Here is a 70,194-nt window from a genome sequence, read left to right as displayed (position 1 = left end):
TGTGGGGGTGTTATCACGTTTCTGGTTCATAACCCCGGCATAATGCCTGCACACATCATCACCATTACAGCACACACAAATGAACATGCACTTTCATGGTAACGAATATTTCATATAGGTAGATATGAGCTGCTGATATGCGCGTATTTGCTTTGGAGACATGTTAATATAATATTCATGAATTTTCTGAAAAATTTTTGGATTTCCGTTCCAGTCAGGCAGGAATTTGTTTTATTAGGTGCGATTTTATGATTAGTCTTTAGAATCGTGAAGTTTACCTAATATTACACTCTAAAGTCGTCAATATTTTCAATTAAACATGAAATTTTAATCTCCGACATTTCTATTCCAATCAAATTTTCAAACCGAACGATTCCCCCGAATCCAACCGCGAAGCGTGTGTTGTCGCTCAATATTCCCCATTCTCTCCGACTGAATTACAAACCGGGCAAGATACACCGCACGCCTAAATCGTTTCGAGCGGAAAACGAATGACGCACAAGACTCATCACGATAATAATTCGCTTCCGCACGCGAACAACTTTGGACGCGTATTACCCAGTTAGTAAATGCTTTATAATACAAGTGCCACCAGAGCCAATATCGAACGCGGCCGACATTCATTTTCTGTCAACTGTGTGATGTGCCTGTGCGCTGCTAAACGAATATAATAAGTTCGTAACCTTTTCCGCTGTTATTACCCTTATAATATTTAATCAGATGCTTCTTTTATCCGTGTGGATTCGTTCGTGAATGCAGTGAGCAAGGGAACTTGATATGCTCGACAATACACACTCGCCTCGATTATATTGCTTTTCCAAGTCGACCTTTACCAATTTCCATTGTAATAATTTCATTTAGTGCACACTTTATTGTAGGTGGAGCAAAATGAAAAAAAAAGGACTCGTCGAGAATATCACTATGACATTAAATTCTGAATGTTATAATTTATACTTTTAAAATGTGATATTTATTTTTATTCATGGGCGGACTATTTTTATTTATGACTGGTTTGTAGAACAATTTTTTTTCTTTTTGCAGACAAAGTCGCGGATAAAAAATTCTATAAAATTAAAGTTTTTATTTCCATAATATTGTTAGGGCGTTTATAAAATAAGCCTTCCCAGTTTCAAATAGAGGTGTTATAAAGTTGTTGGTTGCTCAAGTGAAAATAAGACATCGCGGACGCAGCGAAGCATCCAAGCCAAAGTCGAGCTCGGATGCGCCGCCCGGCTCCTCCACGCGGAGCTGTAAAACTTAATAAAGATAATACGCTCTCAGCAGTTAACTGCGTACATCACTAAATGTGAAGAACAAGAACGTCGGTGCGCTAAGTGGATGTGGAGGCACGCGAGACACATTATAAGAAGGAGAGAAGGCAAACCGGGAACAAATTGTAGCGTAAAGTTATTCCAAGAGTAAAGCGCCTCCGATGGGGCCAATAGAGCAGGCTGTCGACTATCCGAGCATTATACGCTCAACTACAGTGGAGACTTACGCAGAATAAGTTTGGCAATTAATGCAGAAATAATGTTATAGGGTTAAAGTCAATTAAATTTTTTTGCAACAACTTTTACATTTTCCAGTGCCTCTGGGGCGGACAAACAAAGTTTTTATACGTATTCATAACAATATCAATGAATACTAATCTGTCCTCCAAGGAATTTTCACTTTTTTAAATTTATTTAATTTGTCACAACGCCTGACAAATAAAAATGTGTGACCCTGCATAATTTACAACCAGAAACACCAGGGTCGAATGTGTACGCACTGATACGGTGACAACGTGACACACGTTCACTCATAGCTTTCGACACACTCAGAGTTATATTCGGCGGGACACGCAAACAAAATTCAAAACAAACATAAATTGATAAATAGTCGCTCCGTGTGTTGTGTGTCGCGTATTTCAACAAACAATAAATTAAACGGCTGGTGAATTGCAAACCTGAAAAGTAAAATCCTCACATCGTAGCTATTCCAAAAAAAAACTATTCCTTTTTACACATGCTCGAGGTGTGGACATGTGCACGTCGCAGCTTTCTCCCAGAGCTCATAAATATCAACTGAAGGACTATAAGGAGTGCGAGCCATAAGTTGCACACGGGCCGGTGTGGGGTTCCTCGCCACGCACACGTCTCACATCAAATCGCAATAGCAAGAAGGTGAAAGTAAAGAAGAGAGGTAAAAGTCAAACGACTCTTGTTGGACGCACACGCTACTTGTGCGAATAAATAGAAAGAAAGGGATCTTTTTGATAGCCGTCTTATGCATTATATGCCAATATACACTCTCGTCTGTGCCGCATGCTCTCTATATAATATTTAATACTTTTCAGATTTGTTTTTTATAATGTCCAACGCTGTGCGCATACAAAAGCATTCGAATGCTTTGAAACGAGCTGGAAACTACAAGGGATGACTACGAAATGAGTCTGAATGCATAAATAATATTTGAAAGTTCAGATTTCTGATGATAAAAATAAATATTCTAAGTTTAAAATATTTCCACTTCATCTAACCTACAATAGGAAAATTTTATTATAATTTTATGATATTAAATTAAAAATTAGGGAAGAAAAAGAAGAAAAAATTGAAAATTTTGTTAAAATTTAATTATTTTCTGTTTTATTTGATTTTAGACACAATATTTAGGTTTACCAACATTTTATTAATATTAATTCATAAGGTGAAGGTAATATTCCATGATTTAATCCGCACAAAATTTAAATCTCAGGCACGTAGTACGAAATCGGACAGCAGATGTGATCTGATATTAGGATAGCAAAACGCACTCGGTACACACGATGCATACATGTCGAGCAGCACATACTTGTAAACATATTCGCCGTCCCCGACGAGTTGTACGCACAAACCCCTCCGCGCATTTTGTATTCCGCGAGACGGCCCTCAAACGCGCATATGAGTATTTTCATAGATGTTTTACGATTTTCTACAACTCTCACCCTCGACGTGCTCCCGCGCGGCCCAAAGGATGGCACACACTGCGTAGAGGGCGTAAAATTGCAGCGCCGTAAAATTGTAAAACCACGATTTAAAAGTTTTACATTTATTGGATTTTCAACATGTCCCCATATGCTACTGGAATATTTTTTAAATTTTTATTTGAATTATACGTTCAACGTGTATATTTGTGGCTGTGGTTGTTAAACAGATACCTACTACTCGTACCTGTCTACGGATAGACAGAACTGTAATAACAAATAACAATAGCTATCCGTGCGGAGGCACCGCGAGATATCTAACTGGAAGCAGTGCGGGTTTATGACAATATTGTCTTTGCGCATTATTATTTCTTAGCGTAAGACGAGGTATAAGATGCTAAGTCTCGGCGCGAATGCTTAAGGTGAGCCCCGGACGGAGAAGAATGGACTTGGCACGTAACCACTGTTTGGTTTGAGGATATTTGGCGAACCGGTTGCTTATAAGGGACACGGCGTGTTTACGCGCCCACTTTGTTTACTCTACCAACCTTGATGGTACGATGTGATCACCTACTGCTGAGATGATATACGCCATAATCTTGTATTCTAATTAAGAAACAACTAATTCGGGTTATACTTCGGGGCATGCATTGAGTGTGAGTTTGGGATCAAGCAGATAGAAATGTAAATATTGTTTAACGTTTAAAAGAAAATAATTTGAGAAAATTTTCATCAGTAAACTACTAAATGTAACTGATCTTTAAGAATAGAAAAAGTCGTCATTAGCAAGAAGAAAACAAGAAACTTTAGCAATTCAAGTGTCTCCGAAGTCGAACATTATTTTTATAGAAATCCGATAACAATCGATGTTTTCGCTCGTCTCTAAATACCAGTCGTTCCGCTAGCTAGATTCGAATGTGATGAGCACATTTTCGCCTGAACATAAAAATTAACTTTCGGCCGGCTCGTAGATTACGTTACGCGCCAACGCAGCGAAGACTAACGGTCATTACCGCGAAACGACTGCGAACAGTAGTTTTTCGCCGATCTAAGCATCATTATCGATATTACTTTTAGATTTAGTTCCGTCCTCGTTGGCTTTATTTAATGCCCTCGTTCAAATTAGTCTCTCTCATGTCCATTATACCATAGCATCGAGATGCAAACTTAATAATATACGTCGTAGTTCAGTGAACTGTTCTTTCCACATTTAAAAAACGCAATTACTTTTGCCGGGAGACCGATATTCATAAATGATATTATAGTTTCGCCTTCTAATTTAACTTGCAATCTTAATAAGATTCTGTACGAACGTGAAAGTGCATGCGAGCGTGTGGCGCGCCTTGCTGGTAGTCGCGGTGGTCGTTTTTAATTATGCAAAATTGTTAATTTATGCAAACGAATTTTCACACACAAGTTGAACGCAACTCGAGTGGAGAGTCTCAAACCGGTGACGTGTGCGCTCAGGGGCGCTCAGGCATATATACCCTGTGAATCGAACACACAGGGGTGAAAGTAGCGACCCAGCGCACTGAAGTTAAACTAACAGAACGCGGCAGGCAAAACAGTTTTCGCAAATTCAAAACTTGGAAAATGCGGCGACAGATTTTCGAAAACAATTTATTACGTGGAACATCGCCTAACATAATAATATTTAAATCAGCTTAGAAGTTGTGCGAGTGTTTGAAAATTTCACAGACAATATTTAATATTAGCAAACATATTGTGAATTTCACAAGTATAAGCTATCTGCATTCGAGCGAGAATTGACGAAATATCTTTTGAGATATGTGCTGGACAATAAAATATCAAGTATGCGCAAGGATAATACTCCTCACTTGGTTGCCTTAGAGATGTATCCCGGATCAAAGAAGTTCAGAGCTTTGCGCTGGACAATACATATTACATTTTCAATGCGAATATTTGTACAAATTTAAAAATATCTTTCTATTTCTATATAAAAATGTATATTTTTATTTGTGCACATCAATATCAGTCAAATAGTTAATTTTGAAATAAATCCGAATTTGATGTTTACAAATCTAAAATACGCCACATCACTTGCAATGACATCGTTTCTGATGACACCCTAAAGCATTATTTGCGCGACACGCGTACGCCAACGACGTAGAGTGACGGGAAAACATTAAAGACGTTTATAAAGCCTCTTCGCCCGCCTCGTACTTATGCGCAAACATTACGCACGTTGAGCATCACTAATAGTGTTTTGTGGAGTATGACGCGAAGATTTTACGCCGAACGCCTTCACCGACATGCCGAATAAGTGCCTCCGCATGTGTATGTCGGTGTACGTGAGATGTTCGCGCACAAAACGCTTCTTTATCCGCGCCACTTCTCCGTCATTAATCTTTCTTAAACTTTGAACGAACAGTTTTATGCAAAATCCCGCCGCCTATTATCTCCCGAGTGACAGACTTATCGTTAAGTTCTGGAGAAGGTCTTGCGCTCTCGATTACTGGGCGTCGCGGAACGCCGCCGCGTATCATTTGTTAACTCCCGCAGTGAGTTTGGAGAAGAAACTTGTGTGTGTGTGTGTGTTGAAAAACGAAGCGGTGGGAAGCTGCACAGGTGCACATCAGTGCGGATAATTTCGGCAAGGATTTATTCGACACCTTCGAATGCCTTCGTGCAGCCATGGCAAGTGGCTGCACATATTGATGGTCCGTGTCATTCCATCTTGTTCGTTTCCCATAGAAAAACATAATTGTTTGTTGAGTGTAATAATGGATAGTCAATCACTGCTTTAGGTATATTCTGAAAATATTATTATACCTCCTATAAATAATAACCGAGTACAAAGTAATTTCTTGTTACATAGAAAAACATAAATGGAATTGTGTATGTTATTAACTTATTTATTGGTCTATTGTGTAAATCTTCGGAATATTGAATTGTCGAGAATAATAGACGATTGTTGACGGTGCAAAAGGCAGATGTAAATTGTAATGATGTACACGTGATTTTTAAGGACTACACTGAATGAATATTTGGTATTTGTCGCGGTGTAAACAATAGTGTTGTTATAATATGCCATTGTACATCCCCATTATTTTTTAATGAAAAATTAAAATATAAACACAACTTTGGGCATAAATTTCAAAAATTTGTTCCGCGTAATTCTGAATATATAGTAACAATATAATTGAAAAACCCATGTGACATTAAAGCACAATAAAAATTTGAAGGTCGTGAATTGTAATGCACACAATAATGAAGCAATATACACAATTGAACACGCTGGCAATTATTTCCAGTTAGCATTCTTAACATAGAAATAAAATTGCATTAAAGTGAATTCTGAAAACGCGTACGTACCACGTAGTTCTGCATATTTATCATTTAACATAACAATTACCAGCAATAGTTTCTCGACACGCAGTGCATTATGCTTGTGACACCCAGCCGGGCAACCATTTTTATTATTAGTGCGCGTTCGCGTGCCATTCGCACGTTTGCGCAACCCTTTTTTACATCCATCTTTGGGACCTAGCATGTGCATTGCATTTACGTGCGTATTTACATTCACATTCTGCAGAAGTGTACAAACTATTCTAATTAATCGAATACGTGTAAACGTACCTGTATTGCGTGTGTAGGTTTATGTCTAGTTTTGCATAAATAGACTTGTTAAGCCGTTCGTATACTCATATAACACACACTGACAAATTTTATTGAGTAAACGATACCTTTTACTGATTAACATCACATGGCAATTCTTATTATAATCAAATCTTGGTAGAAAAATTAAAATTTGACTTTTTGATATTAATATTTATAAAATAACTAATATTAAATATTTTAACAAAAATAAAGCATATTCAGCGTGTTACTGATAATTTCGTGTTTTCAAGACATAAGAAGAGTACTGATCGTGCTAAAAAATAAAATTATAACCATGCATTCAAGTAGGTATCTCAATTCGTGCGATTCATGCAAGGCTTGATGTTCAAGCGAATTGTGGCTTGTTTCACATTTCACATTTTACATGAAAACATTACTATGCGTTGGAACATCATCCAGTCGAGGCAAAGCAAAACAGAATAGGCCTTGCATGCGCAGCCCGCAAATAGCCCTTATTTATAAAAGACGCGTGAATATTAGCAATGGGAGAATAGACAGCTGGAAACATTAGCAGCTATCTGAGGCGGCATAGCGGGGCTCGTTTACACCGCGCTGGTTTTCTCCTGCTGCCGGTATCCTGCCGCGGCACCAAATAGCGACCTATTACGGAGATACTGTGAAAATAGCCATCACTCGCACATACATACAGGCGGCGCACGCGAACGCACACCAAGACGTTACGTGTAATAACACGCAATTATGGCGGTTCTGAATGTTTGGTTGGAAAATGTGCTCTCATCAAAACCATCTAAATGTCTTCATTCGCACAAAATATACACGTTCTGATAAGCATTGCCCGCAGCATTTAACATTTTTTTGCTTTTCAATGGACTTTTGACATGATAATTCAAAATACGATAGTTTAGCAAATTTAATCATCAAGTTTTAATGTAATTTCTACGTTTTAATTGCGGAAAGAACGGATTAAATTAAAGATCACATTTTCAGTTTGTTTTGTTCTAGTAACCCAGCTTTACTAAATCTAAACTTATGTAATTTTTAACATTTTGTCACATGCGTAAATTTAACAATGGACTAATATCTGCGATATCGAACAAATGTAACGAAGCGTGATAGTCACAGTCTATAACAGTATAAACACGTTCAATGATTCAAAAGATTTATATTACATTGTGTTCAATAGTTAACACCTTTCTGGGTTAAATTGAGAGCAACATTCTGATTGTTTTTTTTTTTATATTGTCCTCAATTACCGTATTTTAAATCTATTTTTAAAGTAAAAGCCTTACTTTGAATTCACAAAACAAATTAATGAAATTGTGCAAAGCGAATAAACGAATGCGCCGCGATTTATCTCATAATTTCGCCGAAAACAAATGAAAAGACATTTTCATTGCTGGAATTTAAAATTTAATTATAATTGCCTGACTTTTATTATCGCCCCTAATATAAATGTACATTTGGGACTCACAGAAAGATAAAATCCACGCTCACCTATCCGGCGTTACACAAGTTTGGCAAAAGTTTTCTTCTCTCCCCTCGGTTGAATCGGTTTTATATTTTAAAAGCGCGAGCGCTGAGGTTGATATGCCCCGGCGTGTTGGTTTGCCAACCGCCCGCCCGTTTTTGCTCGCTTTTTGTGCGGGACTTGTATTTATTAGCCTTTTATCCCTTTTGAAGAATAAGGGGTTAAGTTATGTTCACGTTTGCAGGAGGCGCGCAGCATTCCACTTTTAAAATAATCGCATTTTGCTCTTTTTTCTCCTTCACCGAGCGTCGGAATTAGGCCGTTCACAGTTATGCTGTGCGTATTTGCGCATACTTTGTATATTATAATCTATATAAACTTTTATTGTGCCTTTGCTACCTTCGAAACGAATACAACTTTTTTTGTAAGAAGCTAATATCCGGCGTGTTAAAGCGCGAAATTCATACACGAAACAGGATAGATAAATACAATGGGTCTTATAAAGGCCACGTTTTTTTCATATCCTCTTTCAATTGTGGACTATTCTTTTCTCTGAGTGGTTCTCAGTAAAGTACGAAGACGATGACAAATATATAAAGACCGCACGGCTTTTGTTACAAATTAGTCTGCAGCAAAATGTCTCCACAATCGGTGACACTCTTGATCTATCTGCTTAGCATTGCTGAAGTTTACTGTGGGCCTATCATCATTCGTTCGGGCTTGCATCTGGGCAAACAAGATGCAAACATTCGCGGTTCCGAAACAGGCGCGTTTGGCGTTCACGGTAAAATGCAACTTGCTAACTACGAAGGCGAGGAGGGTTTCAACCGCGGCGACGAAAAACAATTCGCGTCCGCTCAGGACTCGGGGCTCTTCAGAGTTGAGGACAAGGACTTGTTAAAACATCAAGACGAAGCCGATTATCGAGACAAAGCATTTAAGCAAGAAGACGGCGTGAGCATCATGGACGAGGGCAGCAAAAAAGGCCACAAAAAGGGCCATCATAAAACCGGATTTCACAATACCTACCACAAGGACGAAAGCGGATCCAATAGCAGCTATTTTGACGAATCGCTAGATGCTGGCGATCATTTCAATCGTAACAGCAACAAGGGTGTTTTTGCCGACAACGCACAGCGCAATCAGCACGGATATCATCTGAGTGACAAGGAGAACATGAATGGCAATCACCGGCAGGGACAGTATGATAACGGTGGGCAATACATGAAGAATCAAGGCGCGGGTGGAGACTACAGTCGAAAGCAGTATTCTGATAATGGTAAGGTTCTCGACAACCGTGCCTCCGGAAATGCCTACGAAGAAGGTGGCAGATTGGTGCGCGATGAAGTCGTGCAAAAGGCACCATACTGGAATCAGCCGTACGTGCCACCGCCACCACCGCCAGCAGTTCCAATCGCTCCAGCGCATTATCCGTATCGGCAAACACCTTATGACAGTAGAATAACGATTTATGAAGATCCAGCATACATTCGCCATAACAACTATCGCGACTACGACAGGCCACGTTATTACGATGATCGCAGGAATGATTTCGATTACTATTATTAAATGAGATCGGCCGGAAACGTTCTGCATAATTTATTTGTAAAATAATTCGATATTTGCTTCAATTGTATTGATAAATAACAAGCATAATAAATATTTTCTTATACAATTTAACAATTCATTATAAGTCGCCATTTTTTTTTGTTTTATTTATTACTATTGGAGTGGCTAATTAAGATTTAGTAGGTATTACTTCAGAAATGATTATGGAACTTATTTCATGCCACATTATGAGAGCGTAAATAATGTAATTTATTAAAAGATTTTTTTTGTTCATGAATATTTCTTCTAAATTGTTTAATAACACGATATTTGTAAGAATGAAAGTAAATAATCCTTCGTAAGGGAACACACTGTACCCTCTGTGATCGAAAGAATAAAGTAGCAACCCTAAATCGACAGTTTTCCTGCTTCATCCTGCTATTCCAGGTTATCTAACCCCCGGAATCCATAAACAAAATGTCAAATTATAGTCTAGTAACAATATGGCTCACAGTTTTAAAGACGTCCACAAAAAGACGTTCAAAATGTATATCAGAAGAGATAGGATGTACAGAGGTCATTTAGATGAACGTGTGGAACATGGGCAGCATTTGTATCAATCTGATTAGGAAAAGAAAACAAACGTTTAATTATGTTATAAAAAAACAAACAACTTTATTGAAAAACATAGAAATTTGCATTTGATGCGCAATTCACTGCTACCGTTGATTCATTTTCATCTTCTGCCATTGGTTAAATTTTTGGTAGGCAGCATTTAGAAGTTGATTTAAATGTTTTGTGAGATGGTGAGACAATGGTACAAGCTCTCTGATTAGTTTGTCCTGCAATAATACAATATAACATAAAATTAGCATCACCATGCTTACACTCCATCCAAAACTCACTTCGAAAGGTTTCAATCGGGCTGCTTGATATCGATGTAAAGCTTCGTGCATTTTGATAAGTTTCTGCTCTGTGCTCGGATTGTTAGCAGGAAAACATTTCCAAAAATGGCTTAACAATTCGCATAAGCCTAAATACAGATTTCGAACTTCTTTTTCGATTTCAGAAGGCACCAATTCTAAATAATTATTAAACATAAATTAATCAGTCATCAAAGTCATGTAATCAAAACATACGTGCAAGGGATTGCTCTTTAAAACCTCTCATTAAGGCTCCACCTGGTGATAATTCTCCGAGCGCACCAACAGCGGCACACGCACCCATCAACGAGGCGGTAGGCATCCGACTGCGCCACTGTTTCAGTTCTTGGTGCATATTTCGCGATACAGATGCAATTTCGTTAGATGATAGTTGTTCAGTGGCTGTACCAGGCATTGGACCATGTAAATATCGTTCGACCTAATACACAAAATAATAATTCATATAACTCACAATCCCCTATGCGCAACAAATAACACACCTTTGATAAGTTTAAAGTAGCCGAATTCGTATTATTATTGTCAGCACTCGAATCCAAATCTTCATAAACAAGTTTCTCCCTGATCCTCTGCTTTTTGTTTACATGTTCTACACTATCAGCTTTGGATGTATCTGCACCACTAAAGGAATTCTGCCCATTCTGTCCATTTTGTTGTACCTTGTCTATACCGTTTACTTCAACGTTACTTTTGTTACTGGCCTTCAAGACCATGATGGAATGGTAATTGAAACGTTTAATCATGGCTTGGCTAACAGTGCCACCCATACTTGCAGTGGTTGTACTCTTCTCTGCTTGATTGCCATAGCCTTCATCAATGAATTTATCATCAAAGGAAGTAATATTCACCAATGGATCATCGACACCTAACATTAAATCTTTCTTCATTTCCTGGTCATCAATCCTTCCACATTCGGTAAACACATCTTTGCTCTCAACGTATTTTCGATCACGATGGAAGTAATGTGATTGAAAAAACTTGGTCCAAAACTGTGATTCTGACATTTTGGCAGGCACATGTTCCATGTACTTCTTTTTTACGGCTGGATAAGTCTTAAATATGCAGTCAATAATATCAGCTGTAATGTTATACTTGAGACCATTGCAGCCATCGGTTTGTGGTTTGATATCAGCCAAAACGCACCAGACACACCAATTTCTTGTATGTGTGAATTTTTCTGTTGCATATACTGAGATGCATGTTGTGCCCAAAATTCTTCAGATGTAACTACTTCGGTCATCACTAAATCTTTATAAAGTTGTAATAAGGCAGGGTTTGAAGACAAAAGCTTATTTTTCTCTTCTAATTCACGGTCCACCTAGAAAGTAAGCATGAATTAGTAGCTTTATATGTATGTCTTAGAACACCCACCATGAATACATACTTTTCGTTTAAACTTTGGCAGTAATGTTTGTAACAATTCTTTAACTCGGTCTCTGTCAGCAGCTTGTGCTGTTGGCCCAGATTTATTAGTAAAATGAAATGTGGAAGATAAACCAGAATGTAGTACTACTTGCAATTGAACTTTTGATTTGCCCTCCGGAGAGATTTTTTGAGCTAAAAGCGGTTTTTTAGAAAAGTGTACAGGTTAAGAATACATGCCCATACTTTTGATGTCTGCATACAAATGTGAAACAGCAACTGTATCCTTATTTTCCACCATCCACGCAAGCCGTGAATCCATTAGGAACAATGTACCATCACCTTTCTTGAATTTAACTTGTGGAACTTGAAGTAGTACATCTTCACTTGAGGTAGTCATTGTAAGCTGAACCTAAATTTTAATGAGAAATAAATACAGTCATTTTAACTCACATTTCAAAAATAAACTATCAATATTTAGGTAATCAGTACCTGGGTTTAATTGTATTATTAATACTTAAATCGAATGATAAATAAATACGCGAAGCACATCCACCCAGCGCACACAAGTTTTGCGCCTTCTTTTAAGCTTTTCGAGATTCTTTTACTCTTCTGACATGCTTTTGACAGCGGCGAAGCTGGGACAATACTATGAATGCAACTTATTGATCAACAAAGTAAGTTGTGTTGCATACCTTTATTTTATTTGTTTCTCTTATTGTTAACGTGTTTACTTGATTCCTTTTTTATTTTTGTTGCGATGGTTGCGATGGTTGGGATACATGCATACGATTCGTTTTTTTTAAATTTTTATGTTTGAAGAAGCAGCTATCGCTTTTAATTTTATAATTTTGTTTCGGTATTTAAATACGTTGCTGAAAAACGATTAGACCAAAAACGAAATACATATTTAAAATTCATTAATTCACTCTTTAAATCAGACTGAATAGGTATAATTTCAATTTACTTTTATATTTGCGAAAAATGTTATAAAAATAGTTCCGTTTTTCATACTCACAGCAATAAAAGAGTGACTGTGTAAAGCTGTGAAAGTCGACAAATTCTCCGTTTTTATTTTATAATCATATTTATGTATTGAAACACTTTGTTGTTTTGTGAGGTACTATGAAGAGACCTCAGATGGCGCAACGATGTAGATTTACCTCAGTAGTGCGTGAATTTTGTTTTGTTCAATCGGTGCGATAACGACGAGCACACATTCCACACTTTCGGCTTGTGTTATTCGTTGTTGCAAGTTCGGTACAACGTGTTATATTTTCTAAATCGCCGGTGATAATTAGTGTTAATAAACGTGTTTGATCTTTTATCAGCTATTTATCGCGTGTGTAATCTTCGTAATTCTAAATTTTGCGCGTTTAATTTATTCACGTGTTTGTGAGTCTGTTGTCGTCGGGCGACGGCCTGTGATATTTTGTGAGCGCTTACCAAATAATTAATTGACTTGTGAAAAACATATTTGTCATCAACAGAGGAGCATGGATCATCGTGCTCCCAGGTAAATATTGTCATTCCTATGATTATTATGCAAATAACAAGAACTTTAAATTCAAGGTTAAATTCGACGGAACTCAAATTTATTTCAACATCGCACGGAATGCTGTAACTAATGTTTTGTTTTGCATTTATTTCAGTATTCGCCAACTTGTCGTCGATATACAATCTTCCATAACCGGTAAGTAAAATAATTTCATCATTTATAAAAATGTTTGCCGTGTACGTAGATTTCAGTTTAGTTCTACGTTTTATTGTTGTTCTGCAATGTTGTTTGATTACGAGAAACAGTGCATGTGCGAATTAAATATCACTGTAATATTTGATGTAAAATTTGACAATCGGGTAGCGTGAGAAATCAGAATTACATTAATCGAATTTTAATTATTTATTAATTTTTATACTATACGAGTACATAGATAGATAGCATACATAGCATGAACTAAAAATCATAAAATAGACTTGTTTTGTTTATTTCTATATTTATCAGCAAACGTGGGCATTCGACACGAGAATTGTGTTTGTTTGGAACACGATTTACTCTTTCTTATCGCATTCTCTTGTATCGTCGTTGCAATCCTTGCACGCTGCACGTTGCCGTATCTTGTTTACTTTCTTCTTCTAAATTGTCGGCTCGTTGCTTGCTCGGCTACCGCATGCACTATACGTGGATTGCGGTCAATTTCGTGCAGGTAGCTGCTAGCTTCAAACGTATTTCTCGCGACTCGTATCGAAAATTCTCGAAAAACATGATGCAGCACACACACACACACACACAATGGATGTTTTACCCCACGAAATTAAATTATTTTAAATTTCCATCAGATAGAGAATTTTCCTATCTTCCATAATCTACAGTTTTCTGGATGCTATCTCTTTTAGTTTAGAAGCCTATCGAATAGACAATTTTTCGTAGATTAAGAATCTGCGATTTGTTCCTTTATATCTCTTTTAGGTTACGAGTTATTCGCAATTGAAATAAATCGTCAAAAACTGAAAAATTTCACTTTTTAGCAATTTTAGTCGCGATTTTCCACCTTTTACTGTAGGAAATATAATTATTTTAAATTTTTATCTGATAGAGAATTTTCCAGTCTTTCATAATCAGCATGGTGGTTGCCATCGCTTTTAGTTTAAGCGATATTAATTATCAAAAATCGTCGAAAAAAAGTATCAAGCACCCCCCCTTGGCAATTTTTTCTTAAGAATGAAAATTTCATCTCTCAGATTTCCTTTTTAACTATCGTATCTGATAGAGATTGGTCCGTACATTAAGACGCTGCGATCAGATCTTAATTATCTCTTTTAGTTTACGAGATATTCGCGTTTGAATAAAATGGGCAAAAATTGAAAAATGTCACTTTTTAGCACTTTTAGTCGCGATTTTCCACCTTTTACTGTAGGAAATATAATTATTTTATATTTTTATCTGATACAGAATTTTCCAATCTATCATAATCAGTAATTTGTTGGTTACTGTGGCTTTTAGTTTAAGAGATATGAATTTTCAAAATCGTCGAAAAAAGTATCAAGCACCCCTTGGCAATTTTTTCTTAAGAATGAAAATTTCATCTCTCAGATTTCCTTTTAACTATCATTATCTGATGAGGGTGGTCCGCACATTAAGACGCTGCGATCAGATCTTAATTATCTCTTTTGGTTACGAGATATTCGCGTTTGAATAAAATGGGCAAAAAATTGAAAATGTCACTTTTAGCACTTTTACTCACGTTTTCGACCTTTTACTGTAGGAAATATAATTATTTTATATTTTATCTGACGCAAATTTTCCAATCTATCATAATCAATGTAATTTGTTGGTTACTGTGGCTTTTTAGTTTAAGAGATATGAATTTTCAAAAAATCGTCGAAAAAAGAGTATCAAACACCTTGCCAGCAATTTTTCTTAGAATGAAAATTTCATCTCTCAGATTTTACTTGCAACTATCATCTGATAGAGGGTGGTCCGTACATTAAGACGCTGCGATCAGATGTAATTATCTCTTTTAGTTTACCTTGAATATTCGCGTTTGGAGACCAAAATGGGCTTGAAATTGAAAAGAGTACGCAGCGCACGGAGTCGCGATTTTCCACCTTTACTGTAGGAAATATAATTATTTTTAAATTTTTATCTGATGAGAGAATTTTCCAATCTATCATAATCAGTAATTTGTTGGATTTACTGTGGCTTTTAGTTTAAAGAATGATTTTCAAAAGCGTCGAAAAAAAGTATCAAACTTTATGGCAATTTTCTTAAGTATGAAAATTTCATCTCTCGAATTTTCCTTTAATATCGTATCTGATAGAGATTGGTCCGTACATTAAGACGCTGCGATCAGATCTTAATTATCTCTTTTAGTTTACGAGATATTCGCGTTTTGAATAAAATGGGCAAAAATTGAAAAAATGTCACTTTTAGCACTTTGGTCGCGATTTTCCACCTTTACTGTAGGAAATATAATTTATTTTAAATTTTTATCTGATAGGGAATTTTCCAGTCTTTCATAATCAGCAATTTTGTTGAGAGTTTGCTGTGGCTTTTGGATTTAAAGAGATATGAATTTTCAAAAAGCGTCCGAAAAATCAAAGCTTTTATGGCAATTTTTCTTAAGTATGAAAATTTCATCTCTCGAATTTTCCTTTACAACTATCGTATCTGATAGAGATTGGTCCGTACATTAAGACGCTGCGATCAGATCTTGAGTATCTCTTTTAGTTTACGAGATATTCGCGTTTTTGAATAAAATGGGCAAAAGGGTAAGAAAAATGTCACTTTTATAGCACTTTTTAGTCGCGATTCCACCTGCTTTCACTGTAGGAAATATAATTATTTTAAATTTTTTATCTGATAGAGGAATTTTCCGGTCTTTCATAATCAGCAATTTGTTTGGTTGCTGTGGCTTTTAGTTTAAAGAGAATGAGATTTTCAAAATCTCGTCGAAAAAAAGTATCAAAGCACCCCCTTGGCAATTTTTGTAAGAATGAAAATTTCTTCCTCTCGAATTTCCCACAACTATCATTATCTGATAGAGATTGGTCCGTACCAGTAGACGCTGCGATCAGATCTTAATTATCTCTTTTAGTTTACGAGATATTCGCGTTTGCATAAAATGGTAAAAGAGATGAAAAATGTCACTTTTAGCACTTTTAGTCGCGATTTACCACCTTTCACTGTAGGAAATATAATTATTTTTAAATTTTTATCTGATACAGAGAATTTTCCAGTCTTTTCACTTAATCAGCTTAATTTGTTGGTTGCTGTGGCTTTAGTTTAAGAGATATGAATTTTCAAAAATCGTCGAAAAAGTATCAAGCACCCCCTTGGCGAATTTTTCTTAGAATGAAATTTCTTCTCTCCAGATTTCCCCTTTAACTATCGGTATCTGATAGAGATTGGTCCGTACATTAAGACGCTGCGATCGAGATCTTATTATGCTTTTTAGTTTACGAAATATTAAGCGTTTGGAATAAAATGAGGCAAAAATTGAAAAATGTCACTTTTAGCACTTTTACTCGTGTTTTTCGACCTTTTACTGTAGGAAATATAATTATTTTATATTTTACATCTGATGCAGAAATTTTCCAATCTGTCATAATCAATACATTTGTTGGTTGCTGTTAACTTTCAGTTTAAGAGATATGAATTTTTAAAAATCGTCGAAAAAGGTATCAAGCACCCTTGGCATTTTCACCGTAAGAATGAAAATTTCATCTCTCGAATTTCCTATTTAACTATCGTATCTGATAGAGATTGGTCCGTACGGTAAGACGCTGCGATCAGATCGCCAATTATCACCTCTTTTTAGTTTACGAGATATTCGCAATTGGAAATAAATCGTCAAAACTGAAAATGTCACTTTTTAGCACTTTTAGTCGTGATTTTCCACCTTTTACTGTAGGAAATATAATTATTTTAAATTTTTATCTGATAGAGAATTTGCAGATAACTTTCACCAATCAGCAATTCAAATTTTGGTTTGCTGGGGCTTTTAGTTTAAGAAGATATGAATTTTCAAAAATCGTCGAAAAAGTATCAAAGCACCCTTGGCAATTTTTCTTAAGAATGAGGAGAATTTCATCTCTCAGATTTCCCTTTTAACTATCGTATCTGATAGAGATTGGTCCGTACATTAAGACCGCTGCGATCAGATCTTAATTATCTCTTTTGGTTTACAGAGATATTCGCGTTTGAATACAAAATGGGCAAAAATTGAAAATATCACTTTTTAGCACTTTTGGTGGAATTTACCACCTTTCACTGTAGGAAATATAGTATTTAAATTTTTGCATCTGATGAAATTTTCCAGTCTTTCATAATCGGCAATTTGTTTGGTTGCTGTGGCTTTTAAGTTTAAAGAGATATGAATTTTCAAAATCGTCGAAAAAAGTATCAAGCGCCCCCTTGGCAATTTTTCTTAAGAATGAAAATTTCATCTCTCAGATTTTCCCGCACAACTATCGTATCTGATGAGAGATTGGTCCGTACATTAAGACGCTGCCGATCAGATCTTAATTATCTCTTTTAGTTTTGAGATATTCGCGTTTGAATAAAATGGGCAAGAGTGAAAATGTCGCACAGCACTTTTGGTCGTGATTTTCTTTTCACTGTAGAAATATAATTATTTTTAAATTTTTATCTGATAGAGGAATTTTCCAGTCTTTTTCATAATCAGCAATTTTGTTGATTTGCTTTCCGGCTTTAGTTTAAGAGATATGAATTTTCAAAATCGTCGAAAAAAGTATCAAAGCGCCAATTTTTTCTTATGAATGAAAATTTCATCTCTCAGATTTCCTTTAACTATCGTATCTGATAGAGATTGGTCACGTACATTAAGACGCTTTGCGTCAGATCTTAATTATCTCTTTTAGTTTACGGAATGCGTTTGAATAAAAATGGGCAAAAGATTGAAAAATGTCACTTTTAGCACTTTTACTCGTGTTTTCGACCTTTACTGTGGGAAATATAATTATTTTATATTTTATCTGATACAAATTTTCAATCCTATCATAGTAGTAATTTTATTTGATTGCTGTTGCTTTTCAGTTTAAGAATATGAATTTTCAAAATCGTGAAAAAAGCATCAAACACCCCATACAGCAATTTTTCTTAAGAATGTAAATTTCATCTCTCAGATTTCCCTTTTAACTATCGTATCTGATAGAGATTGGTCCGTACATTAAAGACCTTTTGCGATCAGATCTTGAGTATCTCTTTTAGTTTACGAGATATTCGCGTTTACGAATAAAGAATGGGCAAAATTGAAAAATGTACTTTTAGCACTTTTACTCATGTTTTCGACCTTTTACTGTAGGAAATATAATTATTTTATATTTTTATCTGATACAGAATTTCAATCATCATAATCAGTAATTTGTTGGTTTGCTGTGGCTTTTAGTTTAAAGAGATATGAATTTTCAAAATCGTCCGAAAAAGTATCAAGCACCCCCTTGGCAATTTTCTTAAGAATGAAAATTTCATCTCTCAGATTTCCTTTACCCAACATAGTATCTATTGATAGAGATTGGTCCGTACATTAAGACGCTGCGATCAGATCTTAATTATATCTCTTTTAGTTTACACAGGGAATATTCGCGTTACGAATAAAATGGGCAAAAGAATTGAAAAATGTCACTTTTAGCACTTTTGGTCACTTGATTTACCACCTTTCACTCTAGGGAATATAATTATTTTAAATTTTTATCTGATAGAAATTTTCCAGTCTTTCATAATCAACAGCAATTTGTTGGTTTGTGGCTTTTTAGTTTAAGAGATATGAATTTTCAAAATCGTCGAAAAAGTATCGAAAAGCACCCCTTGGCAATTTTTTTCTTAAGAATGAGAATTTCATCTCTCAGATTTCCACAACTATCATTATCTGATAGAGATTAGTCCCGTACATTAAAGACGCTGCGATCAGATCTTAATTATCTCTTTTTTGGTTACGAGATATTCGGGTTTTGAATAAAATGGGCAAGAATTGAAAAATGTCACTTTTTAGCACTTTTACTCGTGTTTTTCGACCTTTCACTGTAGGAAATATAATTATTTTTAAATTTTTTATCCTGATAGAGGAATTTTCCAGTCTTTCGCCTTGATAAACGTTTGTTGGTTGCTGTGGCTTTTAGTTTAAAGAGATATGAATTTTCAAAAATCGTCGAAAAAGGTAGCCAGCACTTACCCGGCGAATTTTCTTATGAATGAAAATTTCATCTCTCAGATTTCCCTTTTAACTATCGTATCCTGATAGAGATTGGTCCGTACGGTAAGACGCTGCGATCAGATCAATTATCTCTTTTTAGTTTACGAGATATTCGGGTTTTGAATAAAATGGGCAAAAGAATTGAAAAATGTCGCACAGCACTTTTACTCGTGTTTTCACGACCTTTCACTGTAGGAAATATAATTATTTTAAATTTTATCTGATAGAATTTTCCAGTCTTTCATAATCAACAATTTGTTGAGGTTTGTGGCTTTAGTTTAGAGATATGAATTTTTCAAAAATCGTCAGAAAAAAGATTTATCAAGCACCCCTTGGCAATTTTTCTTATGAATGAAATTTCATCTCAGATTTTCCCTTTTAACTATCGTATCTGATGAGATTGGTCCATTTTGTTAAGACGCTGCGATCAGATCTTAATTATCTCTTTTAGTTTACGAGAGATATTCGCGTTTGAATAAAATGGGCAAAATTGAGAAAAATGCCACTTTTCAGCACTTTTACTGCGTGTTTTCGACCTTTTACTGTAGGAAATATAATTATTTTATATTTTATCTGATACGGGAATTTTTCAATCTATCATAATCAGTAATTTGTTGGTTGCTATTTGCTCGGTTTAGAATATGGTGCCAAAAATCGTCGAAAAAAAGTATCAACACCCCTTGGCAATTTTTCTTAAGATTGAAAATTTCATCTATAGGTACCAACTATCATCTGATAGTGATTGGTCCGTACATTAAGACGCTGCGATCCAGATCTTAATTATCTCTTTGGTTACGAGATATTCGCTTTTGAATAAAATGGGCAAAATTGAAAAATGTCACTTTTGCTTGCTTTTAGTCGCGATTTACTACCTTCACTGTAGGAAATATAATTATTTTGAAATTTTTATCTTATGAGAATTTTCAGTCTTTCATAATAATCCTTGTTGGTTGCTGTGGCTTTTAGTTTAAGGACATGAATTTTCAAAAATCGTCGAAAAGTATCAAACGCACCCCAGCAAGCTTATTTTTTGGCAGAATGAAATTTCATCTCTCAAAGGCCCTAACTATCGTATCCTGATGGTCGGTCACGTACATTAAGACGCTGCGATCAGATCTTAATTATCTCTTTTTAGTTACGGATATTCGCGTTTGAATAAAATGGGCAAGGGTGAAAAATGTCACTTTTTAGCACTTTTAGTCGTGATTTACCACCTTTCACTGTACAGGGGAAATATAATTATTTTCAAAAAATCGTCGAAAAAAGATTATCAAAGCACTTATGGCAATTTTTTCTTTAGAATGAAAATTTTAAATGTCTCAGATTTCCCTTTAACTATCATCTGATAGGGTGGGTCCGTACGGTAAGACGCTGCGATCAGATCTTAATTATCTCTTTTAGTTTACGAGATATTCGCAATTGAAATAAATCGTCAAAACTGAAAAAAGTATTACTTTTAGCACTTTTGAGGTCGTGATTTTCACCCGTACTTACTGTGGAAATATAATTATTTTAAACTTTTATCTGATAGAATTTTCAGTCTTTCATAATCAGCAATTCGTTGGTTGCTGTGGCTTTTAGTTTAAAGGATGAATTTTCAAAATCGTCGAAAAAAGTATCAAGCACCCCCCTTGGCAATTTTTTCTTAAGAATGAAAATTTCATCTCAGATTCCCCTTTTAACTATCGTATCTGATAGTGATTGGTCCATTTTATTAGACGCTTTGCGATTAGATCTTAATTATCTCTTTTTAGTTTACCGAGATATTCGCTTTTTGAATAAAAATGGGCAAGAATTGAAAAATGTCACTTTTAGCACTTTTTAGTCGCGATTTACTACCTTTCTGTAGGAAATATAGTACGCGCAGAATTTTTATCTGATATAGAGAATTTTCCAGTCTTTTCATAATCAGCAATTTGTTGGTTTGCTGTGGCTTTTACTAGTTTAAAGAGATATGAATTTTTCAAAATCGTCGAAAAAAAGTATCAAGCACCCCCTTGGCAATTTTTTTCTTAAGAATGAAAATTTCATCTCTCAGATTTCCTTTTAACTATCGTATCTGATAGGGGTTGGTCCGTACATTGAAAGACGCTGCGATCAGATCTTAATTATCTCTTTTTTAGTTTACAGAGATATTCGCGTTGAATAAAATGGGCAAAAATTGAAAATGTCACTTTTAGTACTTTTACTCGTGTTTTCGACCCACTGTAGGAAATATGATTATTTACATATTTTTATATGATACAGAATTTTCAATCCTATCATAATCAGTAATTTGATTTGAAGTTTACTGGCTTTTAGTTTAAGAGATATGAATTTTAAAAATCGTCGAAAAAAGTATCAAGCACCCTTAGCTTGAATTTTTCGTAAGAATGAAAATTTCATCTCTCAGATTTCCTATTTAACTATCGTATCTGATAGAGATTGGTCCGTACATTAAGACGCTGCGATCAGATCTTAATTATCTCTTTTAGTTTACGAGATATTCGCGTTTGAATAAAATGGGCAAAAATTGAAAAATGTCACTTTTATTATTCTCATAAATAACTTTGTGATTATCTCACAAAATTGACTAAAATTGCATTTTATGTTCGAAGGTTAATTTTTGATGGTTTTGGGGATTTTGCTGCGATTATTTATTTCCTAGAAGGTTGTTTTCGCATCAGATTGTAAGTATTAAATTTCTTTATCATTCTCCTAAATAACTTATGTGATTATTTCACAAATTGACCCCCAAAATTGCATTTTTATGTTCGAAGGACTAATTTTTGATGGTTTTAGGGATTTTGCACCTGAGTCACGGCATCGTAGAAGGACCATTCTTGCGTCAGATTGTAAGTATTGTTACAACATCAATCTCTAAATAACTTATGTGATTATTTCACAAATTGTCCCCAAAATTGCATTTTATGTTCGAAGGACAATACAATTTTTGATGGTTTTAGGAATTTTTGCACCTGAGTCTGACATCGTAGAAGGACCATTCTTACATCAGATTGTAGTATTAAATTTCTTTATCATTTTTCTAAATAACTTTTGTGATTATCTCACAAGTGAAGCCCCAAAATTGCATTTTTATGTTCAAATTACTAATTTTTGATGGTTTTAGGGATTTTGCACCTGAGTCTCACATCGTAGATGGACCATTTTTGCATCAGATTGTAAGTATTAAATTTCTTTATCATTTTCCTAAATAACTTTTGTGATTATCTCACAAATTGACCCCCAAAATTGCATTTTTATGTTCAAATTACTAATTTTTGATGGTTTTAGGGATTTTGCACCTGAGTCTGACATCGTAGAAGGACCATTCTTGCATCAGATTGTAAGTATTAAATTTCCTTATCATTCTCCTAAATAACTTATGTGATTATTTCACAAATTGACCCCCAAAATTGCATTTTTATGTTCAAATGGCTAATTTTTAATGGTTTTAGAGATTTTGCACCTAAGTCTTACATCGTAGATGGTCCATTTTTGCATCAGATTGTAAGTATTAAATTTCTTTATCATTTTCCTAAATAACTTTTGTGATTATCTCACAAATTGACCCCCAAAATTGCATTTGTATGTTCAAATTACTAATTTTTGATGGTTTTAGTGATTTTGCACATGAGTCTTACATCGTAGAAGCACCATTTTTACATCAGATTGTAAGTATTAAATTTCTTTATCATTCTCTTAAATAACTTTTGTGATTATTTCACAAATTGACCCCCAAAATTGCATTTTTATGTTCGAAGGACTAATTTTTGATGGTTTTAGGGATTTTACCTGTGAGTTTGACATCTTAGAAGGACCATTCTTGCATCAGATTGTAAGTATTAAATTTCTTTATCATTTTCCTAAATGCCTTTTGTGATTATCCCACAAATTAAGCCCCTAAATTGCATTTTTATACTTGAAGGACAAATTATTGATGGTTTTAGGGATTTTGCACCTGAGTCTGACATCGTAGAAGGACCATTCTTGCATCGGATTGTAAGTATTAAATTTCTTTATCATTTTCCTAAATAACTTTTGTGATTATCTCACAAGTTGACCCCAAAAATTGCATTTTTATGTTCAACTTACTAATTTTTGATTGTTTTAGGGATTTTGCACCTGCGTCTTACATCGTAGAAGGACCATTTTTACATCAGATTGTAAGTATTAAATTTCTTTATCATTCTCCTAAATAACTTTTGTGATTATTTACCAAATTGACTTCCAAAATTGCATTTTTATGTTCAAATTACTAATTTTTGATGGTTTTAGGGATTTTGCACCTGAGTCTGACATCGTGGAAGGACCATTCTTGCATCATACTGTTAATATTTAATTTTTTTATTATTATGTTAAATAACTTTTGTGATAATTACACAAATGTACTTCCAAAATTTATACTGGTGTGTTTTCTTTAATAAATAATATTTTTTAAGTATTTCTGATTTTAATTTGTTCTGTTATTTCAACCCGATCACATATGAAACGATCCCTTAAAGCATTTATTTTAAAAAGTGCATGCTAGCGCCATCTGTTTATTGGAAACTAAAACTACTGAAAGTTTTGAGCTTCGAGCCGTTACCACTAGAGGCAGCACATTACTAGTTGCCGCGAAAACTTTATCAGCCTCCTCAACTTTCTGCTCTCCTAATATTCAACCATTATTTTGTCGACTCTGGGAGGCAAAATGACACAAAATTTGGACTCGAAACAGTCGAAACTCAGGTTTTGGTATTCGGATCGCAGAAAGTGTAAGGAGGCTGATATAGTTTTGGCGGTAACTAATGGCGGGTAAAATTAATGTTTAAAAATCTGTTTTCAGCAAGTGCAGCTTCTGTATAAGTGGAATTTTTAAATTCTGTTTTCGGATTCTGTAAGCTAAAATTCTATATCGACTATTTATGTAATTATTTTCTTAACATTGACTGTTTAGGCTGTATTGGCAGTTTTAATTAAAAAATTGTATTTTACATGCCAATCGGGCCTTAATCGATAAGTGTGTTAGTAGTTTCCGATTCTGAATTTAATCTACTTTCAGAATCCGAAAGCAGAATTTAAAAATTTTAATTATTACAGAACCTGCATTTGCTGAAAAAAGATTTCGTCATAGAAAAGGCAAAACATTTTTCTTTTTCCTACATTTGTGGAATTTGACGTAAATAAAGCGAAAACTTTGCGGTATTTAGTTTGCGCTCGGATGCGTCCAAGCTGATCATGAGGTCGGTATCAGATGGAATTGTTCCGCCGTTGACCTTTCGTAGGTGGATGCGAATTCCGTGCGAATTCCCTTTTGATCTACATCAGCGTGAGATGTAGGTTCAGAGGACTATAGGTTTAGGTTTCGCACGTTATGTTGCAGTTGGTTTTCAGAATGCAAGTCATCTCGAATATCACTGCATCCGTTCCACATGAGTTCAAATAGAGTTCTTCCTTGTTGTATAAAATAATATAAAAGTAATAATTGAATTATTTTAGGTTTAGGTGGTAAATAAAAGCATTAAAACATGTTTAACCTTAAAATTTAATTTTTTTTATTGTGTGGTTTTATTAAAACATAAATCCAAACTTTTTGGTTTATGTAGAATAAATCAAGTTATAACTGAAACTTTTGAATTTTCTACCTGCGTGGTAATTTTACTGGGGTAAAAGCTTTAAACCTCGATTCGAGCTGTTAACAATAGCAACGGTCTAATCTTTCCACCCTCTGCCCAGTAAGCATCAGTGGTTGTGGACGAGATTTTTCTACCCCATGGTGCGTTACTTCACAAAACCGTATCCACCAATTATACTACAATCTTTATACTGAGTGATTTAACAATTTTTTTCATCACAAAACTTCACTTGAATATTTCATCCAAAAATAATTTAAATTTTATTTAAACCTTTAGCATGTGCTGATTTATCTTTGTGGGATCTCATGAGCCACTATATCCATACCAATATGTGCATCAAGTTTGTATGAATGTAGTATACGTGTTTCTACGCGTTTTCCGTGCGTCGGTGTCGATTTTTCAATTCCGGTGAAAATGTGGGAATCACTCGAACGCTGTGCGAATTGAATTTCATATTTAAATATGTACATATTACATAGGACTGTCGAGTGTCAAGCCAGTGCTAAAATTTACAACTTTATTTTACATACTTTAATGTTTTACTGTTTATGCTTTTGTTATTGATAACCTGGGATTTTTATAAGTAGACAAACAAGTTCCATTAATTCACGGTCAAGCTGACAAAATGCAGAATGGTTATGTAGATGCATATTTTTAAACATTTATTGCTTTGGAATTTGTCACTGCTGGGTAGAAAATAGCTGAATACTAAAATAGCAGAATTATGTTTTAAAAACACATTCTTTTATACTTAGTATGTACATTGTGAAATATTTAGAGAAAACATGTTATTATTTTATTTCAAATTAAAAATTTTAAATTTGTTTGTTGTTATCTCTTTTAGTTTAAGAGGTATCAAGTATTGAAAAATCGTCGATAAAAAATTATCAAGCGATCAGATCTTATTTATCTCTTTTTGGTTTACGAGATATTCGCGATTGAAAAAATGGCAAAAATTGAAAATGTCACTTTTAGTACTTTTAGTGCAGCATTTTTTGACTTTAACTGTTGGAAATATAATTATATTATATTTTTATCTGATAGAGAATTTTCCAATCTTTCATAATCAGTACTTGTTGGTTGCTATCGCTTTATTAAAGCGATATTTACTTTCAAAAATCGTCGAAAAGTATCAAGCACCCCTGGCAATTTTTTCTTAAGAATGAAAATTATCATTCAGATTTCCGTTTTAACTATGTTATCTTATAGAGAATAGTTCGTAGATTAAACGCTTTATCAGACCTTATTTATCCCTTAGTTTACGAGATATTCAAGTGATTGAATAAAATGGCGCAAAATGGAAAAATGTCACTTTTAGTACTTTTAGTGGCATTTTTCGACCTTTTTAATGTAGGAAATATAATTATATTATATTTTTATCTGATAGAGAATTTTCTAATCTTTCATAATCAACAATTTGTTGGTTGCTATTACATAGTTGAAGGGATACGGCTTATCAAAATCGCCAAAAAGTATCAAGCACCCCTGGCAATTTTTTCTTAAGAATGAAAAATTTCATCTCTCGATTTCCGTTTTAACTTATGCTATCTTATAGAGAATAGTCCGTAGATTAAAACGCTGCAATCAGATCTTATTTATCTCTTTTAGTTTACGAGATATTCGCGATTGAATAAATTGGGCAAAAATTGAAATGTCACTTTTAGTAATTTTAGTGTATGTTTTTTTACCATTACTGTTGGAAATATAATTATTTTATATTTTTATCTGATAGAGAATTTTCCAATCTTCCATAATCAACAATTCGTTGATAGCTATCCCTTTTCTCTAAAAAATCATTTTTTTTATAAAAATTATATTTTTACAATTTTTTTGATACCTTAAGTCATAAATAATATTACTTATTTTATGCATTTGCGCAAACCATTTTTATGGCTCAAGTTACCCGGCCTTTGACTGTTGATTTTCCTATTTTAATAACAATTTTACTGCTGATTTAGAGCATAAATCTAAGTTTTATTCTTGTTATATTATGGGAAGTCATGCTAAATTTAAAAAACCTAACATGTTTCCTACAATGAAACCGTATACCTACCCAAGGAAGAAAATTAAAACGTGATTAAGCTTATTAAGCCACGGACGTGCTGCGGCGCCACCCATCAAGAGCATTGGAACAACAATAAAAATGAAGAAATAAAGGAAACCTGGGATGGGATGGAAAAGCGATGCTGCCGAAAGAGGCGAAGAGCTTCTGCATCATTAGTCATTTAATTTATTACCAATGTTACGCTGCGTTGTGTTATGGGCTTCCTGATGATTTTTAATTATGTTCTCTACACAAAAAGTGTAATTTATTGTTCAAGTCAAACAACTGGCAGGTATTATGGTAAATATTATTTATGTCTGTGAAATTATAAAATTATGACTTTTTTGTGCTAATCGACAAAAATTGCCTACTATTGCAGTTAGATATATGGTAGGTATCTAATAAAGTATTATATAATAGTGGTTTTTAAGCAAATTACAATAATTGTAACAATGTCAGGTAAGAAATTAAACAAAAATATTTTTTACAGTTTTTATATTATTTTCCGTTTATTTTTAGTAATAAACAAATTAAACTAGTTCTTAATCAATTTCCTACCTGCCATAGTTATACTAACAAAAACAATTAAAACATTTCCTACTTTAATTTAATTTAATTCCTATGTAGTTCTGTTTATAAAAGTATGTTAAATATAAATTGTCATAAAAATTGCATTTCAAAAAGTGAAGAAAAATGACAGTGGAATTTTCTGTATTGTTTATTTTCATTTCCTTTTTTAAGAATTTTTATTGCAAAACACCCGTGGTTCTTATCATTGTGACATTTCATTATCACAATTGTAATATGGGCAGGTATACACCGAATATATTTACCGTAATTCACATACCAATTCGCGGTTTAAATAAGCTGAACATTTCTGAAATATTTTGTACCTTTTGCTGAACGATTGCTGTCAATTCATAATGATAAATTCTATTTAAATTTGTATATAAACACAAGTTGTAATTTACTTTAATTATTATTACAGTAATTGGCGTTAACTCAAGAAGAAGAACAAACGTTTAATTAAACAGCAAAACCCAAAAACTCAAAAATAAAATGATTTTGAGTGAGTTTATCATCATATCAACATTAATTGGTAATAAAATAAATAATAATAATTAAAATGATTTATTTATGCTTCTAAGTTGAATAATTATTTAATTTTATTTAATTTTAGTTGGTACCTATGCACAAAATACTCGGCCGATACATCCATGTAAAAGAGAATGCGATGGTACTTCAATGACATGTAAATACCATTTCCAAGTTGAAACTTACTACATCCTGGACGCTATGGCATGTTATAGCTGTCCTGACGTCGTGAAAGACTGTTATCGACGAGATTGCATCGTCGCTGGCGGAATTAAACGGAATATTATTACAGTAAACCGTCAATTTCCAGGTCCCCCTATAGAGGTAACTAAACCTAACATAACCTAAACTAAAATCTATTTAATTAAACTAACCTTAAAATTAAACAATAACTTTTATTTTCCAGGTGTGTTTAAACGATACAATAGAAGTCCTCTTGGAAAATATCATGATGAATGATGAATCCACAACGATTCATTGGCATGGTCAAACTGTAAAAGAAAATCCTTACATGGATGGCGTACCCTTTGTGACGCAATGTCCTGTGTTATCCAATAATAATTTTACCTATCGTCTGCAAGCTGCTGTGGCAGGAACACATTTTTGGCATTCGCATGAAAGTAATAATTTAAATTTTTTTAAAAATTTAATATTAACGTGTTATTTTATTGTTATATTGCTATTTTTAGAAATGCAAAGAGGTGATGGTATGTTTGGTATGTTAATTGTAAACGTACCAAAAGCTAAAGACCCTCATGCTAGTTTATATGATGAGGATTTAACACAACATCAAGTTTCGATTACTGATTGGACTAGGAAGACTCGAATTGAATCTTATGGTGATTTTGTGCATGGTGGCAACCTCCCGGCACCAGATGGCATTCTTATTAATGGACTTGGATACATGGATTTTGTTAATGTAGATGATAGGCTACCCATTGCAGAGTTTACTGTTGAGAAAGTAATTAAATTAAAAATTAAAATTTATCTATTTTTAATTGTGAATTATAAATATTTTTAGGGTAAACGTTACAGATTCAGATTTGTTAATGCTGAATTCTTTGATTGTCCATTCACTGTAAGTTTTGACAACCACAAACTTACTGTTATCAGTAGTGATGGGCATGATGTTCAACCACAAGCGGGTAAGTGATTATTTTTATGTTTTTTCTTCTTCTTCTATTTATTAGAATATTAGAATATTAATATTATTAATATTTTTGCTTTTGTTTAGTGGATTACTTCAATATATTCGCTGGTGAACGTTACGATGTAATCCTGGAAGCAAATCAAACCGAGGATGCTTATTGGATGCGTGTCAAAGGTTTAGAAATGTGTGACGTTGAAGGTTTATTCCAAGTTGCCATCTTGAAATATGCAAATTCACCTAATGATCGACCAACCACGGCAATTCCAAATTATGAAAATGCTGCACCAAACACAGGCTTAGTATGTGTTAATAATTCTAACCTAATATAACCTAACTTTTTATTTATTTTTATTTTTAAAGCTTTTAAATCCTCTCCTTGGAGATGAACCTGGAACACTTCTTGTTAATCAATTGAAAGCTTATGAACCAATGGAAGACGAGTTAAAAACCCGAAATGTTGTTCGGAGATACATCAAGTTATCCTTTAATCCGGTGGAGAATCCAACTTCTTACAGGTATCCCTATTATGGATTTTATAATGTTTCTGAATCTTTGAGAATAGTTACTCCGGAAATGAACGATATCGGATACAAAGACTCTCGGTTTCCGTTATTGTCAGAAAGGTATTCGTTCTCTAAGAAAGATTTTTGTAATAATGAAACTGCGTCTGCGAATAAGAATTGTACCAAAGAGTATTGCCATTGCACACATGTTGTTGAAGTAAGTAAAAAATCTAAAGATTAAGTTGAATTAAGTTTTTATTTTATTTTTATAATATTTTTAATAGTTGCCGATAAATAAAGTGGTGGAACTTGTGATTTATGACAATGGTGTTCGTCAAGCTCATCATCCTATGCATCTGCATGGTTTTGGTTTTCGTGTCGTGGCATGGAAACGCCTTGGAAATTTAACTTCGCGAGCAGATATTGAAAGCTTAGATAAACGCGGTTTGATCACCAGAAATTTAAAGGATCCTATCAAGAAGGACACTATTCCTGTTCCACGTGGAGGCTATGCTATTGTTAGATTTAAGACTGATAATCCAGGTAATATTTTAATCTTGATTAAATTATTTAGTTTATTAATTTAACTTTGTAAATAATTTAGGTTTTTGGATTTTCCATTGTCACGTTGATATCCACGCCGATGATGGTATGCGAATGGTTTTCAAAGTTGGCTCCAATCAAGACATGAAACCTGTGCCACAAGATTTTCCAAAATGTCGCAGTTATGAGAACGCAAAAGTTCAATCAAGAATTGCTCGTAGAAAGGGACATGAATTGTTGTAAAAAACAAATTATAAAATGTTTAATTGCAAAGATTGTTTATATTAAACATTTAGAATTAATAATTTAGGATTTATTTGTTGGCAAATATATTACTTTATCAAAGAATATCAAATATTTATTAATTCCTCTAAATGCAACCATAAAATTAATATTTTTAAATTAAAAATTCTATTCACTGATGTTTATAATATATTGTGAGCACTGTACAGGGTGATCCTATAATTATTAGGCAAGTATTTGACAATTAGAAATTTATAAGAAAAAATAAAATCAAATTAATGAAATTTTCATGTTTTTTTTTGTTTTTAAAAATATTTTTAAATATTTAATATTTTGCGCAGTTAGTAACAAAAATATTTGTGCAATGAAAATAAACAATAGCTAAATTCGGTGAATCTTATCAGCAATTTTGTGCATTTTAATTTATCATATTTGGGAACTGAATTAACTAGGCAAATATATGAATATAATTTATATATTTTATGCACATAAAATATATCTGTCAATGGTATAAATCCTCTCCTTGGAGATGAACCTGGAACACTTCTTGTTAATCAATTGAAAGCTTATGAACCAATGGAAGACGAGTTAAAACCCGAAATGTTGTTCGAGATACATCAAGTTATCCTTTAATCCGGTGGAGAATCCAACTTCTTACAGGTATCCCTATTATGGATTTTATAATGTTTCTGAATCTTTGAGAATAGTTACTCCGGAAATGAATGATATTGGATACAAAGACTCTCGGTTTCCGTTATTGTCAGAAAGGTATTCGTTCTCTAAGAAAGATTTTTGTAATAATGAAACTGCGTCTGCGAATAAGAATTGTACCAAAGAGTATTGCCATTGCACACATGTTGTTGAAGTAAGTAAAAAATCTAAAGATTAAGTTGAATTAAGTTTTTATTTTATTTTTATAATATTTTTAATAGTTGCCGATAAATAAAGTGGTGGAACTTGTGATTTATGACAATGGTGTTCGTCAAGCTCATCATCCTATGCATCTGCATGGTTTTGGTTTTCGTGTCGTGGCATGGAAACGCCTTGGAAATTTAACTTCGCGAGCAGATATTGAAAGCTTAGATAAACGCGGTTTGATCACCAGAAATTTAAAGGATCCTATCAAGAAGGACACTATTCCTGTTCCACGTGGAGGCTATGCTATTGTTAGATTTAAGACTGATAATCCAGGTAATATTTTTATAATCTTGATTAAATTATTTTGTTTATTAATTTATTCTGGTAAATAACTTAGGTTTTTGGATTTTCCATTGTCACGTTGATATCCACGCCGATGATGGTATGCGAATGGTTTTTAAAGTTGGCTCCAATCAGGACATGAAACCTGTGCCACAAGATTTTCCAAAATGTCGCAGTTATGAGAACGCAAAAGTTCAATCAAGAATTGCTCGCAGAAAGGGACATGAATTGTTGTAAAAAACAAATGATAAAATGTTTAATAGCAAATATTGTTTATATTAAACATTTAGAACTAATAATTTAGGATTTATTTGTTGGCAAATATATTACTTTATCAAAGAATGTCAAATGTTTATTAATTCCTTTAAATGCAACCATAAAATCGAAAATTTTCAATTAAAAAATCAATTCACTGATGTTTATAATATATTGTGAGCACTGTACAAGGTGATCTTATAATTATTAGACATGTATTTGACAATTAGAAATTTATAAGAAAAAATAAAATCAAATTAATGAAATTTTCATGTTTTTTTTTTGTTTTTAAAAATATTTTTAAATATTTAATATTTTGCGCAGTTAGTAACAAAAATATTTGTGCAATGAAAATAAACAATAGCTAAATTCGGTGAATCTTATCAGCAATTTTGTGCATTTTAATTTATCATATTTGGGAACTGAATTAACTAGGCAAATATATGAATATAATTTATATATTTTATGCACATAAAATATATCTGTCAATGGTAATGTAATGGTAAACAAAAAGTTGATACAAGTAAATGCACTTTAAAATTGCCAATTAAAGTAAACAATAATTAATTACCAATTACTACTTAAAAGTGATGTATCTACAAATATCTACCAATTTGTGATTTATCACCAAAAATATTATTAACGGAAGATTACACTAACATGAATAAACGTTACCCTTGAAAAATAATTTTGGGTATTTTTGAATATTTAACAAAATTATCACACAAATTGAACATTTGCCTTCTCGTAATTAGAATTTTTGCAAAGCAAACACACGCCGTGACGGCAGCGTTTGAGAAGTTTGTGAATTTCAAATTTTACGCAAATTTTGCAAACCTTATCGGCCATTATCACAGTTTATCAAATGTGTCGCAACCATGTTTGTTTCAAAAAAAGTATAAAAAACACGCGTATCCAAACGCGTTCCTATCAATCGATCCAAGATGGGTTCGGTTAGAGTTTACGGAGCATTCCTGCTCTTGTTTATTGCAAATGTAGTGGAAATTCAAAGTCAAGGTCCACGGTTTGAGTCACCTCCACGTGGATGGTTCGCCGGTGTGGATTGTCGTCGCAACTGCAATGGAGAACTACGAAATTGCTTCTTCCACTTCCGAGTAGAGACAATGTACACCATGAGTAAAGCATGTTTCAATTGCCCATCAGTATTCACCGATTGTTTCCGGCCTGATTGTATGGTTGGTGGTGGAATTCGTCGAGTAGTCACCTCTGTCAATCGTCAGATTCCGGGACCTGCTATTGAAGCATGTGAAGGTGATCGTATTAGGGTTCTAGTGGAAAATAAAATGGAGACTGGAGAGGCTACGACTATTCATTGGCATGGACAACATATGAAAGATTTTCAATATATGGATGGTGTGCCATTTGTTACTCAATGTCCGATTTTAGCTAAGAATAATATGACTTATGAGTTTATTGCTGCTACACCTGGTACCCACTGGTGGCATTCTCATCAGGGTAAGTTGGTCATCAAGGTATTGAAAAATGTATTAATAAATTTCTGATAATAGCTGATCAACGTGGTGATGGTCATTTTGGTCCAATGATTATCCGCCAGGCACCTGCCAATAATCCTTACTTTAATGCTTACCACACGGATGGGCACACCATGATTATCACGGATTGGAATAATCGCAGGAGAATGGATGTTTTCCAAGCCTACGCTAAAAATGGAGAGTTCCTGGAACCTACTGGTATCCTTATTAATGGTTACGGTGACCAGATGAATGATAATATCAGGGGGACACCAATGGCTAATTTTATTGTCCGCAGGGTAGGTTTTATTCACATAAAACATAAACATAAATTTAATTTCAATTAATTTATGGTTTTCCAGGGAAATGTTCATCGTTTCCGATTGATCAACGCTAACTTCTTCGATTGTCCCTTTGAGGTAACAGTAGACAACCATAAATTAACTGTTATCTCCAGCGATGGTCAAGATGTCCAACCTGTGGAAGTGGATTCCATTGTCAGCAACTCTGGAGAAAGATTTGACTTCTTAATCAACGCTAATCAAGCGGTTAACACTTATTGGATCCGTGTGAAGGGAACCCTACTCTGTGAAAGGTTACAGACTTACCAGTTGGCTACTTTGACGTATGATGGATCTAGCAGACCTCTTGGTGCTGGTACTGTACCTAACTACAATACTGCTAATAACCGCAATTCATTGGTACAAATAACACAGTCAATTTTTTTAAATTTAAAATTTTTAATTTTTTTTATAGGTTTTGAATCCCACTGGTCCCGGAAATGCCCGATTTATTACCATAGATAGATTAAGATCTCTCAGAACAATCAATGGGCTTAATACTAACAACGTAAGAAGATTCTTCATCTCTTTAGACATGAGTGGAATTGATCATCCTGCTAATCACAGATCAACTGTTTATGGTTTTAACCAAGTTGCTCCAAACCAGAGAGTCCGCACTCCTCAATTGAACCATCTTACCTTCAAACCTTTCAGTTTTAATTTGATGGCAAATAGGTACAATATTAGGAATACAGATATCTGTACTGCTGAAACAACGATGAATCGCAATTGCGAGAGGGACTTCTGTGAATGTCCTCATGTCTTAGAAGTTAATTTGAATGAAGTAGTGGAGTTGGTAATGTTTGATGAAATGGATCAAGACGACGCACCAGCTATTCATCCAATGCATCTCCATGGTTTTAGTTTCGCTGTTGTTCATTATAGTGAAATAGGTCCCAATCTAACGCGTCCAGGCTTTATGATGAATCATGGTAGTCTTCCTCGCAACTTCGTAAATCCTCCATTGAAGGATACAGTAAATGTGCCAAGAGGTGGTGCAACTATTGTTCGTTTTGTTGCAAATAATCCAGGTGAGATATCATTTTATTTTAATGTTGAATGAATTATTTTTTATTGGGAAAATTTCAGGATTTTGGTTCTTACATTGTCATATTGATGTGCACGCAATGGAAGGAATGGAGTTGGTAATAAAGGTAGGCAGCAACGCTCAAATCAGTAACCCACCCGCAAATTTCCCCACGTGTGGAAATTGGCCTGTTTAATAAAATAATAAAAGATTCTGTTAACTTGTTGGTATAAAAAACTATGCAAAATTGTTTCAACCTATTATGAAATCGTAAATAAAATATGTTTATGGTCTTAATATAGGCAATTTATGTTTCACATTATTATGGTACTGTGTAGTACCATATGCAACTTAATAAACAAAGGGTAAAGTTTTTAAAATTTGTTGAATTTTACGCAAAGGTAAGTTTGTTTATACACAGTCAGTCAGTTTGTAAGTCGTAAATTAAGTAAGAAATTATTGTCAATTAAAGTTATGGTTTAAATAAGTAACTTTTACAATTCATAGAATTCTTTCAATTAGAGTAAACAAAGTTGGATATCCAGAAATACGCTACAATTATTATTGTATAATTATTTATTTTGTTACCTTTTGTTTCTTTTAAAATAATAAATTCGTAAAACGTTTGAGAAACGAATTGCAATCAAATTTTTAAAAAAGCAATTTTTATCTAGGCTGTAATTTAAGTGGTACTTTTGCTAAAATTAAAAATTATTGTTTATTAAATATAATTAAAGAATATTAACTTCAATAATCATTATTATCTCAGCTATAATATTTTATGATTCTACTTTTATTGTTTCCAGTGCATTAAACTTGATTCAAATAAATAAATAAATGTCTGCTAATTTTAAATAAGATGATTAAAAAATTCTTCCATAAATATCGTTTATAATAACAACCAAACAATTTAACAATTTAAAGTATTCAAAAATTGCAAACCAACATAGTTCATAGAACATGTGCAGTACTTTACCGTGCCTTACAAGAAATTATTGAATTCGTCAGAAATTATCAACGATAAGCAACTTCTAAGAAATAACGCTTTTGATAGAAAAAAATACAGTCAACAATAATAAATTAATCAACTTGGAAACATTTTGACAAATTTATGAGGCTAAACAAAAAATCAAAACCATTTTCCCACATTATGCCTGCAAGGAAAGTTTAATGATGTTTTCATGTGTGATTTATTTTCCAACTGATAAAAGTACATTGCGATTGCGCACGTAGTAACTTCCAAAACATGTTTTCCGCAAAACCGGTGCGCTAGCTACGTGTGTTATCAAATGATTAACCGCTTGAAATACATTGTTGCAAATGTGCCTCAAATTCTGATCGAAATTAATGTGCCAAAAGTTGCATTTTTCCACTATCATTTTTCTAAAATACGAGTTAATCGGCTGTCAAAAAACAAACATATTTGAAAAACTTTTAGAAATATGTGCGCTATGCATGTTTCGCGAAATTGCAGGGAAATTAGCCGTAGCGATATACACGCTTCGATTTTTTTCCTGACGAGCATATATATATTACACAAGCGGTGCACAGTTTTCATTCAGAGCGCCTGAAAAGCGTCTCGCCATGCTTTTCCAAAAGGTTTTCTTGCTCTGTTGCATCATATTACTTTGGGTTGACATAAGTTCAGCCAATAACACATCCGGTAAAGGTAAAAATAAAGGCAAAGCTAAATCAAAAGGAAAAATCAGTGAAAAAAGTAAAAATAAACAACATACCACCTTCAACCACCTGGAAAACAAAAGCAAAGAATATAAAACTCTTCAAACCAAATCAATCCCCCGAGGATACATCGATGGCAGAAGATGCAATCGTCCATGCGATGGTTCCACAAGAAGCTGTTTCTTCAGCTTTGATTTGGAGACATTTTATGCAATGAGCAAAGCCTGTTACAACTGCCCAACTGTTTTATCTGATTGCTACCGACCTGATTGTATTGTTGCTGGTGGAACCAGACGTACTGTCATGGTAGTCAACCGTCAACTCCCTGGTCCAGCAATAGAAGTATGTGAAGGTGATGAAGTGATGGTTTACCTACAGAATAATCTTATGGACGGCGAGGGTACCACCATCCATTGGCATGGTCAACACATGGTGAGAGATAAATATATGGATGGTGTTCCATGGGTTACACAATGTCCCATCCACTACAACAATAACTTCACTTATGAGTTTTGGGCTGATAATCCTGGTACCTATTGGTGGCATTCTCATGTTGGTAGGTTTAAAAAACAAAAAATTTAATTGATTTGGTTTTAATGTTAAAAATGATTTTTTTATTAGAAATGCAACGTGGTGATGGTGTTTATGGTGCTATGATCGTCCGGCAAGCTCCTCAGGATAACTACCATTGGGATATGTACGATTTTGATCTCTCCTCGCATGTGATCCAGGTTACCGACTGGAATGATCGTCTTAGATTGGAGGTTTTTGAAGCTTATGCCCTAGCAGGTGATTGGCTGGAACCTACGGGTATCTTGGTCAATGGTTATGGCTTCCAATCAACTTCCAATATTACAAACACTCCAACAGCTAATTTTACTGTTCAACGAGGATTCAGATACAGATTCCGTTTTATTAACACAGGATTCTTTGATTGTCCTCTTGAGTTCTCCATCGATGGACACAAGATGTTGATTATTTCTACTGATTCTAATGATTTGGATCCATTTGAAGGTATGAAGCAGACCATAAAAACAATTTTAATTTCTTAATTCATTGCTTGATTGTCTGTTCCATAGTGGATTCATTCGTGTCAAGTTCTGGTGAAAGATTTGATTTTGTCCTGTATGCTAATCAAGCTGTGTCTACTTATTATATCAGAGTCAAAGGTTTCTTGACTTGTGAACGTCTTAGTACATTTACTGTCGCTACGTTGAGGTATGAAGGATCTCCGAATGAGCTACCAACTGGAAGGTACCCTACTTATGCTACATCAGCCCCAACTGGTGGAGTGGTCAGTATAAAAGATAAATTAATTTAAATTTGATTATTATTTTTAAATTTTTATAAATTTCTAGCTTTATAATCCAGTTAGTATTGCTAATGCCACTGGATATCGACAAGTAATAGGTATTCATCAAGGTTTTGCAATGGAACCATTAGAATATGATTTGAACACTCAAAATGTCTTCAGATATTATATCACTGTAGATATGAGCGGTTTAGACCATCCTGTATTCCATAGATATCCATATTATGCTTTCAATCAAGGTAAATATTTATTTTAAATTTTTTTAAATTTTAGTAAATGCAACTAATATTGTAAACTTTAGTTGATCCCACTTTACGTGCCCGTACACCTCAATTCAACCGTATATCACATAAAAACTTGGACGTTCCACTTTTACCCGCTCGATTCGAGATTAACCAGGGAGCTTTCTGCAATGCCGACACAGTACGCAACAGGAACTGTGAGAATACTTTCTGTGAATGTCCTCACGTCATTTCGGTAATTACCAAGTTTATTTCTTTAATAATTTCAAATACTATATTGTAATAATTTTCTTTAGGTTCCTAGAAATGCTATTGTAGAATTTGTCTTCATCGAACTCTTTGATCAAGATGACGCTCCCGCTCTGCATCCAATCCATCTTCACGGCTACTCATTCAGGGTTCTGGGCTGGGGAGAAATTGATAGAAATCTAACGCTTGATGGAGTCATACGTATGGATCGTGAAGGTCTGCTGAATAGAAACTTTGTCAATCCACCTTTAAAGGATACAGTGACTGTACCTAAGGGTGGTTACACGATTGTTCGATTCAAAGCCGACAATGTTGGTTATTGGCTGATGCATTGTCATATTGATGTACATGCTAGTGAGGGTATGGATATTGTGGTTAAAGTTGGAGAGAACTCGGAAATGCCCACGGTGCCTGATTACTTCCCAAGATGCGGCAATTGGCCAAGATATTAAATGTTTGTTTTTGTTGTGTTCGTTGCTACAGTCAATAAATAAAAATAAATAAAAATAAAACTTGTTTTGCGTTCATATTTAGTAGTTTTGATTGCATAACCTTATGTAGGAAGTTACCAGTATAGTAGGCAACCAAGTATACCATCCTATTATTAATTCTTTTTCTGGACATAAAGTGTGGCTAAAGATAATAGTCAATAATATTATTTTGTAGAAATACATAACATTCTAACTGTTTCATGCACACGTGGCTGTTATTTTTACTAAAACAAAAATAATTTAAAAAATGTACTAAATTTCTAAATATTTAACATTTCCCGTAATTAAAGTAATCATTACTAGATATAATATGTATTTACGAGTACATACGAATACTGAAACTGCAGTTGATAATAAATTCAAAATGATGGCGTATCACCCGATTCTATTGTATTATTATTTCACAATATTATTCGTACAATCAGAAAACCTACCAGAACCAAAAATTTTGAACTTTTTAAACCAACTTATTCCCACAAAACCATCAACTATACCACGTGGATATATCGATGGAGCACTTTGTAATCGTCAATGTGATGGAAAGATTAAACGGTGTTTCTTCAATTTTAACGTTGAAACTTTCTACTCGATGAGCAAAGCATGTTTTGATTGCCCAAATAATATCACTGATTGTTATCGTCCGGATTGCATCATTGCCGGTGGTATAAAACGTACTGTGAGTGTGGTAAACCGAAAATTACCTGGTCCAGCAATTGAGGTATGTCAGGGAGATAAAATAATGGTCCATGTCGAGAACAATCTTATAGATGGTGCATCCACTACAATTCATTGGCACGGTCAACACATGGTTAAAGATAAATATATGGATGGCGTGCCATGGATTTCACAATGTCCTATTTTATATAATAATAACTTTACATATACATTTACTGCGGTTAATTATGGAACTATGTGGTGGCATTCTCACTCTGGTATGTTATAGATATAGTTTTAAAGTGTTTTTAATTTTTAAATTTTTAAATTTTGGCATTTTAGAAATGCAACGTGGTGATGGTGTTTATGGCCCAATGATTATTCGACAAAGTAAAAAGAATAATCACCATGTAAAACTCTATGACTTTGACCTGTCTTCCCATGTGATGATGATTACAGATTGGACACATCGTCCTAATTTAGAAGTTTTTGAATCTTTTATTTTAGGAGGAGAAAAAATTAAGATTCCTGGTCTTTTAGTCAATGGTTTAGGATATCAATCTAATACAAATATTACTACGACACCTTTAGCTAATTTTACAGTCAAAAGTGTGAGTATTTTTATAATTTTTTTATTTTTTCAATATTATTTCTGGTTTAGGGATTTCGTTACAGATTTAGGGTTGTTCAAGTTGCTTTCTACGACTGTCCAATTGAGATTTCCATTGATCAACATAAAATGACAATCATTTCTACTGATTCTGAAGATTTAGAACCTTTTCAAGGTAGATATTTGCATATCACGTTGATTAGGATTGAAACAATGAATATTTTTAATCAAATTTTAGTTGATTCATTTGTGGCAACTTCTGGTGAACGTTTTGACTTTATCCTGAAAGCAGATCAACCAAACTCCACTTATTACATAAGATTTAAAGGATATCTTCAATGTTCCCATTTGGAAACATTTACTATGGCTTTACTTCATTATGAAGGGTCGTTGGATGAAACTCCAAATAGCACTTTTCCTACATATGCAACATCAGCTCCAACTGGTGGTGTGGTTAGTAACAAAATTTTATTAAAAATTAAAAATCAATCAGATTCATACAAATATTTATAGATCTACAATCCAGTTAGTATTGCTAATGCTACAGGATATTCAAATGTTATTGGCATTCATGAATCCAGGTCAATACACAAAGTAGATTCATCTTTGAATTCTTCAAAAGTTCACAAGTTTTATGTTTCTCTAGACATGAGCAGTATAGATCATCCAGTAAAACATAGATATCCTTATTATGGATTTAAACAAGGTAAATTTACATTAAAATCCATTTTAATATGATGTTTAATAGGAAATTTGATTTTAGTTGATGAAAACTATCAATCACGTACGCCACAATTAAACCATATAACTTATACACATGAGTATGATGTTCCTCTGCTCCAGGGGCGATTTGAAATCAATCAAAAAGCATTTTGCAATGAAAAAACATTGAGAAATAGTAGTTGTGAGACCAATTTCTGTCAATGCCCTCATATTTATACGGTACGTTTTTATTTTTACAAATATTTGGTTCAAATTGTTATTGGTATTATTATAGGTACCAAAAAATGCTATAGTTGAATTTGTTTTTATGGAACTTTGGGACCAGGACCATGCTGCAACACTTCATCAATTACATCTTCATGGTTACACATTTGCAGTTTTAGGTTGGGGTGAACTCGGTAGAAATCTGACAAGAAAACAAGTAATTAATCTAGATAAAGAAGGTCAACTGAAAAGAAACTTTGTTAAGCCTCCTTTAAAAGATACCGTCAGTGTACCTAAAGGTGGTTATACCATTATACGTTTCAAGGCTACTAACGTTGGTAAATAATTCATATTTACTCGTAATCATATTAAATACTATAATCACTGTTTTTTTTTTATTATTTTTTATATAGGATACTGGTTGTTGCATTGTCATATTGATATACATTCGGCCGAAGGAATGCAATTGGTGATAAAGGTAGGTACAGATCGCCAAATGCCTTCTCCGCCGAAAAACTTTCCAAAATGCAGCAACTGGCCCAAAAAATGACGATGCTATTTCCGTTTATGTACATTTAAAAGTATAAGATAAAGTAATTAAAATATTAACGTTATCTCAATAGGATTATTTCATGATATACAATTTTTGTATAAATTATAATTTAAATAACAAATAGAAGTCATTTGAAGCACGTACACCTTCAAAAATGAAAACGTTGCCATTGATTATATTTCTTTGCCTTTCGGGCACTTTTGTTCCTGCTCCAACTGTAACAAATGCACAAGATTTAAGCAGTATATTGGGTTTACTCACTCAACTTGGTGGAACAACTATTTTGGACAGTGTCCTTAGTAATGACGTCTTTCAAAACATATTGGGTTTAGCAACAGGAGAGATTATACCCGGATTGTTGGACAGGGGTTTGAATTCTACTGATGTAGTCAGTCTGTTGTTGGCTTTAGGTCAAAATATGTTGGATAGTGGTGCGTTACCACTTGGCAATTTGACCGATTTGATTGGTGGGGGTAATCCTTTGGATCTTATTGGAGGAATCATAGGAGGAAATGGAGATATACCTGGTAAACTAAATATTAATATAATTATTTAAATATATTTTTAATTTTTATGTTGAATTTTAAAGGTCTTGATGTTGTTACTGATTTGCTTGGTGGTACTGGAGGTTTACCACTTATTGGTAATCTAACCGGTGGGTTAGGAGGTCTTGGTAATTTAACTGGTGGTTTAGGTGGTCTTGGAGGTTTACTGGGAGGAGGAAGTGGCGGTTTACCATTTTTAAATAATTTACCAATAAGCAACTTGTCACAGGCTACCACTTTGCTTAATACTATACCATCTTTACTAGGTAATAGAATAATTAATCTAAACTTTGGTTTTTAATAACAAAGTTTAAAAAATTTGATATTTAAGGTGGTGTACCAGGATTAGATGGATTACCTTTAAGTAACCTAACACAGGCAACTGAGATTATTCAATCAGTTTCTGGTGTACTTGGTAAATTATACTAAATTGGTTATTTTTTCCATCAATTCTAATAGTAGTTGTTTTATTTGGTAGGAAACGGTAGTTTACCTGATTTAAGTGATCTTCCAGTGAGTAATCTAACGCAGGCAACACAAGTTCTTGGAACAATCACAGATTTATTAGGTATTTTCAATTTTTCAAAACTAAACCAATAAAAAATTTAAGCTTAAAATTTAATTAATTTAGGAGGTGCTGGAGATATTGGAGACTTACCACTAAGTAACCTTACTCAAGCAACAGCACTGGTTGGAACTCTTACTGACCTGTTATGTGAGTTTTATTGGCTTTAATGATTTTACTTTACAATATTAAACATTTTCAGCTTTGTCAGGAGCTGGAGGAGGTGGTATACCAAGTTTAGAAGACCTGGCTAACCTTGAAAATTTACCTTTAAGTAACCTGACAATGATAACTGATCTATTGGGCAAATTAACCGATTTGTTAGGAGGTGGTAGCCTTGAGGGTCTACCATTAAGCAATCTGACTCAATTTACACAAATTTTTGGGACAGTTCAAGGTCTTTTAGGTAAATCAAAATATATATCACATTTATAGTTCTGTATGCTTAAGTTTGATATACTCGTAGGTAATGGGAGTATACCAGGTCTTGACAGTTTACCCATAAGCAACTTGACTCAAGCTGGCGATCTTCTTGGCTTGGCTACTGGACTTTTAGGAGGTGGAGGAGATTTACCAATAGGAAATTTAACCCAAGCCAGTAATATTCTCAAAAATGTCACCGAATTGCTCAACCTTCAAGACCTCAGTAGCATCCCTGGATTGGATAAGTTACCGCTGGGTAACCTGACTGACTTAACTCAGGTTGCTCTCCTGTTGGACGTTTTACAAAACCTCGCGGGGAATGGAACTGGCCTACCCGGTCTTCCATTTGGAAACCTAACTAATCTTCTCAATCTAACACAACTTTTCAATACACTACAGAACCTACAGAATATTGCAAACATCGTTAAGTTGGACAGAGTTCTCGATCTTCAGACTTTACTAAGCAAGAAAACTAATTTTACTGAGTCGTGTGAGACTTTACAGGGTCTATCAGATATTTTTACACAATCTCTTAATAGTTCCTCGTCAGGTCTTATCTATTTTATTAGTGGACCAATTGATAATCTGATAATATTTCTGAAGGAAATTCCGAACAAATTGATTCCATCAGGAATCGGAAACACTGTGAATAATGTCTTACCAGATCTAACACCAATTGTCCACTTTATTCTAAATGGCGGTTTGATTATGTTTATCTTAAAACTTCTGTTTATCCTTTCTGTTGGATATATTTGTGTTTAATCAATGATTGCATAAACATTTGAAGCAAAATATTTTACGAAATACAAGTGTTTTTACCAGTTGTGTTACTGTTTTATCTTCAACTGTCAGTAATACCTGCCAACGCTATATAATCTAATAATAAATAAACATTAACACATCGAAAAATCCTAAATCATGCAACATAACCGACAACAATTAACTGAAAAGCCACTGCGTCATGTAAGTTATCTTTAAAATGTTTGTTTACATTACTTTTAAAATACCGTTTAATTTGAAAACATTTGTGTTTAACTTTCTCAGAGAAAGAGGGCTCTAGCAAGCACGTTTGCAATAAATTTTTGTATTGTTAACAATTCAATCCGATTCCATTGCTTGTTTTTGTGGCGGCTTATCAGTTCAAGGAGAGAATTGGCTGCGATATAAATTGCTTCCTTTGCATACTAGAACAAATTCGATCAACTGAAAGAATAAATATATTAATTTTAAATGCTGTTTTTAAAAAAATCGGATGTGTCTTTTATTTTATAATGCTCATATGATTAATATCTACACGGTTTTACATAATTTTCAATTTTTTAATTGATAGAACCGTCCCTAGTAAACTGTTCTGTAGTTACATCAATAGTTGGTTCAGTACTCAAGCGTACAAAGGACTCCATGAAATCAATAATATCTTCCTTTGACTTATTCTCCTTCTTCACATACAGGGTAACTTGATAGGTGTTCATAAACAACTGTTCACTGAAGTCCTTATGAATATTTTCCAATATACCAGCATAACAGATTCTGTAGAAAGGACCTCCAGCAATTTCAAAATAAAACATGCGGCTTAACAAAGCAACAAAACCATCTTGGAAGAATTTGGTGTTAGGTCCAGCTAGCATAACAACAGCAATGTTACTAATACCAAAACCATTCTCAAAGTCAACCTCGGATAACTGCTCAGCAAGCTGTGCAAAATCTGCCTGGAAACTATCCAACTGCTCTTGGCTCAACATATTTTCATAGGAATCTCCATTTTTCAAAGCAATGAAGAACAACGTGGCATTGAAAGACGCATTTTCTTCAATTTCAGTATTTTCGGTTAATTCCTTCACTCTCTTAAACCCATCAATGTAACGGCCTTCAGCAAACGCAATAATTATTTCTTCACTATTAGCCACAAGATAAGTAGCTGATTGAGTGAATCCATCAATAATGAAACCATTTCCAGTTTTGTAATTAATCAAAGCAAACTTATTAGTACTTGTGAAAACCATAGTATAATCCTGTGAAGGATCAAAAATACCCATGTAACCATCATGGTAACTCGCTGTCACCTGAACGTAGTGTTGTTGGCTGTAGGTGATCCTGAACAACCAGGTACCTTCACGCATGCTGTTGTATGCCACGTAGCTATGGGTTTCATTAACACTGATGGTACTAACATAAGTCTGTACAACGGTTTGTTCTGCGTATGCATTCAAAGCAATCTGGAGGGTTTCATAGGTGGTACCCACTCCGTTGATCACCCATGTCAGGTTCCTATACTGCTCAATCGTAATTTCAGTAGTTTGCGTTTGTTGAGAGACAAGAATCAAATAATATTCTTTCATCAGATAACTATCAAACCTTCCATACAGAGTACGCACGATTGAAACAGCAAAGTTGTTGAATTCAATTAGTAATCGATCATTGATTTCATAAGACCCTGTAGCAACAATCAGATACATAACAGGACCCCATTCAACTGTGTATTCATGACTTTCAAACAATTTGAATAAAATTTCGGCAACCTGTGTATTGCTCTGGATAAGCAACTGTACAACCTCAGTCTGTTCCCCGTAGGAGACCCATTGGGTGAAGTCTGTGGTTGTAGAGTAATCACGAAGAATAACAGTGGAATCTGCGTAGCCAATTTCAGTGGTATCGATGTTACTGCCAACAACCTTAACTGTGTATTGATAAACATACTCGATTATCTGTACGACAACTGAGTAGTCACCACTGTTGATGGTAGTGATGTCGAAAATTTGCAAATTTTGTGTGAAGGCAAACACCAGATTAGTTTCGATGTTGGTTATGATACCAAAACCTGTGTCGGGGTTTAAAGATGTTATGGTTCCGTTGTTGCCGTCAATGACGATTACAAGACGCAGTTTGATGTTGACGACTACAAAAGCGTTGTACTGGATCATATAGAAATAGATTACATCTTCGCTCATGTAGATTACAAAGCTGCCATCGTTGTTCACGTTGGGTTGGCTTGTGACCTGGCAGACGGTGGTGCATTGCTGCTGATCTACTAATAATTTATTTTATTAAAAAAATATTTTTTTATTTAGTTGTATTTGTTTTTTTTTGTGTGGTACCTTCAGTTTGGGCAGATGCAATGGCCAAGAATAGCACCGAACATATCAGCGTGATTGCCCTCATGGTTTTGGCCTGTCAACTACGAGTTATTCATTGTTTTTTCAGATTTATATAGCGTAATTAAATGTTAAAAGGCGCGCATGGCTGGAATTCTTGTAATGTTTCAGATTTTGAAATTTTACATATTTTTACATAATTCAGCGCCACATGCTCGGTTTTGTAATAATTGCCCACCATTCTCATGTTTAACGCTTCATATGACAAAAAAGAATTTGGTTTTTAGTGTTTGTTGGAGGGAAGTTTAGTTACATGGAAGAATTTGCACTGATAAGCTCAAGGTGATTCGAATTCAACAGCTAATAACGTCTGGTTATTAATATTCTACCTAATATTTTCAAGACGATAATTTATACGGGAATATTCTAGAAATCAGCACTTTAACGATGATTTTTATAACAATTTATTTTTTAAATTCTTTTGTATTTTGTAATTATAGAATGAACGTAAATATATTATGACGGTTTTTCAAATAAATCGTAATGAAGAAATAGGTTTTATCAGGTATTTAAAAAAGGATAATTAAGGTATAATTTAAATAATTGTTATAATTACATGAGTGTTATTTTACTTTATTTACTGGCTAATAAGAAATGTATACTGCAATACAAAAATAGTTAGTTTAACGTTGTGCACGTAGGGTCTACGTCGTATACTAATATTTGGTAATTTTGCGGGCAATTAGTGGTTAATTTCCACATTCACATCTAGTTACCGAGTCCCGATAGATATTTTTAACTAAACCGTAATTTAAAAAATTCAAATAAGTCTACGTTATTCTCCAAGATCCAAAATTCATCTAACATTGCAGTCAAACTCAGTCAAACATTCGTATTTATAATATTAGTTATAATAATTTATTATGAATCAGATATTTATTGCTGAAATAATAATAATAAATAAAATAAATTTGTATTTTCTACTCGTATATTAACTATTAATTTTATAAAAACGCACTATTGGAAATTTTTAGAATTAATATTTCATTGGATAGGAAGAAATATTTAAAATTATTTGTGTATATTTATGTTTATTAATTTTCAACAATCAATTATCAATTTTAACATTTTCCGCTTAATCCAACAGATCCTGACAAACCGTTAAATTGAAAAGATCCTTTGATACAGCCTTTTAACAATCCACTAAAAATATATTTAGTAAAACCTTTACTTCCAGCTTTGATATTACTTTGCACTCTAGCATAAACTTCTTTCATAAGTTTCACGGAAAATTCCCCACGGTTCTTCGCGTCAATTGCGTATATTGTATTCATCAATTGCGCAAAATTCAATCCAATCACATTATCGCCATACACAGCATTAAACATAATAGAAATCCCAACTTTAGCAAATAATTCAGCGCCATTATTATCTCTTATAAAAGCGAATAAATCACCAAAATTCTCTTCTAATTCCACTTGCAACTCAGCATCCTCTTCATTCTCAAAATAATCATTACCTTCTAAATATGCATTCAAATATGCTTTAAAATCAAACGACAAATCATCTGACGGATTAATCTCTTCATTTTCTTTCAATAATTTTGCATAAATAGCAAAACGTGATACAAGATCCAAATTATCACCATCAGCATCAGAGTCAACTTCAATATCAACTAAAAGTTTACCATACCCAGTTGAATTTACAATCAAACCCGCCGAAGAGGTCTCATTCAAAATCATAAACATTCCATTATTACCATCTGCAATTAGCACTAATTTAAGGTTACCATTGTAAAACCCAAGTGTATTATGTGTTGCATTATAATTTATACTATAATTTCCAGTTTCATTGCCGAAATTAATCAGGAAACCATTATGTCTGTTGCTTCCTGTTGAAATATGAAAACCTGCACCTCCTTCAATATGAATCGTTCCTCTTATTATATTGAACAACGATCCTGGTAGTCTAACCGCGCCTCCAATCAAACTACTCCCAATACTGATACTTGAATTGATTGAGTGTCTAATTGCAGCGCGGATTGAATTGTTTATATCGATGGTAATTCTTCCCAAACCAACAAAAATGTAACTCACTGTACCGATAGTCAATTTACCTCCATATTCAATACTCGCACCGATGTTGTTTACGATTTGTGTGCGGAATTTTCCAATGCCGACAATAGGTTGCATAAATGTGTTGAAACCATCCATTGATACAGAACTATTCATATAGAAACCAAAGTTAACGTTAAAAACATTGAAAACTGTGAGATTTCCATGGAAGAAACCAGTTAAAGTTCTTTCACGTAATGATTTTAAGAAGCCATCAACTTGGAAAGCAAATCTTGCAACCATGTTCAATGAATTATTTAGTAATAAATTGCTTTGAAGTGTAAATAGTCTCATTATATCAAGAGAGCCACTCAATAATTGTAAACTTATATTTGGGAAGATGTTTAAAATATTCCTGGTTGTATCTACTAATAAGAGATATTCTGAAGTTAAATTAAAGACGCCGATAAATTTGCCATTTGTCATCCAGGTTAAGTTAAGATGCGGGTTGAAAATTGCCAGAAAATCTGTGGATCTATTGTAGCCAATGTGAATATTGAAATTGTTATCAACTTGAATTATGTAGGACCATGAACCGTCGGGATCTATTAAATTTATATTTATTAAAATTTATTTTTTATTAAATTATTAAATTAAAAATTAATTAAATACTTACACTTGGTTACATTTTTTCCTGGAGGTGGATCTACTCCTTCACAAATCATTTGGCATTGTCCTTGTTTATTACCTTTTCTTGCTTTTGCTAAATACTTGTTTTCTTCGATTACTTTCGCTTTAGATTGGGCTATAATTAAAATAATTAAATTTTTATTTTTTTTGTTTCAATTTTTTATTTTTATATAATTTGTTACCTTTGTGGTGTTTATGACTTTCGCAAGATGCAAAGGCAAAAAGCACCAAAAGTGCACATACAACAAATTGAAAATACTTCATGATGATCAAAGTGTAAACTAAATGAGTTGTTTTAGAAATTTACTTGGTTTTATACAAATTTGTCATTGTCGTGATTGACGATAAACTGCGCAAATTGTTAAAGCTTAAGAATGCGGTTTTATCGAATTGGCGTTGTTCAAGTTGGATTTATACATGTCAATTGATAAATAGCATGAATTGTTATTGTTTATACCTTGGATAAGGTGTTTTTTTCTTACTACATGCATAGTTTATTATGAAATCGATAGTACTGAGTAGTTTTACTCACGTCATAGAAAAACAAAAAGTTTTCATTGCAAAATTGCAATTTTTAAATTATTTATAAAAAAGAATCAATTATATAACTTAAATAACTTAACTATAAAATGTGTATATTTGTCAAAGCTGTCGAATTTGTCTAACACCTTTTTTTCATAAGCATTGACACGTTTATCATGTATTTGATAATCGTATTCGAAAGGCAGTTTCAATGAAAGTATTTCCATTTTGACATCGAACTAAAATACCACAAAAATAAGTGTTGATAAAATTGCAATAAAAATCAAAATTATTTACGATTTTACTGAACATACCTTAATGGTTGGAGTTGGTATAAAATGTTACTGGTTTTTAAATTCTTGGTTTGTTTTTGTAAGAGCAGGAAAAGTAGCATTAACATACCAAGCTGGATAACTTGGTGCATAAATCCAGGTTGGTTTTGTTGGTTTATGAGGTTTTTGTGGCTTTTTGGTAGGTTTTGATGCTGTAGGTCGTTTAGTAGGTTTCTTTACCGGTTTATAATCGATCCAATAAGAAGGATAGAAATAATAATTAAGATAATGTTCATATCTTTTTCTGTCGTTTACGTTATCTGTGGTAATTTCATCGTTTACTGTGTTTAGTGTAGAGTCGGTCGTATTTTTGGTTTTTAAATTTGTAAAATTATTATTTTCATCTACAATATCAGAGGAAAATATATCTTGTAAAAATGCTTGCCATGTAGACACTTTGGCAGTTTCACTAATTTCATCAATATCTACATCACTATAATCATTTGAATTGAAAGGCATGCAAAACATATTTGCAATCATTGAAAATATAGCGATCTAAAACAAAATTATTGTACATTTATGTAAAGTTAATTCTTTTAATCGAATAATTATAACTCACCACAAATAGAACCATTTTTAACATTTTTATATTAAAATTTTAATATAATTTATAATAAAAGTATTCGTTTACAAATTGACTTCACAGTTTCTCTTTTACTCTGTAAGTGAATTTATACAAATTCTAACTCCAAGAGAAAGACCAACGACGCTTGAAGTTTCAAATATTTGCAAATTAATTATGCACTATTTACTAATTGACTGTTTACACCGTCACAAATTTAAAAAATATCTGTCTTATATTTGCATTGACACATTCTAACAAAATTGTAACTGTTTTATTTATTTATATTTGCAATTACGCATTTCTCATTCGCCACAGCAAATCTTTAAACAAGATGTTGTTGATATCACGCGCCCACATATAATCAGCATGGCTGAATTTGTCAACTTTAACTTCCACTGGAATGGCATTAGGCATTTGGTTACTCATAAGAAACGTATCCTAAAAATTACCAACAATTGTGTACACATTATGTTTGAATCTGGAAAAACATACAAAATATTATAACTTACTTTTTCTTGAATGAAGAAATCATCTTTACTGTAGTATAGTATTGATTTACATGTTATCGCCGAAAGATTGTAGCGAGGAGGAATTTCAGATCCGTATTTTTCTAAATTTTTGGTTTTATCATGATAGTCAAAAAATCTAAAGTCGCCATTCTTTATACTTTGAAAATAATGTATAAATTGATGGACTGAGGTTCCAGCAGGGCATGCACTTGCTAAAACAGCCATTATTTCCTAAAAATATTAAAAACATTGAATAAAAAAATGTTCTCTTTATGTTGATTATACTTACAATATTCATATTATATGTGGTAATAATATTAATAACATTTAAAACTTGGCTTATCATGTTTCTTAATCCGAATTCTTCATCAATTAAAATCTTCGCCAAGTCTCTAAATATTGGAGCATATTTTAGAACCTCGTAGATTTCCAATCGATTAGCCATTGCTAAGTATTCCTTCTCATAACTCGAAATTCTTCTTGCCAATATACTCGGTGTATACCTCATTACCCCCGGCCCTCCTAAACTAAACCCAATTTTAATTTTTGCGTTAGTTTCTGGTCTTCCTGCTGTCATGGTAAGAAACGTAGTGCCTCCTTGTGAGTGTCCCACAAATGACACTTGATTGAATCCTGTCAATGCTATTATGTAGTCTATCATGGCAGCTTGATCCAAGACACCAATTTCATGTAAAGAATAATCCCAGAATTCTTTGGCGTCCAAATCAGGATCTAATGTGACATGTCGTCTGCTATTGGTATTTCCTCGGGCATTGCCAAGATAAACATCATATCCATGATTGACTAGGATGAAAGCAAGAGCTTTGTCAGCATCATGCGAAACAAAAACTCTTCCGCTGCACATTAATCCGTGCATGAGAAGAACCGGCTCGCCAGGTGATTTTGCCATTAAGTTTGGATAGATTTTAAATGGAATAGATGTATTGGTGTTTTGGTTGTATAAACGAGGTAAAACACGGGACATTTCTAGAATATAGCCATCTTCAGTTGTTACGTAGTGTTTTTCGTATGGATAACTATATTTCGTCATTATTTGATACTGAAAAAAAATTATTATAATTTTTAATTATTTTATTACATTCTAAGTCGAACACGTAATCCTTGTTGCATATGTATAAAAAATATTTATTTATTAAAAATTATACGTGATTTTGGATTTATTTTTGAGTTTTACATGTTTCGCCTTGATGTGACTTGTGTTCAGGGCACCGTATGAGGGTAGCGGTAGAAGTGACTTGTGTTCAGGGCACCGTATGAGGGTAGCGGTAGAAGTGACTCGTGTTCAGGGTACCGTATGAGGGTTGCGGTAGAACTGACAGGGCACCATACGTGGATGATTGTATAGCTTACTCCCATTTGCCCATTTTTTCTTATGAATTAATATTTCATCTCTTATATATGCATTTTAATCAGTTTATCTTATAGAAAAATTTCCGTAGATTAAGACGCTGCGATCAAATCCTATTTATCTCTTTTAGTTTACGAGATATTCGCGATAGAATAAAATGGACAAAAATTGAAAAATGTCACTTTTTAGCACTTTTAGTCGCGTTTTTTGACCTTTTACTTTTTGAATTATAAAATTTATGATTAAGTTTTGATTGTTAATAATTTTTAAAGTTTTATAGATAAGTTATTCTGGTTTTCATTAGTGTATAGATAATTTAATTGTTTATATGTGTGGTAAATATTTTTAAAATAATGTTGATAGTTTTTGAGTTATAATGAAAAATACGTGAGAATGTTTGAAATTTTTTGATTTTTTACAAATTATAAATTTGAAATTTTCAATTTTAATTGACAATAACTTTAAAAGTTTTTAGGTTAGAATGTTCTACTTTTTAGTAATTTGAAGATAATTTAATTGTTTATACCTATGGTGAATATTATTATTATGCAAATAATACTTTTTGAGTTATAAACAAAATGGCGATATACCAACATCAATTTTTTCATTTTTCATTTCTAATTTTTCCAAAAGAATTTTAATTAATCCAATTTCACCTATTATAAATTAATAATAATTAAGTATAGATTGTCAATTAATAGTTGCTGTTTATTTATTTATCAGTAAATTAATCAAAAGTCAATATTAGAACAGTTATTCATGATTTATCCAAAGAAAGAAGCGATGAAACGGTAGACACCGGCAATACCACGATCCAAAAAGTACACCTAATAATATGTAAGAATGCCCATATCACCCATGAGAAGCTGGAACATGCCACCTGGAATATGAAGGAATACAATAGCATGGATGCCCCAGAAGACGTTCTGAATAAAGTTGACTACGATTTTTCCTGGCGTCCAAACTAAATCTCCCTCGGTGTTTTCTTGTTCTGCAAGGACCACAGTCGCTGCTAGGGCTAAAGTTGCGAAAAGAATCAGAATTTTGCCTTAAACAATAAAAATTAAAAGAATTAAAACAAAAACAAAATATTTATTTTAGAATTTATAAATATTTACCATTATTGTGTTGTAAGTGTTTTACTTTTGACTTTACAGCAAAAGGACGAGTAGAATAGAGTTAATGTAGATCAGTGTAGGGTTTTTATACCCTAAACTAATGTTATGTATATGACGTCATGATATTTATGTATATTATGAGCATAGACAAATTAAACTGAAAGCAAATGCAAGGTTAAGTCGTAATCACTATTTAATCGGATATTCAGTTATTGTTTGTGGAATAAATTTGCAAGTTTTAAAATATATGCCATTAGAATAATTATTTGTTTAAAAAGTAAAACAACAATACATATCATTAATATTATTAAATGTTTTACGTAAATTGGTAGTGATAAAATACCACAAACTGCAATATTCTAACAAAAAAAAATTGGGGTTATTTAGAAGTAAAAGTGACTTATTTCATTAATTTTGTTATAACAACAAAACCAGTAAAGGTATTAATTCTAAATTTGGTACCGTGATTAACAAATAAATTTTTTACAATTTGTAAAAAAAGTAATATTGCAAGTGTAGTAGGTTAATTGTTATTGCACTTTAAAGTTGAATTTTATTTTTTATATTTTAGTTAAACAGTAATTTGTTTTATTTTTTAATTTATTTATTAATAACAATTAAACCTATAGTAGTATTGGCCACAAATTTAGTACAGAGATTAACGATTAAATTGTTTATAATTTTCAATTAAGAGTAATATTCTAGGTATAATAGTTTAGTTATTATTGCATTTTAAAATTTGATTTTATTTTTTATATTTTAGTTAAAAGATAATTTCCTTTACTTTACTTATTTATTAATAACACAAAAACTATTAAAGTAACAATAACCAAATTTTCGCAGCTAGTAAACAATAAAATTATCTACAATATTCATTAAACAAAATTATTATAACTTTAAAACTTTAATTGTTATTGTTCTTTAAAATATCACTAAAAATCACTCAAAAAAAAAACTTTACTTTACTTTTTTATAAATAACACAAAAACAAATAATATCACACCTACAAAATTTATCACCCGTATAAACAATAAAACTACCTACAACATACATAAAACAACAAACATCTAACCTCAAAACTTTACGAGTTATTTATATTTTAAGTTAATAGAACGTAAAATAAAATTTCCATTGCATTCTATCGCAAATATTCATGGAATACCAAATACAACCCTTTGCAAAACAAAACAAAAATAAAATCTCCATCAATCATTTCGCAGCGTGTCATTAGTCTTCTGCTTTTAATTGTCGCTTTTTCATCGGACACCTGTCATTACTCATCATTCCGCCTTGTATTTCAATACTTTTCGCTGAATAATCATTCGAGCATTTTATCAGCCCCAATCATTAACAAAAACAAAACCCACCCAAAATGTTTTAATTTTAAATAAAATTTCATGTTAATCCAAACACTCTGTATGCACACGATGAAAATTTATTCTTCTATATTATGTTAGACTGTTAGAGTATCAAACTCGTATAGTTCGGTTATGGTTTTGCACGGTTGTGCACGAAAGCAATAACGAAAATGAAATTTAACGACGCGCGCGCGCCATTTGCCGCCTCCGCCTCCGCCGCCGCCACAGTCGACCGCCGCTGGTATATGAGTGTAGGTATGAGTATGAGCATTATGCACGAGCAGCAGCGGCGGCAGAGAGCAGCAGCTTTAATTGTGGGCAATAAAAACCGACACGTTCGACTGCCGCCGCTGCTGCCACCTCCAGCATCGGCAGTTTCTAGCACCTTTGCATTTAGGATATTTCGGGAAAGGTTATGTTTGTGCAGGGGGTAATTTCAGGTTATGGTGGAGGATTTTAGAATATTTGTAGGTTAAAAAAGGGAGGATTTATGTTTTTGTTTGTTTTTTGGGAGTTTTTTGAGTGTAACATGAGAAGTATTGATGTAGGGATAGTGAATTTTGAAGAGGATGTTAATAGTAAAATTGTTTATAAAATGCTGAAAGAAAAAGTTGTTTATGTTTAATAGTTTAAAAGTTATTGGCTTTCAAATATTGCGTTTATTTTTCTAAAACTATAAATTTTCACTCATGACTTATTTAACAAAATTATTAATAACAAATAAACTAAAGCAGCTCTGTTAACAAATAAAATTTAGATTGATAAACACATAAATTGTCTATAATTTAGTAAAAATTTCATTGTTCTAACCTCAAAATTGTAAAAGTTATCGTATATCAAAGTTCGACTTAATAATTTCCTATGCAAAATAACAAAAATAATTTTATAGGTTCACTTTGAACGCGAATAACTCCTAAAGTATATAATCTATAAACCTCTTACTTTTGCATCTTATAGACATTTTAATTATCTATCACTCCTCCAAAAATTATTCTTCATCTCTTATCAGTTTATGAGTTATCACAAAATATATATTTGAATTGCTAAAATGTTCCAAAACTCGAAATTGCAATTTCTCAATTTCTGTTACAACTGCCTGCGACTCCAACTTCACTTTGAGCAACTTGAACTTATTAAAGTTTAATGAGTATCGCATTACACTAACGTCGCCTCTATCTCCCCATCTCCTATCGCCGTCCCTCTGTTTGTGTGTTTGCGCAAACTTAATTTACTTCTGATTGTATCTTGTAATTCCAATGCGCATCGCGAGTGTCGTAAAACGATTGAAAGTGAATTAGTGAGCACGCATTTCAGTGTTTATTCCACGTCGTTTCGAGAAACGGCTTTTAAATTCACCGAATTATATTATGTTTCTATGTAAATCCTTGTTTTACTCTTGCTTAGAGTATAGGGGGGGTATAGGGGGTTTGGGGGTTGGTTGGAAATACAGTTAAGACAGTAAGGGAATGAATTAAACAAGGATGTGTATTGTAAGATCTTCAGAGGGTGGTTTTCAAACGGAATGCGAAATCAAAGTAATGCTTGGAGTGATAGGAATTATATAGTTCATAAAATTTATAAGTTGTTGAGTTGTAAAGTATTTTAATTTCTAGTTTAAGTTTATGAGCGAATAACTTTTTGAGTTTTATAGGTAGGGTGTTTAGTTTTTTTGAATTTGGTAGGTAATTTAATTGTTTATTTATTTGGGAAAGAATTAGTTAATTATATTTATTTGTTTTGTTGTTATATTGATATCAATTAATTTTTGTGGTTTTTATTAGGAAATTATTAAGTCCAACTTTGACATACGATAACTTTTACAATTTTGAAGTTAGAACAGTCAGATTTTTATTAAGTAATAGATAATTTATTTGTTTATCAATCAGAAGTTAAGAAGTTAATATTGTTGCCTTAATTTATTTGTTATTAATAATTTTGTAAAATAAGTTATAAGTAAAAAGTTTTTGATTGAGAACAATAAAAGCTATACTTTGAAGTCAAATAACTTTTAGAGTTTTGAAATAAATAATTTTTATTTCGGCGTTTTAGAAAATATTGTTAATAAGTGTTGCAAATTTCATTTATTTATTCACAATATTTCCGGAGTTATTGACAATTAAACATAAAAAGTCATAGAAAAGTATATTCTAATTAAACCTAATTAAAACCCAAATATCACATGAAATTTTAATGTTATAATATCGATTTTTTACCAAACAATAAACAATCTAATTATTTATCACAATCCCAAATATCAACTTAGTATCATTATTATTTATTGAGTTATGTGCAAAATAATAAACAAAAACATAAATCTCCTCCGCTTTTGTTTCACATTTTCTGTTTTATAAAAGTATTTCCTTGAACAAAATTGATTAATGCAAGTTTCGCACTAATTTCGCTTAATTTATTGCATGTTTACTTAATGGTTCCACTCTCTGCGGGTAAACCACCCTGCGCCTCGCATCATCCCTTCTAAGCGATGATTAATTTGTCCTGTCATTTTGCGTAAAATCTTTTCTGCCAACAATTTGCTTTCGAAACTTGTTTGTTAGTTTTATTCTCCTCAAAATTATCCTGTGTGCATTACGCTGTTAAAAATACAGCGTGGATTGATTGATCGTTTCGTGAATATTCTCCGAGTTAAATTTAGATTAATATTTTTTGTGTTTTTTGTTATTTTTTTAGAGAAAAAAGTTGAGGTTTTATTTTCGGGGTAGTTTATAGGGTGGAATATTCTTGAGCACTTCATCATCACTGTCCTAACGATTGTTCCACTTTACGCTTCGCTGCCTTTTCGATTTTCGCGAATCTTCAGGAATCTTTTCGGAATTTTCATGAATTTCCACGAGCACTATGCATTTTCCATGAGCCAAGTTTTTTACGCGCACACTCTGGGGTGGTGGTGGGGTGTAAGGGTGTTAGGGCAATCATAATTTGTCATTTTTATTACGCCTGCTCAATTTGGGGGCTTAGCACCAACAAACATTAGCATTTTAATAAATTTTCATATATTTTTGGTTTATTTTTAGTTGTTGAGTTGTAAAAATTTTGAGTTAAAGTTTTAAGTTTAGAAGTCAATAACTTTTAGAGTTTTAAGTTAGAGAGTAAATTTTTGGTTGTTTATAGATAATTTTATTGTTTATTAACATGTGAAGGAAAAAGTTAATAATTATTATTAGTTTTGTTGTTATAACAAAATAAACAATAAAAGTCAAGCAAAGAATAAATATATTTGAAAGACAATTTTAAAACATCATGAAATCGACATTTTATAGGTTAGGAATTTTATTTTTTTAATGAATTGTAGGTAATATTATTTTTAATAAGTATGGTAAGTTTCAATAGTCTATATGAATTATTTTTTGAGTTATTATCAATTAAGTAACAAAAAGCAATAATATAGTATAGCATATTTTACCAAAATTTAATTTAAAATATCTCAACAAATTTTAATGTTAGAATATTGCAACTTTTACTCAACGATAGTCAATTTTATTGTTTATTATTGTGTAAAAATCAATGCGATATCTATATTAGTTCTTGAGTTATTTACAAAATACTAACGTTCCGATTCTATTTTTAAAAACTCGTCTCAACTCACGAGAAACTTTTTGTATTATCCGTGTATTACCTCCCCGTTCAAGAAAATACAATATGTCACATCAGGACTAAAAGGATTACAACCGACCAGTAAACTTCCCAAAACTTTCAAAACTTTTTTCTATTTTTATCTTAGATGATACCAAGTAATTCTCTAATTTTTCTACATTTTCCCATGAGTACATTTTTTATTTATTTGAATGTGCGCACAAAGATATAAAAAGCACTTTGATGCGGCCGCAAAAAGCCTCTAATCGCTTTGAAGGACTGAAGGACGTCGGAGCAAGGACCAAGGACCCGAAATGGGAGCGCGGGGCGGTCGAGCGAGACGAGAGACGCGGCGCCGAAAATTGATGTCACGCCTGGTTAACCCTTTTGTGCTCGCGCCTCCACCTTGTGTCCTTCGTCCATCGTCCTTCGCCTTTGGGTGCTTTCTGTGGCGGCCAACGCACGGAAGGGACTGTCTTTTGAGATTTTTTCTCTAAGTGTGCAGGGAGTATGAAGTCTACAGTATGCATTTTGTACTTATCATACATGAGTGAATTTTTAAGAAAAAAAATTATTGTTTGACTTTGAAGTAGAATAACTCAATTGTTTAGAAAGGTAGAAGAATGAATAAAATGTCATTTGAAAGATAATTTAATTGGAAATTAAAAAAAGTTTAGAAAATTATAATATCTTTATTTGTTTAGTAGTTATTAGAGTTTCAGTAAAACATTGCAAAAAATAATAAAAATGAGAATTAGTGAAATATTTACTTAAATTTGTTGTAACTCATAAACAAATAGCGTTACAGCCTTAATTTTTTCAAAGAGTATTTTTAATAATACTCTCTATCTTGGGAAGTTTATTTTGTTCTGATATTGTTATTAATATAGCAATAATTTAGTATTAAAGTTAAAAGTTAATGCAAAAATAGTGTTTTTTTTTGTTTATTGTCAATTTACTACCAAAATAACAATCTAAATTTAATATAATTTATGGCAATATATAAACAATTAAATTACAAATCTCTCTGTTTTTAAATTTTGTTAAAATACTAATTATAACGGATTCTACGCGCTTTCAAAGTTGAACTTTTGTTTTCAAAATTCAACTTTTTTTTCATTTCTTTTTCTTTCATTGTCGCACAAGTTGGAAAAACACGTTTCTCTGATTAAATCCTCAACAATCGAAGGATCAGCACACAGCCAGCGTAAACTTGCCTGTTTAGATTGATAACAAAAACAGCACCGCAAAGTTTTTCCAGCGCTTTCCACGCGCTTGAAGTCAAAATACACGCCAACAATACGTCGAGTGCGGATGGCGACGCAAACCCTTTACTGGAGATCCCGCGCTGATGATGACGGCGGCGGCAAACGTGGGGGCGGTGTTTTCCGTTGTTCCGTTGAAAATTGCAAAATGAACTAGGTAACAGTCGCAGTCGTACGTTGAACCTGCGGTTGTGTGTTTTTGTTGTCGTTGTCGTTTCGTTTTTGCTCGCGCTGCGGGAAAGCGAGAAAGCGGGAAAGCGACGCTTTTCCGGACTTGCACGCTGAGTTTTCGCCGCATCAGGCGGACCGCGACTAATTTTGCGTATAATTTCCACTGCAGTTTATACAAAACGTTTGTAATTTGGAATTTACGGCGGCATTTTCACAAAAAGCGCTCAACTTTTTAAGTTGATAAACTTATTGAAGTGCAGGAAAACTGTTGGATAACTTTTGTAATTTTTTACCGATTTTCATAAATTATAGGTGGGATGAAAGAAAATTTAATTGGAAATTTAATTGTTTTTAAATATTTATGAATTTGTTAATATTTTAAAAGTTATTAACAAAAATGTAAACAATTTCACAATATTTTTTGTCTTGAAGTACTGCTGATCGAAAATTGTTAATAACTATTGCAATTTATAACCGATTTTTATGAAATTCAGTTAAATTGAAAGAGAATTTCATTTTTTATCAAATTCTTTTTAAATATTTAATTTATGGTAAATACTTTTTCTATTATTAAGAAAAAACTTCACAATTTAATGATATTTTTTATTTAAAAATCTTGTTGATGTAAAATAGTTAATAACTTTTGCAATATTTTACCGATTTTGATAAATTATAAGTCAAACGAAAGAAAATTTAATTGATAATTCAAAAATATTTAAACATTGATCAGATTTAAATTATTTTATTTGTTAATATTAAAAAACTAATCAATTTCACTTTAATTTTCTCTAAAATCAAATATTTTACAAAACAATTCATAACTCCCGTAATTTTAATCAAAATTCAATAAATTTTACACTAAACAACAAATAATTTAATTGCGCATCCACACATAACCACTAATTGCTTTAATTATAAATCCCTGAATTATTATCATCAAATAACTCAACAAAACACTCTTCAACAACCAAAATATTACTTTTATTATTATTTTACTCATAACTTGAATGCTACCCATCCAAATTTAATAAATTTAGCATCAAATGAAAGATAATTAATCCCTCCATCACTCCCTGTACATAACAAAATTAATTTTGTTTATCTACCACTTCTAATAAGAGTTTTATTGCTGCGCTGACACTGAAATTAACTGCAATGTTTCAACTTGAAGTGAAACTCATCACAATTTCCATAAAATATAAGTGCAGCCGACAACGGCATATTAAATATATTGCTTGTTATCAACTAATTGCAATATGCGCTGATATTGCGTCCGCGAGCGCGATTTTAATTAACAAACGGCGCGTAACGAATTGGAACGAAATTAAAGCCTCAAAGATTGGAAATGCGCGCGCTGCGCGTTCGTTAAAACTTTTAAATGAACACACACACATACAAAATGCAAATAATTGCACATATAGATTATATACAGAGTGTTGCAATAATTTATTTTTGTGAATTTTGCGTTTTTGATGGATTTTTGTGTAAATTTTGATTAAATTTTTGTATTTTTATTGTTTTTGATGGATATTTATTGTTACACTTGGTATATTTAATGGTTGATTTGGCTGATAGTAATTTTGCATTGCGGGGATGATTTTTGAAGGGTTTGACTGGTCGATGCGGCGAATGGCGGATGGGATTTGTGCGACGCGCAGCCGGTGTTTGATTTCAATTAAATTTTAATTAATTCCACCGTTAAACAATAACGGCGTTGCGCATTCTAAAACGCACGTGTTATGTACGCACGTTTTGCATACAATTACGGTAAATATTAGAATTACAACAAATATTATAGCAACGATTTAATGAAAATCAAAATTTTAAGTAAATAAAATGTTTTTTGTTAGTTTTTCTAAGATTACGTTCGAATTAATAAAGGGATTGATAAAATCTTTGAATTATCTGATGTAGAATTAAATTGTTTATCTATTGGTATAAGATTTATTAAATTATGTCAAATAGTTCAAAAGTTATTAACAAATTACTAAAATGAATCATTTTTAATGTTAATTATTTGCTTTCAGTGACATTTTTACAAAATTATAATAGATATTTAAATAAAATTCTCCCTAATCGATAAATAATTTAATTGTTTATATCTATACAGAATTTCATAAAATTCTTTCAAATATTTCGAAAGTTATAAACAAATTTCTTAAAATAATAATTTTCAATTTATAATTATTGCTTTTAATTGCATTTTTCTAATTTGCCACTAAACTATAACAAATATTTAAACAAAATTAAGACAAAGTGATGTAAAATTAAATTATTAATACTCACTCGAAATTTCATCAAATTCTATCAAATATTTCAAAAGTTATAAACAAATTTCTAAAAACAACATTTTTAATCCATAATAATTGCTTTTAATTGCATTTTTTAAATTTGCCATCAAACTATAACAAATATTTAAACAAAATTAACACTAATCTATGCACAATAAAATTATTTATATCCATTCCTAATTTCATCAACTTCTATTAAATATTACAAAAGTTATTGCAATTTTTTCAACTTTTACAATACCTAATTGATTATTTCACTAAACCCGCTCAGATTTTGATTAAACCGTCATCTCTTGATGTGCGCATTGTGCACGCCCGGGATGGCAGTTGTTATTCGGCGATTATTAAACGCCACTGATGCCACTAATGATAGAGAGCAGAATGCAACCGATTGCAACAACCCCTGATGCCTGCGAATGGATGAGTGTCGCATACACGGCGCGCATATTTCATTAACGACAACATGACTGCAGCCTACAAACGCACACGCAGACGCTTTTAATTAAAATATTAATATCGACATGATTAATATGCACGATGCGTGACACATTATCACTCGCCACTATCTATAATCTAGAGTTAAAGGCATCCAAATATAAAAGAACAGGGAATGAATGATTGATTAGGTGGTTTTGTTTAAATAACAGGTGGAGTTTTGGATTTATTTAAAAACAATTTATGGTAGTTTATAGATTGGGTTAGGAGGTATATTTTGTATAAAAATTGTTTTGATATCTTTAATAGTTTCTGAGTTATTGGGAATTTTGTGTGGAAAGTAAAAAATTTGAATTTTTTTGGTTTTTTATTAATAACTTTTAAACTGTATTATATTTAAATTTGCAACTTTGAGAGTTAATGTCAAATAAATTTTCTTTCTTATGACGTTTTAATCTATATTTAATAATTAAAATTGGCTGAGTTATAATGAATTTAAATTTGAAAACTATTGTATCTAAATATTTACTTATGAATATTGCAATATTTGTTTAAAACTTTTATAACTAAAAAACTAAATTATTGACAACATACATCTTTTCATAAACATCTTTTCAGATAAATTATCTCTCTTATGATATATCCACCAATACTGTGTGATTTCAAACAGCTGAGTTATTCCACATCAAAACTCAGCTTTTTTTGCGCTTGAAAGCAAAACAGAAAAACATGAAATCCAGTAATTGTTTCGCCGGCAGTGGAAAAACCCAATGCTCCGAACGCTAGAAATTAGATTGAAATCTGAATATTTTCCGCTGATCGTGATTTTTCACCCTAGCTTTGCTCGGCTGCTGCTGCGTCGGTTGGAGGATTTTCGCTGATTTTCAGCATTCTTCCGCCGTCGTGCCGCTTTTTTTGCGGATGGTCCTGCAGGACGCGCAGGATGCGACGACCGCACGCCATTACCGTCGACGCTTGTGTTTTATTTTCGCGCTCGTTTCGGCCCCGGCCATGCAGATTCCATTATGTCGGCGGGGTGATTTTTTACGCCCCACTGACGCCGCCTACGCAACGCCGGCAATTTCCATTCAACAATTTCGACAATTACCGCTTCAACGACGGCAAAAATAAAAAACAAAAACGAAAAAATCGAATCAGGCATCAAAACGTCGAGAATCATTATTAAATTGTGATATGTATTTTAAAAGATATTAACAATTGTTTAAGAAACAAGATTTTAATCAGTAATTTATGCTTTTGTTTACATTTTTGTAATTTAAGCGTAAATTATATCAAATATTTCAATAAAATTTATACTAATCGATGCATAATACAATTGTTTATGATTATTCTTAATTTCACTTAATTCTTTCAAATAGTTTAAAAGTTATAAGCAAATTTCTGAAGAACATAATTTTAATCAATAATTCATTCTTTTATTTACATAATTGATAATAATTAATAAAATATAATAAATAATTTAATAAAACTATTATAGATCGATGCAAAATTCAATTATTGATGTCTCAGAGAAAGAATTGGGTAATTATGTCAAATATTTCAAAAGTTATAAACAAATTTCTAAAACGTATAATTTTTAATTTTTAATTTTTGCTTTTATTTACATTTTTCTAATTAGTGCATAAACTATTAAAAATATTTAAATAAAATTGACAGTAATTGACGTAGAATGTAATTGTTTATAACAATTTTTAATTTCAACAAATTCTTTCAAATATTTAAAAAGTTATAAGCAAATTTCTACAAAAAATTATTTTAATCTTTAAATTTTGCTTTTATGTACATAATTGTTAATAATTAATAAAATATTTTACCAAATTTAACAAAAATAACACTAATCGATGCAAAAATAAATTATTAACACATCAGTAAAAATTACTAAATTTCCCTTAATATTTAAAAAGTTATTAACAAATTTCTTTTGATATAATTCTATTTTTATGTTGGGGTTAAAAATCTAAGTGCTCCCGATTTTATTTTTAATTTTTTTTTACTCTCCACTCTCCATGCTACGCCTACGCCTCCAACAAATACAAAATAAGCACAAAAAGCAAACGAAACAAAGCGCCAGCGGAAAACTAGCGCACAACCCGGCCGCAAACAAAAGAACGTCGGTTATAATTGGCGTTGTGCGCTCCTGCAGGACTATATCGCAGGACTCTTCAACTTCATCAACAGCGCACAAAGGGCTTTTCAACTGGTTTTCGAATCGTCATGAATAAAAAACACACTAAACCCGGAAACAGCACGGTGAAAATATGCTTGATGCCAACAATCGCGCACACATTGTGAATAAGGGATGAAAGCATTAAAAAAAATCGAAATTTAATTGAAATCAGAATCAGTCAAAAATTACATGGAATAATATATTAAACTCAAACCGGAAGTCCGCTGGTTATGCATTATCCGTTTAGTCATTGTCCTTTGCTACCCCTGCGGGTTACTAGCACTAGATATTTGTCAACCATTAATACGCCCCGTTTTCCGGCATTCCGGTTTTCCGGTTTAAGGGTTGTATCGTATTCAACATTCAACAGGAACCGCACGTCCTTGATCCAGCTCAAGCGTTCAAGCATACTGATTATTATCATATACAAAGTGTTTCAATTCAAAATTTCATTGATTTTTTAAATTTTTAGTCTAAACTTACATACACCTCGTGTAACTCAAGAACGGATAAACATATTTTAACCATTTAAATTTTTTTAGATTCATTTTATCATAAAATGAAACAATATACATTAAAACATAAAAAATATCAATATACTGAGTGTTTAAAAAATAAATAAAAAATTTTAATCAAAACTTACATACACCTCGTGTAACTCATGAACCGATAAACATATTTTAACCATTTAATTTTTTTTAGATTCATCTTATCTTAAAATAAAACAATAAACTTTAAAACATTAAAAATATCAATATACTGAGTGTTTAAAAAATAAATAAAATTTTTAATCAAAACTTACATACACCTCGTGTAACTCATCAACCAATAAACAGATTTTAATTATTTAAATTTTTTTAGATTCATTTTATTTTAAAATAAAACAATATACATTAAAATATTAAGAATATTAATATACTGAGTGTTAAAAAAATAAATAATTTTTTTTAATTTTTTGTTTGTTTCAGGTTCATTTGTGATTGTCTGGAGAAGAGGTGCTGCCCTCTTGAGTGCAGGCCAACAAATGATCTCACGTGACACACGATTATCACTAAGCGGATATAATCTACAGATTAGAGACATTCAACATTCCGATCAGGGTGATTACACGTGTCAAATCGGTGATGGATCCCCCGGGGACTTGATACATACCATCGAGATATTAAGTAAGTTATAAAAATTACCATATTTTACTCTTTGACAGTTTAATTTGAATTTGCGTGATGTAAATTACTTCCGGTTTTCACAACTCTTCGGGGGTGACAGGTGCTGGCGACTTTAAGAAAGAAATTGTGAAATTCCGGGTTTTCAACCACGTAGAATTCATTTCTTACTTTTTGATGGATTAAAGTTTTTACCTTTGCTCCACAAGTTTTAATTTCTTATATTTTTCCTCCCTTAGGGGTTGTTTATTAAATTTTTTTTGTTTTTTGAGTGAAATTTTTGTTTTTGAATGTTTTACGCAACTATTCCGGCTTCTACGTCTTGGCTGCTGTATTCACTGCCACCGTCGACAACGTATCAGTTGTAATTTTAATTAAAATTGCGGTGGAGGCGGCGAAGGCGGCGGCAAAACGTTTGATTCTGATTAAACGAGAATGGCATGTCGCCGCTGCTGACTGCAACTATTTATAACTATTTTCCACGCAGTGGTGTTGCTGGAAACATAAAACATTATGAACATAACCTCAACCGCAAGTTATGCAACTTGTTGTGCGCAAGCGGCAAGGAGTTATGAGATTATACGACGGCGGGATCAAGACTTGAAAACTTTATTCATTACGCGCGTACAGCTCGGGCGTAATCGCTGCGAACTTGTTTTACATTTTTGCATATTGTGAGCGGAGTAGTGGTGGGATTCTGTTGGAAATTTCAGGATGTGTAGAGTATTAAGTGATTGATAATATTCTGGTAGGATATTGTTGATAGGTTAATTTGTTTTTAATTTATTCATAGGTAAAGTTGGAAATTATTAAAAAATAGTTAAAATTTTGTTTTTTGAAAATATTTGGTATAAAACCGGAAATGACGGAATAAAAATTTTGGAATACATTCTTAAAATACGTAAATTTATGATGGTGAAGAGAAAATTTTAATATTTTGACCTGTTTGTGAGTTATAATGAATTAAAATTAACATAAAGTCAAAAAAAAAAGTGTGGTATAGTCCTAACGGACCTTTCTTACATTTTTGCATATAAGAAGTAAACAAGTGGAGCGATGTTACTGAAAGTTTCAGGATATGTAGAATATTGAATTATTTAAAATATACAGTTTGAATATTGTTGATATATTAATTCGTTTAAAAATTATTTATAGTCTAATTTAAAAATAATGAAAAATCCATTATAATTTTGTTTTTTGAAAAAATCTATTTTAAAACCGGAAATATTGGAATAAAATTTTTAGAATTCACTATTAAAATATGTAAATTTATGATGGTGAAGAGAAAATTTTAAAATGTTGACCTGTTTCTGAGTTATAATGATTTAAAATTAACAAAAAGTCAAAAAAAAAAACCTTTAGAAAAATCCTTTCGGATATTTTTACATTTTTGCTTATAACAAGCAAACCTGTGAAGCGATTTTATTGAAAATTTCTGGATATATAGAATATTAAATTGTTTATAATATGCCATTTGAATATTGTTGATAACTTTATTAGTTTATAAATTATTTATAGTCAAATTTGAAAAAAATGAAAAATTCATTATAATTTTGTTTTTCGGAAAAATTCACTTTAAAACCGGAAATGTTATAACAAAACCTCAAAAACAAATTTATATAATCCCGAAATTTATTATTATAAACAAAAAATAACAAAATTCCCACTCTTTACCAAATTACAAAGCATTTAAAGAGACAAAAAGTCAAAATTTGAAACACTCTCCAAAATTCTCCCCGTTTTGTCACAAAAACCATCCTTAAACAAAGATGTTTTTTGCCGTCGTCTTTTCCGGGGGTGGTACAGCAGGCGGTGTTAATTAACAGCGAAATAGCTCGAGCGCGCTCGGTGCGTTCGCGTCGTGAATCGATTAAACCGCCATCATCCAAGTTATAATGCTATGTAGATTACAAACGTGCTACACACCCACACTCACACATACACATACACAACAAACGAACGTGTAAAACTTTGACGACAAACGGTAGAGTCGCTGATTGCCGCCCCCAGGATGCCGACTCCTTTTTAGCGTCGCTGTAGAGTAACCAAAAGTGAACATCCGAACTCGCTCCGACAGAGGAACATCAAAACAAGCACGCGGCGGTTAACGGGGGTGGCAAGGTGGCAGAGGGGGGTGGTCTTGTCGCCAACCACCAAACCGCCACCTTCCATCACCCGAATAAAATATATAAAGTGTTCAGAAATGCAATTTTAGAGTAAATTTAAAGAGAAGAGTATAAATGAGGTTAGGTTTTGGTAACACTTGGTATATGGAAATGTTCGGGGCGGGCCTGAAGTTTTAATGAATGCAAATTGACTGTTTTGCATTTTAAACTCGCAATCAGCCGAGACGATTGCATAAATATTCATTTCGGCGCGTACAAAGGCTGAGGGAATGCGGTGTCGCCCTCTGGTGCCAACACCACACAATCAAAGATGTAAAACTTACATTTTACCCTCTTTTTTGAGTATTAGAATATTAGGGGGTGATAATAATTACATATAATCCCAGTTTGTTAAAGCTTTTGTATTGCGTGTAATCCAATTTGAAATATGGAAATTTATTTTAATTTCAGTGCCACCCAGTATACAAATGGTCCCGGCGAATGGTCAAACCACTACCCGCAAAGGGGGACCTGTGTCTTTCGAATGCAGGACTACTGGTAATCCTAATCCTGTTGTACAATGGTCAAAAAGGGTAAAAATTAAAAAAATGTTTAAAATTTTTTTTATAAATTTAAAAAAATTTAGGATGGTGTGTTACCAACTGGGATGCAAGTCCAAAGCGGGTATCTATTATCCCTCTCAGATGTACAGCGTCAACATGCAGGGGTTTACCAATGTACAGCTTCCAATGGGATTGGACAACCTGTCACAGCAGAAATAGAACTTCATGTCCTCTGTAAGTCAATTTAAATTCATTATAAATTAATGAACACCCTGTATAAAAATGTCCCCACATAGATCCACCGGAAGTCAATGTTTTACGTTCATGGGTCAACGCTGGTGAAGGTCTGGAAGCACGTCTTGATTGTGTGGTCCATGCTGACCCTCCTGCAGAGGTCACATGGTACCAGAACTCATTCCTTCTACAACCTACAGATCGTAGGGTTATGTCCCATCAAGGACAAACGCATACATTGAATATACGTAACATACAATTATCTGATTTTGGTAACTACAGCTGTGTTGTGGTTAATAGCATCGGAAAGGAAAAGAAATTCATTGAGTTATCCGGAAAACCGGGTCCTCCTGCTATCACAAGCTCGCAGTATTCTATGCCGCATGAATATAACCTTACTTGGAATGTGCAGAGTGTGTTTCCTATCATGGAGGTTAGGATATTATATAGGATGATACAGGTAAATCAAATTGAAAAAAATTTTAAAATTGAAAAAAAAAATTTTTTAATTTTTTGTTTTTTGGGTTTAGATTAATTCTACTTACCACCACCCTGGTCAATGGCATGATTTACTAGTACGTCCACATCAGTCTTTCAACCCCTCAACATCTGAGCGTTCGCAAAGTTATCAACTGCGTAATCTACAAGCAGAGTCTGTGTATGAATGTCTGGTGCAGACGAAGAACCAACATGGTTTCGGGGAGTTGTCTGACTTGCATCAGTGGTTCACTTCTCAGAAGGGTAGGCCCTTTGTGTCGGCCAATACCGCGTCCTCTTTTAATATTAAAAATAATTTGATTGGTGTTATTTTAAGCTGTGTTTTATTGATTTTTATCCATGGCACATAATATTTTATTTAAGTATTTAACTGTATGTATTTTTATATATTTTAATATACCCTGTATATTATGTTTTTGAGCACATGATGATTGTATGATTCGATTGATGAGTTAATGTGAAATGAAATGAAATGAAATTCAAGTCTGCCTTTGATAAGAATAAATAATTATTAAACTATATGTATTAAAAGGTGTTGTGTGTTGTGTGTTGCCTAATTCTCGATTATAACCAAACTTTTCAGCTTGGTGTGGAGAATGGAGTTTTCCACGCTCGGGGAGAGCGGAGGTATAGTTGGTAGGTAATGAAATCTGGGAAATTAGTTCCCGCATGCAATCAACCTTCGTCGCCTTGCTGTGCAGGGGGGTGGTTGGGGTGGTAGTGGTGGTGGCGGTGTGTGGTGTGATGCGCACGGCGTTGTG

The 70,194-nt window shown here is 32.8% G+C and overlaps 9 protein-coding genes across 11 annotated transcripts; 6 read left to right on the top strand and 3 right to left on the bottom strand.

Annotated features, from left to right (window-relative positions):
• Window positions 1–10,208: 10,208 nt before the first annotated feature.
• Window positions 10,209–12,510, bottom strand: Tfb1 (transcription factor B1). The gene is given in 8 exon segments (XM_065303109.1): window positions 10,209–10,405; window positions 10,469–10,644; window positions 10,703–10,925; window positions 10,987–11,639; window positions 11,642–11,822; window positions 11,889–12,061; window positions 12,113–12,278; window positions 12,359–12,510. Coding segments are annotated over 7 exon segments (1,683 nt in total). The 5' UTR covers window positions 12,267–12,278; window positions 12,359–12,510; the 3' UTR covers window positions 10,209–10,282.
• Window positions 12,511–28,077: 15,567 nt separating this feature from the next.
• Window positions 28,078–30,865, top strand: LOC135792463 (uncharacterized). The gene is made up of 9 exons (XM_065303110.1): window positions 28,078–28,318; window positions 28,400–28,638; window positions 28,721–28,934; window positions 29,004–29,275; window positions 29,336–29,459; window positions 29,549–29,763; window positions 29,825–30,184; window positions 30,252–30,510; window positions 30,572–30,865. The coding sequence occupies exons 1-9, from the start codon at window positions 28,279–28,281 to the stop codon at window positions 30,751–30,753; spliced, it is 1,905 nt and encodes a 634-aa protein (XP_065159182.1). The 5' UTR covers window positions 28,078–28,278; the 3' UTR covers window positions 30,754–30,865.
• Window positions 30,866–31,349: 484 nt separating this feature from the next.
• On the top strand, window positions 31,350–32,295 carry LOC135791946 (uncharacterized). Its single transcript, XM_065302552.1, has 3 exons — window positions 31,350–31,618; window positions 31,686–31,944; window positions 32,009–32,295. The coding sequence occupies exons 1-3, from the start codon at window positions 31,472–31,474 to the stop codon at window positions 32,188–32,190; spliced, it is 588 nt and encodes a 195-aa protein (XP_065158624.1). The 5' UTR covers window positions 31,350–31,471; the 3' UTR covers window positions 32,191–32,295.
• An 856-nt stretch (window positions 32,296–33,151) lies between these two features.
• On the top strand, window positions 33,152–39,064 carry LOC135792175 (uncharacterized). Its single transcript, XM_065302789.1, has 11 exons — window positions 33,152–33,684; window positions 33,738–34,000; window positions 34,064–34,402; window positions 34,458–35,073; window positions 35,132–35,259; window positions 36,588–37,305; window positions 37,371–37,763; window positions 37,829–38,043; window positions 38,108–38,300; window positions 38,363–38,538; window positions 38,600–39,064. The coding sequence occupies exons 1-11, from the start codon at window positions 33,153–33,155 to the stop codon at window positions 39,002–39,004; spliced, it is 3,978 nt and encodes a 1,325-aa protein (XP_065158861.1). The 5' UTR covers window position 33,152; the 3' UTR covers window positions 39,005–39,064.
• Window positions 39,065–39,350: 286 nt separating this feature from the next.
• Window positions 39,351–41,948, top strand: LOC135791788 (uncharacterized). The gene is made up of 8 exons (XM_065302327.1): window positions 39,351–39,975; window positions 40,040–40,308; window positions 40,359–40,482; window positions 40,546–40,760; window positions 40,821–41,013; window positions 41,071–41,249; window positions 41,305–41,572; window positions 41,648–41,948. Exons 1-8 carry the CDS (start codon window positions 39,354–39,356, stop codon window positions 41,782–41,784), a joined length of 2,007 nt encoding a protein of 668 aa, XP_065158399.1. The 5' UTR covers window positions 39,351–39,353; the 3' UTR covers window positions 41,785–41,948.
• On the top strand, window positions 41,942–44,144 carry LOC135792173 (uncharacterized). Its single transcript, XM_065302788.1, has 7 exons — window positions 41,942–42,314; window positions 42,377–42,598; window positions 42,664–42,747; window positions 42,811–42,900; window positions 42,964–43,047; window positions 43,100–43,303; window positions 43,364–44,144. The coding sequence occupies exons 1-7, from the start codon at window positions 41,942–41,944 to the stop codon at window positions 44,080–44,082; spliced, it is 1,776 nt and encodes a 591-aa protein (XP_065158860.1). The 3' UTR covers window positions 44,083–44,144.
• A 412-nt stretch (window positions 44,145–44,556) lies between these two features.
• Window positions 44,557–46,564, bottom strand: LOC135792291 (uncharacterized). Of its 2 annotated transcripts, none has more exons than XM_065302918.1 (2): window positions 46,416–46,564; window positions 44,557–46,348 (listed from the first exon to the last, which is right to left on the bottom strand). In XM_065302918.1, exons 1-2 carry the CDS (start codon window positions 46,477–46,479, stop codon window positions 44,640–44,642), a joined length of 1,773 nt encoding a protein of 590 aa, XP_065158990.1. In that variant the 5' UTR covers window positions 46,480–46,564; the 3' UTR covers window positions 44,557–44,639. The 2 variants fall into 2 exon arrangements, with proteins under 2 accessions (XP_065158990.1, XP_065158991.1); XM_065302919.1 differs by having other exon boundaries at window positions 44,557–46,345; window positions 46,416–46,539.
• Window positions 46,565–47,483: 919 nt separating this feature from the next.
• Window positions 47,484–52,138, bottom strand: LOC135792408 (lipase 1-like). 2 transcript variants are annotated; one of them, XM_065303034.1, is made up of 7 exons: window positions 51,374–52,138; window positions 51,085–51,315; window positions 50,570–51,013; window positions 49,993–50,505; window positions 49,339–49,917; window positions 49,143–49,271; window positions 47,484–49,071 (listed from the first exon to the last, which is right to left on the bottom strand). In XM_065303034.1, the coding sequence occupies exons 1-3, from the start codon at window positions 52,133–52,135 to the stop codon at window positions 50,867–50,869; spliced, it is 1,140 nt and encodes a 379-aa protein (XP_065159106.1). In that variant the 5' UTR covers window positions 52,136–52,138; the 3' UTR covers window positions 47,484–49,071; window positions 49,143–49,271; window positions 49,339–49,917; window positions 49,993–50,505; window positions 50,570–50,866. The 2 variants fall into 2 exon arrangements, with proteins under 2 accessions (XP_065159106.1, XP_065159105.1); XM_065303033.1 differs by lacking the exons at window positions 49,993–50,505; window positions 50,570–51,013; window positions 51,085–51,315; window positions 51,374–52,138 and having other exon boundaries at window positions 49,339–49,500.
• Window positions 52,139–65,843: 13,705 nt separating this feature from the next.
• LOC135792578 (lachesin-like) lies at window positions 65,844–69,954 on the top strand. Its single transcript, XM_065303240.1, has 5 exons — window positions 65,844–66,036; window positions 68,610–68,731; window positions 68,785–68,935; window positions 68,998–69,395; window positions 69,466–69,954. The coding sequence occupies exons 1-5, from the start codon at window positions 65,895–65,897 to the stop codon at window positions 69,781–69,783; spliced, it is 1,131 nt and encodes a 376-aa protein (XP_065159312.1). The 5' UTR covers window positions 65,844–65,894; the 3' UTR covers window positions 69,784–69,954.
• Window positions 69,955–70,194: the final 240 nt, after the last annotated feature.

Source organism: Atheta coriaria, unplaced genomic scaffold, assembly GCF_025399875.1.
Source record: "Atheta coriaria isolate IRGN ID8LTWV9N9 unplaced genomic scaffold, Caltech_Dcor_3.1 hic_scaffold_5_pilon, whole genome shotgun sequence".
In the NCBI taxonomy this organism is placed as follows: Eukaryota; Metazoa; Arthropoda; class Insecta; order Coleoptera; family Staphylinidae; genus Dalotia; species Dalotia coriaria.
This window is presented reverse-complemented; position numbering and strand designations above follow the sequence as displayed.

Bases quoted from the DNA above. Each gene is read 5' to 3' on its own strand.
- LOC135792463 (XM_065303110.1), top strand. From the start codon at position 28,279: ATGATTTTGAGTGAGTTTATCATCATATCAACATTAATTG. The intron at 29,276-29,335 runs GTAATTAAATTA...AAATATTTTTAG, and splicing joins CAGAGTTTACTGTTGAGAAA to GGTAAACGTTACAGATTCAG. The intron at 29,460-29,548 runs GTAAGTGATTAT...GCTTTTGTTTAG, and splicing joins TGATGTTCAACCACAAGCGG to TGGATTACTTCAATATATTC.
- LOC135791946 (XM_065302552.1), top strand. From the start codon at position 31,472: ATGAATGATATTGGATACAAAGACTCTCGGTTTCCGTTATTGTCAGAA. The intron at 31,619-31,685 runs GTAAGTAAAAAA...TATTTTTAATAG, and splicing joins ATTGCACACATGTTGTTGAA to TTGCCGATAAATAAAGTGGT. The intron at 31,945-32,008 runs GTAATATTTTTA...TAAATAACTTAG, and splicing joins ATTTAAGACTGATAATCCAG to GTTTTTGGATTTTCCATTGT.
- LOC135792175 (XM_065302789.1), top strand. From the start codon at position 33,153: ATGGGTTCGGTTAGAGTTTACGGAGCATTCCTGCTCTTGTTTATTGCA. The intron at 38,044-38,107 runs GTCAGTATAAAA...ATAAATTTCTAG, and splicing joins CAGCCCCAACTGGTGGAGTG to CTTTATAATCCAGTTAGTAT. The intron at 38,539-38,599 runs GTAATTACCAAG...AATTTTCTTTAG, and splicing joins AATGTCCTCACGTCATTTCG to GTTCCTAGAAATGCTATTGT.
- LOC135791788 (XM_065302327.1), top strand. From the start codon at position 39,354: ATGTATTTACGAGTACATACGAATACTGAAACTGCAGTTGATAATAAA. The intron at 40,761-40,820 runs GTTAGTAACAAA...AAATATTTATAG, and splicing joins CAGCTCCAACTGGTGGTGTG to ATCTACAATCCAGTTAGTAT. The intron at 41,573-41,647 runs GTAAATAATTCA...TTTTTTATATAG, and splicing joins TTTCAAGGCTACTAACGTTG to GATACTGGTTGTTGCATTGT.
- LOC135792173 (XM_065302788.1), top strand. From the start codon at position 41,942: ATGAAAACGTTGCCATTGATTATATTTCTTTGCCTTTCGGGCACTTTT. The intron at 42,748-42,810 runs GTAAATTATACT...TTTATTTGGTAG, and splicing joins ATCAGTTTCTGGTGTACTTG to GAAACGGTAGTTTACCTGAT. The intron at 42,901-42,963 runs GTATTTTCAATT...TAATTAATTTAG, and splicing joins AACAATCACAGATTTATTAG to GAGGTGCTGGAGATATTGGA.
- LOC135792291 (XM_065302918.1), bottom strand. From the start codon at position 46,479: ATGAGGGCAATCACGCTGATATGTTCGGTGCTATTCTTGGCCATTGCA. The intron at 46,349-46,415 runs GTACCACACAAA...ATAAATTATTAG, and splicing joins TGCATCTGCCCAAACTGAAG to TAGATCAGCAGCAATGCACC.
- LOC135792408 (XM_065303033.1), bottom strand. From the start codon at position 49,420: ATGAAGTATTTTCAATTTGTTGTATGTGCACTTTTGGTGCTTTTTGCC. The intron at 49,272-49,338 runs GTAACAAATTAT...TTTTAATTATAG, and splicing joins AAGTCATAAACACCACAAAG to CCCAATCTAAAGCGAAAGTA. The intron at 49,072-49,142 runs GTAAGTATTTAA...TAAATTTAATAG, and splicing joins AGGAAAAAATGTAACCAAGT to ATCCCGACGGTTCATGGTCC.
- LOC135792578 (XM_065303240.1), top strand. From the start codon at position 65,895: ATGATCTCACGTGACACACGATTATCACTAAGCGGATATAATCTACAG. The intron at 66,037-68,609 runs GTAAGTTATAAA...TTTTAATTTCAG, and splicing joins ACATACCATCGAGATATTAA to TGCCACCCAGTATACAAATG. The intron at 68,936-68,997 runs GTAAGTCAATTT...GTCCCCACATAG, and splicing joins AATAGAACTTCATGTCCTCT to ATCCACCGGAAGTCAATGTT.